Source organism: Tubulanus polymorphus, chromosome 7 (assembly GCF_964204645.1).
Source record: "Tubulanus polymorphus chromosome 7, tnTubPoly1.2, whole genome shotgun sequence".
NCBI lineage: Eukaryota > Metazoa > Nemertea > Palaeonemertea > Tubulaniformes > Tubulanidae > Tubulanus > Tubulanus polymorphus.
Window position 1 is genome coordinate 18,073,022 of NC_134031.1, and position 60,948 is coordinate 18,133,969.

A 60,948-nucleotide genomic window follows, 5' to 3' on the forward strand; every position below is an offset into this window, starting at 1 on the left:
CAGAGCAGATTAACGCACGGATTAACGGGGATTAACGATAATCATCAACCCGGATTAATCGATTATGAGGTGAGCTATAATGATTATTACCCAGCAGTCGTCGGTCAGAATTTGACTCTCGATCAGAAAAGTTAAAACTTAAACAGTTTCGACTCAAAAAAGTCAGATTGCACTCGCAACTGAGTTGGACCTGCTATTGTTAACATCCATCAAAATTATGCATCAAATAAGAAAAGTTTGTTTATAGGCATAATTTGTTAGAGTTTCAAGTGATTGAAGTTCTGGTAGTAACGTGTGTAGGCCGGCGGATGGGGGGGGGGGGAGGGTTTGGGGCGGCGTTAAACAGTTTCTCAAATGAAATTTGTCCCGTCTAATGTAAAACCTTGACCTAAACCACATTTTCCACCATATATTTCGTAGTCACTGAAAGTTACATAAAGCATTTGTTTCATATTGTTTCTTACTCGTTTATTGTTGAGAAAATAAAAATGAAAATACAGAGGAACGAAAGATAAAGCAAATTTCTTTTTTTAGGCCCAACAGTTTTCAATTTTTACCAAGAGCAAACCCTCGAATCTTGTCTTCCCAGAATCGAAGGAAATCATGAACTATTCTGACAAATCGTGTAGTGCGTTGATGAAGTTTCGACGAATACAACTTTCACTTTCAACGCTCTTTACGCAGCGTACACGGTCACATGATCACGCGCGAACCACGTGATCAAAACAAACTTGGCCTTTCTTCGTTCGTCAAGGTCGATGGTTTGTGAAGAGTGCGAGTCCATTTAGTTGACAGTTGGTGACCGGAAATAAAAATGCATTTTCTTTCGTAATAGTTTTTCCGAGAATTTTGTTCGATGATTGATTATTATTTTGTACGTAAGTGTCGCTGGTCAGTCGATGACCTTGACCCGAGCGGCCAACACCAGGTACTGTTCTCGTCTGCGCGGCCGAATTCCTCGCGCACCTGCATCATCAATCAGATACAATGATTACATCGATATGGGTTTCTGCTATCCTGTAACAGGTTGAACTCGCATCGGTGGAGACAAACACCGTGTAAATCACTGATTACCTTCCCCCTATCCCCTCCCCTCAACACCCCTTCCACCCTCACAGAGCTTCTGTGGATTATCAACTGATAAGTCTGATGAACTCTTATCTTATACGTGTATCTTTCACGTACGGGATGCATTTGTAAACTTGTCGAAATCAGCATCATCAGCAGCTTCAATATCATCGATGTCGCTCCTTAACTTTCTGTCCATACCACCAAGAAGTATTTACCCCCAGCTCCAGGTAGGCCGTAGGCAATTCGCGCTTGCTGTTTGTTTCTCCCTTTGTTTGTTTGTTACGTGAAATTTACTTACAGCTTAACGAACAACTAACAACGGATCTAAGATTCTAAATTCAAATCACCGTAACTGCCAGTGTAAATTCAATGAAATTATATTTGTCACGGAAACGTCGATTAGTCGACTACGGTTTACGATTCGATATAAGTTTACGATGAATGAATTTTATTCTGAAAACTGCGCGAACCTACTCGTAAAAACCTCGTATAATATTTATGTCTGGAATTGAGTCATATTTTTGATGGGGAATCGAGAGGGAATATTCGTATCAGGTTCAACGTCTGTCGATGATAAAACTGAGTTATGTTTGAACAAGACAACATGTGTTCAGCGCTGAACCGGTTCAGATGTGAGATTGACTTTTAGTAATTGCCTGTCTAAACGAAGACTATTTCGTTTCTTCTCTTCTCTTCACATCTCAACTTAGAACCATCATTCAGACTCTAAATACAACTAATACAAACAGTTTTTACGCACAGCAAAATATGCGTTATCGGAATATAGTTCAACAGTTTAAGTTTTCTGGACCAAAGTTCCACAGTTGTTGGTCCGTGAACCCCTGGTTCCACAGTCGTAGTTTTCTGGACTCAGGTTCCACATTTATTGTTCCGTGAACCCAAAGTTCCGAAGATACTGTTCTGTAAACCCCAGTTCCACAGTTGTGGGTCTCTGGGTCTGAGTTCCACAGTTGAATGTGGGTTTGATTTGCTCAAGGAAACATTCCGGACTTATCTTTACTTTCTTAGTCTTAGATCTTTTTATAATATCGGAACAACACGGATTCAGCGTGTCCCAACAATGTTGGTTAGACTGGTTGTAGGGGTTTGGAAGGTAGCCATTTTCTTTAGGGTTTATTTTATAGTTTGAAGAGTTGCCCTGGAACGATAGCGAAAAGAATGTCTTCGATGTTGTCAAGGTCGTCGATGCTGGAAAGGTGCCCTTTTAACAGACCTGCATAAATAATCCGTTTTATCACTATACTTTTCTCTGTACCTAAGTTTGAGCCCATCTAAAATTGCCCAAGATGTTTCCCATTGCAATCCCTATACCGACATTGAGTAGAGGCCAGGTGAGATAGTGTTGAGTTATGAGTGATTTGGGTTATATGAATAGACCTCGGGTTACAATCAATGTTTGTCAAATAGCTGTAGGTAAAATATTGCTGCCGAGCTTGATAAACACATTAAGCAGGGATCGAAATGCTTAAGCTACAAGAGCTAAGCTAATATCAAGGCGGGACACGCAGGTGAAGGCGCTGCGCTAGTGCCCGGTACAACGGCTTCATACCACCACAGAACCCACACACCGTTCACCCTGTCATCATCATCATCCACAACGATTTCATTGAAAACCGCAACAACATTCATAGAAATCACAGACGCGTCATCTGTGAACCTTACATAACACTCGATCTCAACTTCTGTTTGTGTTCGACCTGTTTGTCAAGAACCGGACCCTGATCCACAGTGTTATCAGTTGAACTTAGTTCATTTTTGATCTCAATAATGGGTCCTGGCAACTGTGGAATTGTGGGGCTGAGTCCTAGTAACTGTGGAACGGGATCCTTAAAATTACAACACTCAGTGTTAGCTAATTTTCAATAAAGAGCAAGAGTAAAATTCCGAGTTCTACAATATTTGGTTAAATGTGTATCATCAGATGGTTTAGTTCTTTTTCAAGGTTAAATCTTTACTGACTAACTGTTGAACTGGGTCCTGAGCTGTGGAATTGGACAGTGGTTGGACGCAATAAGTAATTTGCAGTTTTCCAGATCCCCATATTTATGATATTGTTATTATTTTTGGCAACTGACCAAGTGTGATGGTCAAACAAATTACGACGTCACAACTACAGTCTCTATGAGTCAGTCTACTTTCATTTCGCAGTGGTATTTCAGCATGATGACCACTTCGAAAGTGAAGTAAATGTACGTACATGCAGTCTCTGTAGAAGCAATATTGTAGAAAATTCAAGTTTAGATTGTGAGGAGGTTTTTTCTCACCAACATTTTGCAAAAGCTTCCAAACAGAAGCTGTCAAAAATATTTCACTAATAATCTATCTAACACCTCCTCTCCCCTCTCTCCCTTCTCCCTAACATCTATCATGATTAATGTAACAATGAGAGTTGCTCGGCCGTACTTGCTGTTTCTAAACATCTTAAATATTTTTAAAAACAAAAATAAACCGTCCTGTAACAAACTTGTTATTTTCATTGTTTGCCGAGTTTGAATTCAAATACAACTGTTACGTTATTAAGGTTAACGGTTTGTTTCACGCTATCAAATGCAAAAATTTCTTCACAACTTCAAATATTTTACAAATTACTGCGCAAATTTTCAAGTGCAACTTCAGATTATTACGACTCAATTCCTCGAACAAATGTGCACATTTAAACTCTTGGAGTCAAAATTAACTGCAAGTTTGGTAACTTTAGCCTGATTTTGGGTCCGAAACCCAGTTCAGTCCAGAAATTACATATCACGAAACCAGGCTGTTGCTCTTTACCTGACCTTGGATAAAACATATTTCCGCTCCCACTGGTCGATATTTCAGCTGTATATATCATATTGTTATTGTTTGTTTATAAATGTGGCTACCAGCATTTTTATAAGCCCGATACCTGGCGATCAGAACCGCTATAAAAATATCATCGAATCGAAAAAGAATTCGAAATCGGTGTGAGAATATATACCAGATGTGGACGACATATCAGAGAGGGGTTGAGTGAGCTGGAATGAGCCGTGAGCTCGGCGTTAAAAAACCAGTTCAACAGATCACATTCTTCACAATCAATTAGTCAGGAGTGTTACTGCACTTTATATCGTTATCATATCATTTCTAGGATCTAGTTTTCAACAGTTATCAGGTTCAAATAACGGTTGCTATACGTTGGTCCTGGAGAAAAGTTAGACCCACGTAACAGTGGAACTGGATTCGGACTTGTAGATTATACCCGGATCCAGAGTCAAAATAAACCCGCAAAACTGTCAAATTGAATTTACACAACTGTGGAACTGGGCTCAGAGTCAGAATAAACTGGGGCCTGGTTTTTAATTGAGATTCTCCATGTTCCATAAAGTGATATATTTATACGCCAGTCAGTATAGAATGATTATTAATGACGTCACCCGTGATGGTGTCGGATGTATCTGTGTCTCGTTTTATTGACTTGAAGTCTTTCGATCAAATAGACTCAGTCGGTTTAACCTTCACATAGATTAACATTCAGTCAATAATCCGATATGAAGTAAGAAACTGATTCAAAATACACTTGAAAAAATTGCCTCGTCTTGAGACCCACAAGTCACGGAGTCCGGAGTCAATTGTCGAACTCAGATCCAAGATCCGGTTCCACAAGTTCTGATTTTGAGTTATTTCGGTATTAGAATCAGTTGCATTATCCTGTAGAGTCAGATTGCATCAAAGAATATATAGAATGTTTCCAGGACCTTGTTCCGCTGTTTTGAACCCAGTTCGACAGTTCAGTATCCAGTTCCACAGTAACAGATACAGTTCCACATTAATCAGATGCAATTCCACGGTTTTCGTTTATATTTGATTCATATTTTGTTCATTTTCGATGTTTTCAAAGTCTAAACCCTACAAAGTCGGTTTTTAACCGAGACCCGTGGAACTGGGTTTAGGATTCAGGAATAAAAATCATATTTTGAAAGGAGTGTCATGTAATATGGTAATGGATTGATTGCGTCCTCGTAATGAAGAAAAAACATCTTATGTTCAACTTGTCGAGCGAAGTCATCGGCACTTTTTCTAATCATTCAACCAGCTACAGTTCAATGACTTGTACGTTGACAGCGGCAAAGACCAGACACTACACTCAAACCGTCTCGACTTTCACAAAAACCATCAAAACCCTTTCCTACTTCACTTGATTTTGACATATCTATTATTTTTCATTGACTACTCGATAAACTGCAACATTAGCACATTCTCCTCTCAATTACTGACAATTCAAAACCACTTTACACTCAGTGTAAGACGCTCAGACTACGTATCTACGCATAATATGTGTTTAGAGTAACATGACTTGTTAACGCAGAAATGAGTGCGCGTCTCGATTAAATTCGATCTTAGTTTGATATCATAACAGTTTTTTGAAGGGTGTATAACACAATATTGCGTGTTATACTCGACCGATAGAAAATATCTGAATTTCCAAGTTAATTATTGAAATTCTTACACGCAAGTTTACTAAAAATAATTTGTAAGATGATAAACAAGTCAAAACTCGGAGGAAGCTATATTGAATTGTGAATCTAAATGATTCAATTTTGTAAAAAGAAATACCATAATAAGTCGTTTATGACAAGGGACTCGAACCTGGTTGTGAATCAGGCAGTGACTGTTGAAGGGCTGGTGTAGCACGTTTGAATCATTATTTCTAATCATTATTATACTAATGACTTTAAATCATTATTAAATCCCACAATGATAACGAAAAAGAGTTTGTATCACTTCAGATTGCTTTATCAGCCTCTTTGTTCTGGATTGTATATATATTTCATAATTTCTGGAGTTAAAAACGTTTCATGCCGTATATTTTGTTAGCACGATTTGAATTTCACCCAAGAGTCCAAGTGAACCAACTGTGGGAATAAGATCTACATCGTGAAGACAATCTATTTATGTATCAGTTCATTTCTAAAACGAAACCGCAATAAATCACTAAAACCATGTTTTTATTATTTCCGTTAGAACTGCGTACTCTGAGAGACTGCAATATTACATAACAGTTCGGTAACGAACAAAAAAAAAAACGTTATTTCTTGCTTCCGCGATGTTATTCGGTTTTGTGGAGATGTTTTATTTCTGTTTTATATTGTGCAAATATTTTTGCGGGGGTTATACCTGAAGATAAGGAGCCGACCGTGATATTGCGTGATAAACGCAGTGTGCGTTACGCACGCGGGTTAGGTCTATATGCAACCGACAAAGTGTTATCAAGGGGCCCTCGACCTCTTATCAGGGCTTATCATGAAGTATGATATCATTAATGTAATATGATGTAAACAATAGAATAACGTGTCGACAATAAACGCTTTGTTTAAAATGAATCTGTACTAAAAACTGCTCGAGTTGAGGTTTCGTTCAGATGGTATTCAAGTTTCGTGAACCCTGCGATTCAGAGATCAAAGGCTTTTGACAAATCACAAACTCGCTTCAGCTTAAGCAATATTCGTGTTACGTATTTTCCAAGGCGACAATAAACTTTCCAGTTAGTTTTCTTGTTACTTTAGGTCAATATGTATTAAAAGATTTGTGTACTTTTGTATCAACTGTTATGAAAACATTCGCTTGAATTTCCGGCCATCTGTAAACATACATGTACCATTTTTGGTCTCTCTTGTAATTTTCTTGCATTACGCTCTAATTGTCATGTAAATGACCTGGGTCCAGTTCCACAGTTCTGAGTTAAGATTTGACTCTGAGTTAGCTAATTGAAAATGAACTAACTTTAACTCAGAGTTAACTCTAACTCAGAACTGTGGAACCGGGTCCTGAGTTTATCGTAAATAAAATAAAGTAAAGTAAATAAAGGTTTTTTTTAATGGATTTCAGATGTATTTTTAAATAATGTGCAAAGTTTACTTTTTATGGTTACTTGCGAGTAAATGCATCCAAACCAAAATATGCAAAACAAAAAAATATCAAGAATGACATGATCTGTAAAAAGTTCTACCCAGTGACCCCCTTCCTATCATCGCTATATAATTACTTTAGTGATGACTATTTTGTTTTCTGGGTTTATTGTTCATAAACGAAATGATAATCAAACAACTATTACATGGCAGATTTATGGAGACAAGCATATTTTCTAGATTGCTGTCTTCATGACGAAATAATTAGACGGTAATCTAATGTTGTACTATTACTATGGAATTATGGATGACGCCGTTTTTTTCCTGGACGAGTCAGTACACTGTATAGATAAGAAAATCGTTGGACATTTCGATGATGTCATAGGGGGATTTATGGAAGCTATCATCCTCTTTCAAATTTGGTGACGTCATTGGAATCACTGTCAGGGAATCCATGGAAGCAGCCATCTTTTCTCGATGTTCCTACATATGTATCACCTTATGGATTCGGTGAGGTCATGTGGGGATATTCAACTCATTTCATGATAAATAAATCATTGGACATTCCAATGATGTCATAGGGGGATTTATGTAGTCGGCCATCCTTCCTGGACATATCTATGTCATCTTTTGGTGATGTCATATGGTGATTAATGGAGCAAGTCCCCGTTCTGGAAGAGTCCATACCGAATCGTTAGGGATTTAGACGATGTCATAGGGTGATTTATGTAGTTAGCCATGTTTTCTAGAAGGGTCAGAACTATGTAAAATGCTACAAACCCGAATTCAACTTTTGCCCCCCTTGTTAACTATCAGTAGTTCATACTAAACGTTGATTGAAGATCGTTGTAACTCGTCTGTGTTGAGAACTGTCTCAAGCAAAACAGTACATGCATTCCCAAGGTGTGTAGGTAAGTATAACTGGGAGGTTTGAGGCTCTGGGAACTGTTAAACACAATCGTGATGCCCTCCACCTGATTGATTAACGAGTTTTAATCGATATCAAAGGCAAATATTTATCTTTAGAATATCTTCTAATTTCGCAGATGAAAAATCAAATTCCCATGAAAAAGATTGTTGAGAATCTGGCGAAACCTCCTGGGTCGAACCCGGGTGTCGTACGCGGACGGCTGGCGTGCTAACCAGTCAACCAAAGGAACTACCGTACTTGTCCATGTTGGCGATTATACAATTTGATATCTTTGTATCACATCGTAGCGGCCATCTTGGAAAACGTGAGATTTGGATGGAATCATTCGAGACTGCTGGAAGAAATGCAAGTTGCTCGATTCAAGATGGTTTATTTTATCTGAAATTTCGAATCCATAGAAGCGCATTTGTAAAAAATACCATATCTAAACGGTGCGCGTATTCTGACGTGTATCAAAAACGAATAAGTCATTAGATTCACTCAGAAAACGAATTCGTTAATATTTGCATTGATGCCGCAAACATAGCAACTTCCTGTAATCCAAACTCATTCATTCATCACTTGATTTGATTTTAAGGTTTTTTTCATGTTTCACTTTGCCACGAGCTCGTGCAATCTCGTGTTTGTGGTTGGCTCCTTTGTTTCGTAACAGATTTTCAATATCTGTATCTCTCCCTCCTTCCCCTCTCCGTTCCTCCCCTTCTCTCCTGCCTCTCAATTCTGCAAACAATGGTGTGACAAATTAGACAACAAATATCATTGCATACAAATTTACAATTTCAACCGTGCCACAACTGAGTTCTTGGAGAAACTGAAATGATTAGTCAACCTGTTTGTACTGCCTGAACATCGAATTGAGAAGCAGGGAACTCAGTAGCGTGCAGACTGCCGGAAATATTTCACCGACTTAAGATTCAGGAAAATAGAAGTTTTCTTTCCAAAATAAACTTTAATAAAATCCAGAGATAAGAGTGTCTATCATACTGACATATCTTCAAAATACCGAAATTATTTTCATTGCCTTTTCATAACAATTCCTATCAACATTCTATACCTCACACACGAGTTACAGTTTGTTCCTTATTCTGGGAACTCCCTCCCCTTCTCTCTCTCTCTTTCTCTCTCTCTCTCTCTCTCGCCCTCCCTCTCTCTCCCTCTGATATTTTCTTATCTGCCGGCAATAAAAACAATGTAACTACATCGAGCTTATTATTACTTGCCGATGTTACCTGACAATATAAACTTTGTGTTCAGTTAGTTCTATGTTTGGTAGAATAAGATACAAGACGATTAGGGTTTACTGTTTTTCAGATCCAGGGGCCAGTTGCGCCGTCAAGGCTTAGGTTTAACTCCAGTCTATAGCCTATCCAACCTAATTTACCAGCTCGTTTTGCTTCTGCAGCCAATCTAACAACTAATGACCAGTCTAAGCTCATTTTGGTTCTATAGCCAATCAATCTATCAATTTCAGTCCAGCCTAAGCTGCTTTCGGTTCTAAGGCCACGAAAAGTCAATGCGCCAATCTAACAACATCACGTCCAGTTTTGAAATCTAAGAACGTCTTTGACATATTTGAACGTTACCGTATATCTGAGCTCTTACGTCGTTTTGAAAAAGGTTATTAGAAAATCGCTACTTTTCTGACTCTTCTGTATGGACATCTTCTGTCCGTTTGAAAATTTCAAAAAAGCTTAGGTGTCATAGGGGGATTCAACCAGGTGGCGACAATATTCCCTGAAAAGGCCTAGTATATCTGTACGTATGGATGATATCATATTCGCCGATTGGTTCAATTAAACAGGAAACGTGTTTTTCTAAGGACAGAAATTGCCATAAACAAAAAATGCATAATCAGATTGTAAAGTGTTGAGTAATGTGGAGTGAGTCACTAATGGAAAATTGAAAAAACGAGATGTATTTGATTTATCTATTTTTTTTTCTAACTTCCAGGACATTAAACTCAAAACGATGCATTTGATTTAACAGTTTTTTTTCTGACATTCAGGATGTGGTTCAACGATTCTGAGAACTAAGACTCGATTCAGAGTTAACCGATTGAAAATGAACTAATTTTAACTCTAACTCACAACTGTGGAACTGGAGATCTTTTATGTTTTCATACTGGAACTGTAGAAATGCAATTTATACCCATTTTAACGTGAGCTGAACTAAGTCAGGTCGCGAGAGATAGGTGACAGTTTTTAGTGTGAAGAGTATAAGAGTGGTAGTAACAGGTAATAGGCAATGATTCTGTATTCAGATCGGTTTCGATTTACTACGCTATATAAGATTAGCTTAATTGGAATTCTATTCTACTTAATAGTTTACCATGCTATACGCATTCCCTAGCTAGACTCCCCTCTGCCCCTCCCCTACCCCCATCCCCCCGACCCACCTGGTTTCATTGACTCGTTGTGAACTACACAGGTGCTGAAATAAACAATGAAATAAATTACTTACGAATTAAATATTAAAGACTGATTATTTTCTGCTCTACATAATTTCGACGCATGGCTTCAACTTAACTTAGCCATGTGTATTGTATCGTCCACAACGCGTCATATTGGACGTAAACTATCAGCTTTCACTTCGCCGTTACTTGGGCAGTTTTAGAGACGGCTTACAATTCCATCAGTGTTGTATGGATAATCACAGTTATAAGTTGTAATGTGGCCCATGCTCGTGAACTTGAACTATTGACCAATGATTTAAAGTTTTAAATCATTTCCCCCGCCCTACCACAAGTCGAAGGGGACATGGGGGGGGGGGGCTAGATTCAAGCGAGGCAAACATTTGACCTCTTTTCCCAGAATGACAATTGAATGCCCTGTTATGTGTTAGGATTAGCAACCGTTTCTACTGGAAATTTCCATACGTATGAGTAGTTAATAAGCGCGGTGATTATTGTTCCAGGAAATTCGAACACTAGTCTCTCGCTGATCCGCAGTGGTACTAATTATAACTATGAACGTGGTTTATCACATGAAATCACCAGAAATTCTTACTATTAACTATAAACCCGATTCTAAGGGCGATATTTAATTGTATGACCAGAAAACTGCAATAATAGTGACGTCATAGTAATATCAGCCTCGAGTGGCAGTAAAAGGTACTTAGAAAGCTGGTTTTGACGAGCAGTTTCCTGTACTTGCAGGAAATAGGCTTACTGGAAACCAATCGTCAACACCAGTTTTAAGTCACGATTGACGGTCACTTGACGGCCAATATGACATGAACAGTACATTTAATGTCCGATATTTCAGCACGGTATCACAATTTATCGATACAAATCACCTGCATTTCAGTAAATCTAAAAAAAACTCTGATATTTTCTTTCTATCTCATTTCTCTTCGTGTTATGTTGATTATTTACTCCCGAGGGTCGTTACCCTTCAGCCCCCCTCTTCCAGCTCCCTCCCCACTCCCCTCTCCCCCAGCGCAGACAAACTAATGTACATTTGATAAGATTAAAATCTTGTGTTGTTGTTTCGGCTGCATTTGCTAAAACATCTCAGACAAAATAGATAGAAACGAAGTTGAACTTATATATAAATGCACCGCACTGCACGCGAGTATTGTACTAGCTATAGAAACAGCCGCGCGCCCCATTCGATCGATTGAGGACCCGTAGTTACCCGTGACCCTGGCACCCATACTTCTCAAAACAGCTTATTTTCGGAAGGTATCCTAAAGAAACCAGGTAATGAGCGACCAGTTACTGGGAAAGTAGGACATCCACCTTTATTCTCGCTAGAGATTCTCAGAATATAACCTAATCCACTCCCCTTCACGGCATAGGGTATAGGGATTCAATGGATTCTTACAGGATTTAATGATCTATATTTCAGGTCACTCTTCCTCCTCTGCTCGCCGTGTTTCTGTAAGGTATAGCGAGGGTATGGCTATTTTATTGATTGTGAAACCGTGGGTTTTTTACCGCGTGTATACGGAGTACCGTACATATATAATAGTTTAAGAACCTAATGAACTACTCTCAAATAACATAATAAACAACCCTCCTTCCGATATTACACCCACCCCCGACAGTTGCAGTTTCAACCACCACAGTTACAAATTTTATTACCAACTCGTTTCCTCAAACCAGATCTTTTTCAAGGGGATAGAACCGTGACGTCATTGTGTTTCAGAAACGGGTGTAAATGGCTACATTAGACCAGAGCCGAGTTTCGACAAAAAATTATCAACTCTTAATAAGCGATTTCAGATAAACGGAATTTTAATGAAGAAATTAAATCAATAGGTAAAATCAGTAGATGATGAAATTGGGCCAATGAGAGTGCCGAGAACTGGCGGAACCTTCCCCTAAACCCAGTTCCCAGTTAATGGTTGGCTAAATTTGTTCATATTCCAATATCTAACTGTGTTTCTACCGAAAACTGTGTGGAACTTGATACAGAACTGTGGAACTGGAAAATGAACTTTAGAACCGTGTCCTCTATTTGTCGATAGGTAATTCGTTGAAAAGTAAAATTTGATTGAATTATATTTTTTCACAGATGATGCAGCAGCGGTTGGTTGAGACATTATGGGCTGTTTCACAGTAATCAGAGCCTTACTCGTTCGTATCCTATTCGCCCTCCACGGAGTGCTGGCAATATGGCGTCTAAACGTGGCCGCCAAGGACATCAGATATTGGTACCTATCACTGGCAATAGGGGGCCTCTTCATCGAAACGCTGGTGACGCTGTGCAAGAAGAGAGGCCAGGAATGGAAATGGTCAGTATACCGATCAGGTTCCAAAAGTTTTTGAGAAATCAGGGGCTAAAATTCAGGAAAGTTTTCTAAGCCTGGTTGGATGCAGAGTCATTAGCGTTGTAAGGTTGTATATACAGCAGCTGAATAGGTCTAGATAGTTTCCGTACAATATGTTTGTTTTACGTATAACCAGTCTAACGTATTAAGACCATTTTTGGTCGGATTTTGTTTATTTCTGATGATCGTATTTCGTCTGAATTCAGGTTTTGTCCCAGTGTACTGTTCTATCTGCTCAGCGTCGTGCCCGCAATTTGGTTCCTAGAGTTAATCGAACTCGACAAACGCATCAGAAACCTGAAAAACGGACTGAACAATACGGACGGCGACATGAACAAAACCGAATCACCGGAACTTCTGTCGGCCGTCATCAAAACAGATATAGGGGTAAGACAAACGGGCGCAGACGGCGGAATATAAGGTTTCCGTGTTTTGACCGCAGACAATCAGTCGTAGATTATTCTAGAAAATCGTTACCAAAAAGATGAGCACAGCATAGTTACTTTTAATTTTTTTCGTATCATCGGATTGGTCGGCAAAATTAGATTAATCCTTCTGGATAGATCGTTCTAGAGTGTCTGCACTTGAAAAGAAATAACCGCAATATGGTTTCAGAATTTGGGTGAAATTATCTCCATAATTATATTTAAAGCATTTTGCAAGAAGGCTCCTGAAAATTGAGAAATGACAAATAACCACAATATGGTTTCAGTCTTGGTCGGTTTGTTCAGTTAAATTATATTAGAGCTTTTAGAGGAACATTCTAGAAAGTCTAGATGAAGCAAGAATACGATATGGTTTCAAATTTTAGCGTTTGGGCTTTCTTCGTATCAAAGATAAAATGTTTTACGAAATCAAGTTTTATAAAGACAGAAATTAATGTCATTAAATGGCGCAGAGTTTAACTGATATGATAATGTAAAATCACAATCTGAGATTTAAAAAAGTCTTAAAAAGTTAAAATAAATCTATTCGACTTCATCTTCGTCAGTTATCTTCAAGAAAACTGGAATATAGGGAGAGTACGTAAGGACTAGTAGCTTTACGTACATATTCAGAAGATGACTAGGCTATAGTTGTAATGTAGAATGAACTGCTAGCTCAAGCAATCACTTTTTATTCTGGTGTGATTTTATATCATCTTAAAACACGGACTCGGGTGTTTAGCTATAATGTGAATAGCATTAGTATTTTTGAAGATGACTATTAGGATATAATCAAAATGTCAAATAATCTCTTAGCTCAAGGAATCATTTCGGACTCTTTATTCTTGTGAGATTTTATATCATCTTTACAACACGGACTCATTATGTTTCTTCAATACTTAGGCTAAACAGAAAATGATACCTTGTTTCTCCGTAGCGGCCGGGTCATTTTTGTGAAAAATAATGAAATAAGTAATTTAGCTGCTGGATCTGTTATGGTAAAATAAATCACGATTTAAAAAAAAGTAATGTACAGGGTAGATCAGCGGCCGGCCGGTGGGTCAACTTTTAAGCTCAACAGAAATGAGAAACGAGGTATCAATCTTTTTTAGCCTTATTCTACGTTCTTAAATGTATCACTGATTTCTACCACCCTAACATTACTCTGTTCTCCGATTTTAAACGTATATTTTATTGGTCGTATTTTTTTCACTCTTCTTTACAGTGGAAGTTAACGATACGTATTCCTATTCTGTTATCTTCAAACCAATGGATCAAAACTCTAGAGCAGGTAAATAAATACTAAACATCGTTATCTAAACCTCGACAGCGGCTCAGCTTCAACAAATAAATTGATCTCAACCGATTTTTTTCAATCCCTTCTTACATTCCGGGCTGGGACTTTTTCAGCGTGAATAAAAATAATCATTTTTTAAATTATCTTTATTCACCGCAGTAAACGTAGATTGTTGTATCCAGCAGTAGCAACAACTTGATGAAAATATTTTACATTCATGTTTTTTTTTCTGAGGGACAGGAGCGCGTCCATAGTGAGATTTAACAGCCTTTGTGGCTATGTTCAAACTCCTATCATCAGTTCTCTTGAAATCTTTTTAAATTGATTTTTATGTAATACGTATTTTCATTATTCTTTAAAACTGGGGCTTAGTGCGGACTATAGCATATTAGATGACGATTCCCGGGACAAGGGGCCCAATGATTCCCCATACAACAAAGTCCCTGGTGGTCTGGCCCCATAGAGGATCCCACCACAGTTACCTGATACTGATACACACGTACATTCAACACAGCCCCATGTCGACGAACTCGACGAATTTGATTCGCTTTAAACTCTTCTGTTATTTCAGGTTTTGCTGCTCTTGTTAATAATCGGAAGATGGCTTCTACCGAAAGGTACGTCACTGAACACTTTAAATTGTATTGTGTCGCATAATGCTCACATGTCGTACGAAAACGTTCCGTATTTGAAAAAAAAATCGACGTTTAGGGCCTATTTCGAGTTAGCTTACCCTGAACGAATCTCTAATGAATATGTCTGTTTCCTAACACGCGTGATAGTTTATTCTGGGGCTAGTTCCATAGTCATGGCTTAGACTTAAAGTCTAAGACCATCTTAGTTCAATAACCAATCTAACAATTTAAGACTAGTCTCAACTATGGAACTGGTCCCTGATGATTTTCTCCGATTATTTTCAGGTAAACTGACGCATGATCAACTTTCTCAGTTATTACTAGTGTATATCGGAACGGCTGCCGATATCGTTGAGTTCTTTGACGCTTTCAAAGAGGAAAAAGTACGTTCAAAATCCGTTCAACATTTCTATTGATTCAGGGCCGTGCATGCAGTCAAGTCGCGCAGTCATGACGTGGTCTTAAATCTTAAGACTATTATATTGGTTAAAGACGATGAGCTTAGACTGATCGGAAATTGTGTTGGATTAATGATCTAGACTGGTATTTTGTCGATTCGAACCAATTCGGTCTTACGTAGATTTTGGTGTAAAATCGAAGCCATGACTGTGCAACTGGTCCCTGCATTTCATCACTACAATACCGGTATATATGAAAATTCTATATGTTTTATATTTCACAGGTTCGCTACAATCGGAAGCTATGTACGATAATTCTAGCGATTTGGTCTTGGAGTTTGTTACAATTCACGATGGTCTTAACAGCTACGCGAGCCCGAAAGGACCAATCAGGGTTAATCAATCGCGTTGGCGATGATAAAAACAAAGCCTGCTGCACCCCAGACGTGTATGGCATCGTTATTTCCATTTTCATGCAAGATGCTCCGTTTCTAGTCCTACGTCTGTTGCTGATATTCAAATACGAAGTGGTCAGTTATACGAATATGTTTTTCACGTCGAAAAATACGTTAGTGATAATACTGTTAGTTTACAGATTGATAGTAGTGCAGTGTACACTGCGAAAACAGTACAAAAAACAACAGCGCGAAGCTCGAGGCGAAATCGATCCTAAAGAGAGGAAGAAAAAGAAGAATATTCGATTAAAAGAGAGTTCTAGTCGTCAGAAACTGATACACAGCTACAGTTTGAACGACGCGGTCGCGGTCGGCTCCAAAAACGCGTCCAAATCTCCGAACGGTATCAAGAAAAACTCACGTAGCTACAACGGCAAAAATAACGGAAACATCCGATACCTTCCGAAGAAAACTTCGGCGCCGTCGTCGCGTTACGACGAGTTACGAGTTCTCCCGAGGCGGAGTCGGAACCGTCGATACGGTTACCCGAATGATCGCGATTCGTGTTATATCGTTTCGGAAACTGGATCGGACCGGTTGGATAGGCGAAATATGCGAAAGTCGGACTCGGCTGTGAACCGGATGGGTCATTATCCTCACAACTTCGATCGCTTTTACACTCCACAATCAACGCCCCCTGTTGACCATTTTCAAACGCCCGCTACCTCACCGCGTCTTTCCCGTTCCGATCTATGGCGGAATGCTCCGACGTCATCCGGACCGTCGGAGCGCAGGTTTCCTCCGGATCCGTATGATAATCCTCACAGAACCGATAAACAACCGAGTCGTTTACGACCTCAGAGTGTTAACGTGTCCGACCCGTGGACCAGTAGGAGGGCGCTATTTGACCGGTAGAACAACCCCTCTCCCACCCCGCATTATATAGATTTCATTCAGTCATTCGTTGTCTTGATTTGCATGTTTGCCTGTGAGCGAAATAAGAGTAACGCTTTAGTTATTGCTGCTGGATTTGGTCATCTGATATCGTGCTTATTCATTCTGAAGAGCTCCCTCCCTAGCGGTTCTACAGTTCCTCGTTCTGTGTTTCAATCTGTACTCGCCACAACTGTAAAATTGGATCCTTCAGTCACGTTTTGAATGTTGTGGAATCGTCACCTGAGTCACACGCTGACTCCACAATTGAGAAATTGTTCATAGTGAACCTCTCCTACTGAGTGTGGTGCCCCCTGGTGAACCCCCTACCCCCGAATGACTCAAGAAATTTCTGATGATATTTTCCATCGTTGTAGATACATATATCGATCGTTACTCGGGTGTTTGTAAAATGTGTTATGATAATATTTGAAATAAAGACCACAATTTGAAATAAATCCACATAAATTCGTGTTTTTTTTTGTTCTTCATGCTCGATGAGAAAAATCAATGCTATCAATTCAAGAACTGAGAATGTTTTATTTGATGTATATTTTGAGCATCCGTTCAATGTAATGGTACATGAATTTTACAATGGAAAAATGTGTGTTTAAATGAATTTATAAATCGAAAACTAAAAAAAAACAGGTTTAGAAAATTTATGATTTACAAAATTTATGTACAATTTTATTCTTAACCGATTCATCACCGCATTACGAAAGTTGTGGTTAACGCTATCAGCAGGATAGATAAACCAGTAATTGTCCGGTGTCCGCTGTTGCAGTAATTCCATCTGTTGCAGCAATGTTGAGTCAGTTGCATCAAACCAAACGACATCTTGATATCGGGTTCGCATTTGAACGAGCATTTGTGATAAGAAATAGGGCGACCATCTCTCGTAGTACCGACAGCTTTCTGTAAAATAATAATACAACAACAAAAACTATAGAACTTTAAAAAAGAAAGAAATTTAAACAATGGACATGAACAGATGGCACAAACTGAGGATCCAGTTTTGCAGTTTGCAGGTTCATGGTTCAATCTGACAACGTGAACGTCGCCTAACTCGGGACAAACTGGAATCGGCAAAATTGATTCGAGTTGAAGATAGGAAACTACGTCAGGAAACGAGAAAATGATTTATTTTTCGTCCAGGTTTCACAAAAGACCTAGTTATGCATGGTACTGCAGAGGAACGAACTGTGGAACTGGGTCCAGAACTGTGAATCTCAGTGCTGAACTGTGGAACTGGGTCCTGAACTGTGAAACTCAGTGCTGAACTGTGGAACTGGGTCCTGAACTGTGAAACTCAGTGCTGAACTGTGGATCTGGGTCCTGAACTATGGAACTCAGTGCTGAACTGTGGATCTGGGTCCTGAACTGTGAAACTCAGTGCTGAACTGTGGATCTGGGTCCTGAACTATGGAACTCAGTGCTGAACTGTGGATCTGGGTTCTGAACTGTGGAACTCAGTGCTGAACTGTGGATCTGGGTCCTGAACTGTGGAACTCAGTGCTGAACTGTGGATCTGGGTCCTGAACTGTGAAACTCAGTGCTGAACTGTGGATCTGGGTCCTGAACTATGGAACTCAGTGCTGAACTGTGGATCTGGGTACAGAACTGTGGAACTCAGTGCTGAACTTTGGTACTGGGTCCAGAACTGTGGAACCGTGGAACAAGATCTTACCAGACAATATCTGCCATAATCACATTCGCCCTCTCTCTGTCCCGGTTGTTGTGTTGCGTAACATTTTTTCTTCCACCAGTTGAATCCTCCCTTACACGTCATATCGTAACATCTTAAACCAGACACATCTTAAACCAGACACATCATAATCATAGATTCATAGATTATATAATCAGGGTAGAAATTTAATACACAGAAATTCAATGATTTTATAAATCAAGAAATTTGCGAGGAGCGAAAATCATAATAAGAATCCTTGAATATTTGACACTGGGGATTATTTGGTAATCAATCAATTGTTCGGAAAGAAAGTAGAAATGTAGTTAGTGTAAGTAAACAAATACATGGTTAGCAGTCACTGACAGCGCGGTTCCGTATCTATTGATATTATGAAGAAAATACATTACGATCCTACCTGCGACAAACGTCAACGCAAACAAACAGCCAAACAATCCGTAAATTGAAACTTTTCCGATCATTTTATCTCGATCGGAATTTGACTGAGATTCCGGAAACTCCCCTCTGTATATTTGCTAATGACGCTCAAATTCGAGTTCGGGTCTAGTATAATGAACACATGTAGTATATACGTATATATATATATATAAATGTATATAGTTATATATAGGAACGTACTGTAATAAAAGAGTTGATCTTCAATCTACTTCAAAAGAATGTTAGTAAAACTTGTTTCTAAAATGGCCATTGAAATCGGGGCTATACGCGTGAGCGAGTACCCGTGACGGGTGCCGTCACCGTGCTGAAAATAATCACAGTACTGGTGTTTACAAGAGCCCCTCACAGAACACTAGCGAACTTACCGCAGACGTCCCGTAGCTATATTATGTGATATTACGATTATTAGCAAGGATAATTAAACCGTTTATTGAAACGAGACCTATGACCAAAAAGCGTTATCTTTTATACTAATGATATTGAGCTAACCAGTATCCTGGGTTTCCACAGAAGCATTTTCAGTTCATGATCTGCGTGTATTTACTCGACGAAAATCTCTCTGAACTTAACGTAAAGGATCAATTGTTATTCTTCTTCGATGGAAATCCACTCGATGGGTAAAGCACTGGAAATACCCCTTAGACCCTACAGAAAACTTCTAAAACTTCCTAAAATCATTCAAACAGTGTTTAAGATATATAATATCTACGAAATCGAAACGTATTAACATTACTCATAGATAAGTTAATAAGGCAGCGTAATTATTTGTGTAACGCATTTGAACTTATTTAGAAACGACTGTCGCTGAATCATCGACATCCAGCATGAATTGGTTATCACGCAACAATTGTACAGTCGTTTCTAAATAAGTTCAATAACGTTAGACAATAATTACGTCTACTAGTTAACAAAATTACAAGTAATTTGAATATGTTTTGATTTAATAGACGTAGTTGAAACAATGTGTGCTTTCATTTCGGGAGGTTGTAGTAACCTTCTGTGAGGTCCGAGGCGTATTTCGACGTTTAGCCCCATCTATGAGATTTTCGGTGAACCAAAATAACAAACATCTTTTGTGTGAATTCCCATAGGAATTTTAAATACAATTTCACCTACATAGGGAAAAAAACGGGGTATCCTGGGTTCGAACCTAGTAACTACTGACGCTGTTTCTGAGAATGGTCCTGATGCTGAATCATCGAAGAAGATACACGGGAGAGTCCCAGGTTCGAAGCCACTTCCACGGTATCCAATATTGAGAGAAAGGACGCAGTTTAACAGTTTTAATTAAGTGAGTTTGGATTGATCGATCTAATTTGAAATCTAACAGAAAACCGTTGCACAGGCACCACATAGATATCTGAGACAAAAAACTGTAAAATTCTAAATTAATCTCTATATTTCAGTAACTATATAATAAATTCTGTGATAAATGCTGTCGGTGCCGTTGTTGTAACGTCGATTAAACTTCTTCCTGAAATCCTTTTAGCCAATCAGACAGTCGTATGCGTACACTCAACGACCTCTTTTAGCGGAATTTCACTTTCGTTCGGTTTCCTTTTCGACCTAAATTCACAAAACGCGATATTTACTTAAAAACATTTTAACGAATATTTAAAATGCATTGAATTCAAATTATTTTCCTTTGTCATTAGAACAAAGATAACTGTTGAAAATTCCACCAAAACTTACTTTCCGAAGTTCTCTCCATCCTCGAGGGTTTCCGGAAGTTGTTTCCCGTGTGTTTCCGGTAGACGGGTATTCAGCATTCCAACAGCTATTGCAGAAGCTCCGAATATAATTGTGGGTAATGGCGCCCAAACAGTGTTCTGGAAATTATACAGATCAAAATATCCAATCAAATAACTGTAGACCTGACCAGAAAACATGGTTCCTCTCCTAAAAATCCCCTATGACATCATTGAATTGCCAAGTGAGCCTTTAGAAAAGATGTCTGCATCCATCAATCTCCCTATGACATCATCAAATAACCAACGAGCAAAAATCCTACTCAAAGATAAGACATGTTTTTTTAAGGACGGGCACAATTTATTGCGAATATACGAACCAGCCTAGCGACCTGTGGAGCGACTAGACCACCGAATCGCGCAAACATCGAACCAGCACCGACCCCTACATTCCTAACAACAGTCGGGAATAGTTCTGCTGAATACAGATAGACGATCGTAAATGCGACTGAATCTGCTAGTTTTCCGATCGACGATATCGCGATTAGAAGCCACGTTAAATCTGAAAGGGGAAATTTAAAAAAAAGAGTTTTATTATAATCGGAAAACAGAATGGAGGGGTATTATGCAGATATCAATCAGTTTAAAAAAAATGTGCTAATAGAATGTCTAATATCTAGTGTTTGTAGTTCATGTCCTATTAAAAATGTCTCAGGTATAGTACTGAACACATGTAAAGTGTGGACGATCTATCTTTGAATGAGTGCTGATAAAATTTCCAATGCCTGGCGTTTGTGGTTCATGTTAAATTGAAAATTTCTCGGGTGAAGTTCTGAACGCATGAGAAGTGTGGATGATCAACAATTGGAACAAAGGTGATTAAGTATCGAAATTCTGAAGGGTGCAGACTGATAGGGGTACAGAGTCCAGGTTGAGAGGTGCAGGTTCCAGGCGATTATTGAGTAAAATGTTCTTACTTTTAGTATCAAGTAAAGCTATACAGCACAGTAACATCGTCCCAGCAAGAATGAATGCTCCAGACATCGTCCATCGTCTACCGACTCGATTCAACAATAAAATACACGTGACGTACGCTCCGATTTCCATAACTCCCGTTAACGCCGTGTTCACGTAAACATTGTCACCAAGACTTTTAGAACTCAACAATAGACCGTAATACAACAAACTAGCGACAAACCTGCAGCAAAAAATAACAAAACAATAGAATTAACGTACACTTAGAAATAAGATATTTGAATTTAAAGCTAAATTAGATGGTCGGATGGCTGGGTTGTTGGGTGTAGTGGTGATTGGGAGAGTGTGTTGGGAGAAGGGTGGTGGGCAAGAGGAGTTGGGTAGGGCTGGATTAGATAAGTCATAGTAAAGATCAAACAGCACTAACAACAAGAACGACGTTCCTATACGACGTTCCTTTGATTTAACGGTTCCTAGATTTAAATTTTAAACATATCATCAGGTGTTAGAAAGAATGAAAATCCCATGGAATTGATACACGTACCAACTGGCGAATATGTTCAGCGAAGTCTTTCTCAGGTTTGGAGTTTTGAGCAAATCGAAGAAATTCGCTGACGATACATCATGACTCTCTTCTTGTTTCTAGAAAGAAAAAACCAGGCAGACGTCTTTACTTCCAAATCTAATTCCAAAATAACTTCCTGGCCTTATAGAGCTTAGGGTGCGGAGTCGAGCTTAATTCCAAAGGTGGTCCTAAAACAAAGGCTGCTCTTAAGTTGTTGGATTGGTTATACAATCTACGTAGATCCAACGGAATCTTAAGCCTTGTGTGCAGATGACCTCAGATGATTTGCCTAATGCGTAAGGTTTTGGGACGCATGGTCCAACTACGTTGAAATCTCTGACTGCTTACCTTGCCGGATAAGACTGAGAGATAGGTCGTCGTTCCATCGTGTTTACCATTTACAATAGCGATTTTCTGTATGACGACTTCAGCCTCGACAAATCGTTTCTTCTGTATCAACCAACGAGGAGATTCCGGAACCAGCCTTAGAATATAGACAATCATATCATTTCTTATCGAAAATATAGAAAACTATTTGAACTTCCCGGTCCCCAGTTCCACAGTCATGGCTTATATCTGAGACCATTCAAAAACCATCTTAGTTCTATAACCAATATGACGACTTAAGGCCAACTTAATCTTAGTTCAATTGCCAATCTAACAATTTCAGACCAGTCTAAGCCCGTCTAAGTTTTATAGCTTATAGTTTTAAGTTAATAACAGCCTAATATTTAAGACAACTTGTGAACTTAAGTCACAACTGTCATATGTAAAACTGGTTAAAGTCGAATCCCGTTCAATCTAATAAATAAAACTTAGAAAATTATTTCTGAAAGTGAATTCTTACCAGTAACAAGCGAGGAATGGAACGGCAGAAAGGGCGATGAACAGTTGGAAGTAAATATGATCCCGGATTAACCAAGCTACACCCGGAGCAATTATAACACCGAAACAGAAACCCCACTGCGCCAATACTCCGGCGTACATCCGGTACTTCTGACCCGTTATTTCTAAAACTAAAAAAAGGAGCAAAAATATATGTATTATTCTAAAAAAAATGTCTATTGTGTGTTTACTGAACCTGACAGGGTCTTATAGATTCGAACTTTGTTCCACAAATTACAGAAAGTTTTCGTAATAAAAAAGGTAGCAATACACTGTGTAGGTTACCTAGATTTTATTGAAATTACGAGCTTTCGTTACTGGTACATCGTTTATATATAAGACTTTGAAATCTTTATTACTCCAAGATATCAGGTTGATAACTTGTTTCACCTTCAAATTAGACAATTTACAGGGTCAATCCCTCTTAAGATAAAAAAGGAATAACTTCTCTAACAAAATCAGTTAACCTACTACCAGTTTTCACATTTACGACTTCTCTACAAATCGAAGACAAAGGTTTTTCGGAAATGAACTTACTGATAACGAAAGCGGTCGTGTAGGCGGCACCTGAGGTCGCCCCGATAAGAAATCGGAAAGCGACGAAAACGTAGTAGTTTCCGACGAATGGTGAAATCACTCCGGTGACGATCTCAAGAACTATCGATATCATAAAACATTTAAACCGTCCATATCTGGAATATCACACAGACAATCAGAACATGAACATCTACCATGGTTCAAAACGATAACATTTTCTAAATATTTCTAAGGTCAGAATAAAGCTCAGTTAGCTCAAGTTAAACGTGATACAATAAAACTCGCGGTTAAGTCGTCATCTGATAAGTCATCACTTCACTCAAGTCCATCTTTATTTCTCAGTCACTATTTGTATTTTCCAAATGAGTTGTATTGAGTGTATGTCGTCATTTGGATCAAGTCTACAACAATGATCCGTCACAACTTCAGCAGCATAACTGTATGCGTCTTAACACGTGGGCTTGAAATCGTAAAACTTGTTTGATCGTTTGATGACGCTATTTCATGAGAATTGTGAAGTCAATATCGTTAATTGTTGCCACGTTAATTCAGACTCACTATCATGTATGGATTCAAGTTTGGGCGGCTCCCAGATAGGGGTCGAAAATTACCTGTCGGACAGCGATCCGGACACAATGACACCGACAAAAAATCCAGCAAAAAACATCGTACGAACCATCGAAACGAACCATTCCCGTTCGCAGAACAGAGAATACTGGAAAATACAGTATAATAACATTTAGAAGCAGATTCTATAGAACCAGGTCCCGGCTGGAGGGAGGGGGGAGATTACGCACTCTCACCTGTACGAGTATAGTATTCCCATTCTCAAACTCCCATTCCTCACAACGCCGAGTTCGATTCGACTGAAACCTCACCGACGATCGATTCCAATGCATCAAATCATCCACAGTCATTCGATCGTAATCATAATCATAATATTCACATTTACTATATTTCGATTTACCGGACAGGTCGATCTCCATGGGAACGAAAATATCTCTCAGCGATTGTGTATTTTGATTGGTCAGTTCGGCTGACAGATTTACCAATCGTTGGATGCGACACCAGTACTGCTGCTGATCCCCTCCGATGAACACTAGTGTTATAGTATGCCATGCAGTGGGGATTATAGCCACACCCAACAGGATAAACATACCCAGCTGGTATTTACCGAACTCCCCGACTCGCACTAGTATGTCGTCCAGCGACATGATTTCACCGGCGTCCGCTAGGTGTCGCTGATCACCAGGCCCAGGGATTCTTCAGAACGGTCTGGAATTAGACTTTAGATTTTAGATCTTTTGGAATTTACAGGGGTCATGGAAAAGTATGTCGCGGTGGTGGTCAGGTTTGGTTCCACAACTTCCTATCGTTTGGTCACGTTTGGCTACCGATCTTAGTCCCCTGGCGGGATCTTATTTCAAAACGAGATTCCGTGTAAAATAAAATGTTCGAAATTCGGGATGGGTAAAATTGATTGTTGAAACATAACCAGTGGATAACTTACGTTACTTGACCCCAGAACATTTTCCTAATTTAATGATTAAGTCATTGGGGGAATAAGTCTAGATAATCGAAGACGAATGCACTGTTACTAAACGTGACCTATAAAGTCAAAAACCGACTGTAACAGACACTCATGTATGCTATTTTTTTATTTCTATCAACTTTTTGCCTTTCCCATGAGAGAATGATTACCTAGATTTAGGTTGTTAGATTGGTAATAGCCGATAATAGCTTAGACTGATCTCAAGTTGTTAGATTGGTTATAGAACCTATATTATCCTAGACTGTTGTTTGGTCATAGAAGTAAGAGTTGTTAAATATGCTTTAGAACCAAAATTAGCTTAGACTGATCTTAAGTTGTTATATTGGTGATAAAACCAAAATGAGATTAAACTGGTCTTAAGTTGTTAGAATGGATATAGAACTAAAATGAGATTAAATTGGTCTTAAGTTGTTGGGTTATAGACATAACATGAGCTGTTAAATTTGTTTTAGAACCAAAATAAGTCTCATGATAGAACCAAAATGGCTTAGTCAAATTTTAACCAACAACTGTGGAAGTGGATCTTGGTTCTAGCTACTGATAAAACACAGCCTAATAATTCCCCCATAGGGCCTTTCCCTACGATTTAGTAAAACTATTGATACAAGTCAAAGACTTTCTTACCACCACCAACTAGCCGCTAGTATATAAACAATGATTGTTGAAGGAATGCGCGTCTAAAAATCCACCACATTCACAGAACAGCGTCATAATCGTGCACAGATTTGGGGCCAAATAAACACAACACATGATACGCTACGTTACAAAAATCTTTTTTTTAATCCAACGACCTTCCTAAGTTTTTTCTCTGTGCGCCGTGTGTTATAATTTGTTAACGTAAAGAGCAAATCCTGGATGAAAAAAAAACATGAACTGATATCTCTGACCTTAAGCATCAGATCAAAGATTCTATCAACGAACTAGCACCCTTTACTCCCCATCCCCATCAAGATAATACCAGTCTATAAAACTGGCCCTTGGGCTCAGCTGTACAGATTTGACTCGTGTCCAAAATTGATATAGACTGGTATGAAACTTAACCCGGGTGTTAACTCAGTGCCCAGGTTAAAGATAATACCAGTCTTTAAAACTGGCCCTTGGGCTCAGCTGTACAGATTTGACTCGTGTCCAAAATTGATATAGACTGGTAAGAAACTTAACCCGGGTGTTAACTCAGTGCCCGGGTTAAAGATAGTACCAGTCTATAAAACCGGCCCATGGGCTCAGCTTGTACAGTCGTGACAAACCTCAGAAATATCCGACCCCATATGAGCTCAGTTGATGAGTTTTGATTTTGAGTATGTTACCTGTATCCTACCGGTGGCAGCGATGGCTGGAGTGAGAGTGAGGCAGTGGGCCTCGGCGATCAGCTCAGTCCGAGTTAGATCGAATTACACTTTGAACCAATCTCAGATAAAACAAGTTCATAAATCGAAAATTATTTTTTGATTCCGACGACAACTTCTTGAACTTCGTACTTTATAATAATTTCCTTGTCGTGATTTCAAAACAAAAACCTGTCTGACCGAAGTCCACGATTATATATTTTGAATATTCCAGGAATGATCAATAAACTCGGCCGCCATTCAAGTCGATCAATCAGTTTCTAAATTATATCCTTTGTGTTTGTTATCGAATCTAGTAGACCGAGTTCTAGGTGAAAATCTGTTGACGCTTAGTTTCAAAACGAGAAACTGTTTCTAATTGTATCGCGATTGCATTTTTAAACAAGAACTGTGTGAATCGATTTATCCGCAAATTCAACCTAAATTCCTCACCCAGTCCTGGAAGTGGTTATATCCACAGTGATCTCCGTCGCTCTACGGTCCTAATGTATCTGTGGTACTTGGTGTCTTGTGGTAATACGGTTCTTGGCGAACCTCCATTCAAGTTGATCAGTATCTACAACAATTACATAAACTTTCTTTCGAATTTAGTTCAGTCTTGGTTCAAATCTAAGCTTTGGGTTGATCGAACCATCGAAAATAAACAGAATCTTAGTGATGTGAAATTGACCCTTAGATCTGTGAAATCGGATCCAGAACTCAATTCCACGGTTGTTGAAATCACAATTTTAGTTTCCGCGGACAACAAGTGACTGTTTGACATTAGTGAAGTAAAAACTCACGAGAATTCGATATTTCGTCCCAATTTTATGGCCTAGGGTTTACTTTATCATTAAGTATATTTCATAACTCTTATTCTATATTTGATCAATTTCAATAATTGTTTTTGAGAAGATGTGATTATTTTGATATTTTGTGATTCACAATATACGTGATATTTTTCAAGGCGTCTTCAAACTTTCAAGTTGAAAATGGAGAATTATCGTTTATAATGTACTAGGTCTGGGTTGGACGATCTAGCTACGGGTGTCGAACGCGTTCACTTTGGATTGAATCTAAAATTACAATTCTGATTAATTCGACCCCAGTCCCTTTAAACCTTCAAAACAATGACAAAATTCGAAGTAAAGCTGAATTTTATTGTAAATATAATACTAAGCATAGTTTATTTGATTATGTATTTACAAATTATACAATTCGGGATCCAGTTCCACAGTTTCTCAGTTTTACTTACTCTAAAGCCAGGCGTAGGTCGACCTTGCGATGCGACGTGATCGTCGCATCGCGTCACAAGTGGCCGCGCAAGTCGGTTGCGATGCGGTTGTCAGCGACTGTGTGCGACTAGTTGCTGCCAGTCGCAACAGCACGCAGGTCGGTTGCGACGGTCGCCTCGCGTCGCAGAAAGTAGAACATGTGTGACTCATTGCGACTGGCGTCGCTGGCAGTCGCAAGGTAGCGCAGGTCGGTGAGTCGTTGCGACGCGATCGTCGCTAGCGGTCGCAGTGAGTTGCAAGCCGTCGCAAGGCCGACCTACGCCCGCCTTAAGAGTTCAAATTAGTTCTTCATTTTCAATGTTTTGATCCTAGCGGAAATTAAAACACGAGACCTGTGTTTGGAACTGGATCCTGATGATCATTCACAATATCACCGATGGCAGGTTTAAAAAGAATACTTTATATGTTTTGGAAGTTTAAAACGAAAACAAAAATACATCGTTTCATTTGGCAAACACAGCAACAATATCTGAACCATATAAGTTTTTTCAGTTCCATAATCGAGACTTACGTGAAAAAAAACCACTTTTCACACGGAAAGAACGTCCCTCCGATCATTTGTCTATCATCCAGTTGACCGAGTTCCCAGTTTCTCAATTACATAACATTCGGGAATTGGTTTTTCGTAAAAATTAAACGATGCCGAAATTAATAGATTTCTCTTCCACTCGTCTCTCAGCAGACGATCGCGAGAGATGAGTTTGAATAATAATCTTCAACGTCGTTTCGCTTGATACTTGACACGGTTTATCATAACAAGTGGAAACTGATTGAATGAAAATTTATACTATTTCTCCTCTCCCTCTCTCCCTACCTCTCCTTCCTCTTTTTACTCTCTCCCCTTTTTCTCTCCTCTCTCTTCCTTCTTCCCTACCTCTCACGTCAATGATCGAGTTTCGTTGGAACCGTAGCGACTGCAGCGGCGAAAGCCGTGGCAATAATTTACTGTATGACGTTTTTTTTCTTTCTATACTATGTTTTTTACGAAATTGAAGTAAATTCGCCGCGGCAATAAATGGAAAAATCGGCAATTTGCCGCGGCAATCAAAAATTACTTCCAACGCGCCTGAGCACCCCTCTTCCTCCCCTTCCCCTATCTTCTCCCCTCCCCTCTCTCTTCTCCCCTCTCATGCCCTCAAATATCAGGAGAAATAACACTTTTTTTTATATAACTAGCAAAACGTCGTAACATTTGAAATAATGTCTCTCGATGAATTGACACAAACATGGAATGTTAACAGCATGGCGGCATTCTGATGGGCGTGGCATCCGTTCAGTCATCAGACGTTTCACGTACAATCCCGCGTATTTATGAAGCAATTGTTTAGCGAGAACCTGAAAAGGAAAATAGAAGAATACATTAAGACTAGAATGATGATTCATCTTTCAGACAATTTGAGAATATCCCTGAATGCAAATCACCGCATGATCTGAGTAAAGTTCAGTCTACAGTTCAAGTTTAGTGATTTACCAAATACTTGAAGCTTTTTGCTCAGAAAGCTTCCAGGTTAAAGTTATGAAACACCCTTCCAAATTCACGAGGGGTACGGGGTGTCTGTGCACTCCAGCCAGAACCAGCCACGAACGCAGCTATGGTCCATTTTTAACCAGTGGGGACGATTATCACTGTCCAAAAATCCCCTTATTCATACGCCTTTACAATAGATCTCCGAATTATGGGTCGGTCAGCAGCCCCATTATGATTCTCCACTTGATATGCCAATCGTTGTGGGCATCTGATATCGGGCGGGGAGGGGAGGGGGGGGGGGTGTGGAGACATTTGTTTCTACGATCAAAGTTCAAAATTACTCCGTGCGGTCGTGACTTACATCATGATTATATTCTTGAATCGGGTGAATTGACTCAGAGAGCTGTTTCTAACATAATCTAGAACTTGTGCATTCGCGATAATATTAACTATTTTGACAATTGGCAAACCATGTATTACCAACGTGACAAAATAAACACTTCATTCAGCAGTTGAACTTTTATGCAATCAAGTTTTGATTGTATAAGAATCCTGAATAGGCGAATTACATTTCAATGTAGTTCACTGCACACTAGTTTCATTTACTGGATGCGTGGACGAATTAACTTTTGAGTTTAAACGTCGATGCTTGAAGACGACATTTTAAATGTCTCAAGTCATGGATAATACAACGAAACAATATGAAAGCGTCTACTGGCCGGCACAAATTGAAAATGCGTTTATAGCTGATATAAGGAATATGAGAGCTACTCAGTACTGGTTAACGCTGTTAGTTCTGCCCGCTGTAGTTTTCATTGGTATTTTCGGCAATTCCATGACACTGTTCATCATGCAGATGAAGCTGCGCAATCGAACCTATTCGGTTTATTTCTCTGTAATCGCCGTCACCGATTCGGCCATACTCGTAGCCAGACTTCTATTTTGGGTGAATTTTGTGTTGAGGTGTTTAGGAAGAGATATCGTTATCACGTTTCGAAGCACATCGGCGTGCATTGCTATCAGCAATATTATGCATATCTGCCAAACTATATCTTCATGGTTTATCGTCGTTGTGACCGTAGAGCGTTTAGCCTGCGTATCACATCCGTTCTTGACCAGACGATTAAACCGAGTAAACACGGCCCGAGTCATCGCAATTTTGGTAATTCTGATGTGTACAACTTCTGGATTTATAAACTTTTTCAGTATTCGCTATTATGCACCACAAATGCATTGCGTATACATGAATTATGATAATTTGAACCTTAGATTAAGAATTATATTTTCCTTCACCATATTCTACATACCGGCTACTAGCATCTTAATGGCAAACGTTTTACTATTGACCATCCTTCGCTTAAGACGTTTCAAAGGGCGTCGAATTGAACGGAAAGAAAAATCAGATTCCAAGACGAACAGAGCCATCACACTAATGACTCTAGTCGTTACGTTTTCATTTCTGTTATTATGCGCCCCCCATTGGATATTCCAGGCCACAGGAGCGTACAGATCAAAAGTACCGATCGTCAAGGTTTTAGATGATCTGCTTACTTTACTTTACGTCGTCAATTACGCCATCAACTTTTTCCTCTACGTTTTGACCGGTTTCGAAATAAGAAACGCGCTTCGTAAAATGTTTTTTTCTTGGCGGAACTGTCAGTAAGGGAGAGGGGGGTTAGTAGGTCGAGGGATGAAACGAACCTGTCTCTGTCCATCCGTTAATTCCTGTTTATCGATTATCAAATCATTTTCATCTATTTCTATCTCGGGACTGGTGTCTTTCCTTTGTTTAAACTGAGAAATAAGAAAAAAAAATAGAATATCTTAAAATTACATTTGAAAGCAAAAGAGAACAATACGATTGAGTTTATAGATCTGAATAGTAAACAATACCCAGATCTGTCTCGGATGAAATTTTACTGTAGAATTAAAACAATAACCTTTAATGAAAAACTCGTTCCGCAAAAATAACATGATATCCAAACTGAGTTTACAACTAAATGATATTTGGATATGACTGTAATAGCCTAAACATCGTTCACGTTAGCCCTAGGAAACATTTCAGACTTTTTCTATCTTTTGAAGAGTGGTGGGATATTATATCATTTATCATTTGGATATCTAAACAGCGAATTAACTGGATAAATCGACAAGCTTCCAACACAAACATCACATTTGACTCTAAGAGTTTAGACATCGGAAATGAGCTGTAACCATTGCATAAACAGTTCACGAAGTCGCACCTTTGGTTTCGGTTTCTGTCGATTTCTCTGAAGCCCTTTTGCCAAATCATCCAGAATTCTCTCCTGTAGAATAATATTCATATTTATGATAAACATTTGCACGAAGGGAAGTTGGATGAACCTAGTCTGTAATTCCAATATCTTATTCCGTCTTACAATTGTCTTTTAGAGTTTGTTTTAGACCAACAGGAGCCACGGAGAAGAAAGAGAAAAAGAAATTGTCTTATGCGCAATTTGTAGGAAATGACGCAAGCAACGAATGCCGTTACTACCGGGTTATAGCGTGCACGCTTGGTCAGGTGGACCCCTAAAAAGGGGGTAAAATTCATTTATTCAAAGAATAGTAGAAATACAAAATTCTAATCGATAATCATAGAAATGAATAAACTGACAGCAGTTGATTGTTGATTTGTTCGTCTTGCCCACAATTTTTATCTCTCATACGTACTTTTAACTCAAATTTCAAAACTCGTTCTTAAGTCTCTAAAACGAGTAACTTGTGAGGCCTTCATTCCTCAAAAAATATGATTAATGTTTCGCATTGTGCTGAAGTTGATAGGTGGTGGCGGCCATTTTGTAAAAATGGGTCGAATTACGGCTGAATGAACTAGTGTATTCATACGCGTCAGTAGTAGATCTGATTAGTGACTGATGACGCCGCTTTAAACGGGAAATTATAGCAGCTTCTGTCAACAGTGATACGTCTCATAATTCATATGCATGATAGAATATCAGCAAATAGAAGCAGCAGAGGGAAAGGGAGAGGGAGGGGAGGGAGGAGAGGGAGGGAGGGAGGGAGGGAGGGGAGGGGATGGAGAGGAGGGAGGGAGAGGGAGAGGGAGAGGGAGAGGGAGAGGGAGAGGGAGAGGGAGAGGGAGAGGGAGAGGGAGAGGGAGAGGGAGAGGGAGAGGGAGAGGGAGAGGGAGAGGGAGAGGGAGAGGGAGAGGGAGAGGGAGAGGGAGAGGGAGAGGGAGAGGGAGAGGGAGAGGGAGAGGGAGAGGGAGAGGGAGAGGGAGAGGGAGAGGGAGAGGGAGAGGGAGAGGGAGAGGGAGAGGGAGAGGGAGAGGGAGAGGGAGAGGGAGAGGGAGAGGGAGAGGGAGAGGGAGAGGGAGAGGGAGAGGGAGAGGGAGAGGGAGAGGGAGAGGGAGAGGGAGAGGGAGAGGGAGAGGGAGAGGGAGAGGGAGAGGGAGGGGGAGAGGGAGGGGGAGGGGGAGAGGGAGAGGGAGAGGGAGAGGGAGAGGGAAACCTACCAAACATAAAGTCGGATTGAAATAGACGAAATGTAACTGAGTTTAAAATCTGTTAAAGAATCAAATTCTTTTATAATTAGAGCAAGTACAAGATTCTGAAATATCAAAATTTTCGTAGCTTTTTTGACTATGAACAAATCGATGAATAATCGATATTTTCAGATGGATATAGGTTTATAAAGGATACGATGAGTCTGTTACAGGTCATGGCTCCTTTGTCCTCTAAACCAATCATCACATTATATTTGAGTAGTATTTCATTGACTGCCGATAAAGTCAACTCGGTTTTTTTATTCATCTGAAAATATAAAAACATCGAATAGATGAATACGTAATTACTATTTACACGAACTTTTGAAGTGTATAGATTGGCGTAAACGGGGAGAGGGGGTTGGGGATATGATTCGTCATTATTGAGCTTGTTAATTGGCATTCAACTCAACTAATACGACATTTAAAGCACCCCCCCCCCCCTCCTGCAAACTGGAAGCATTATAGAAAGTATCGATATATGGTTTGTGTGGCGATCAGTTAGTGATAGATTGCAGTTCTGATGGCAGATAAAGTATGAATGATGAATATCTGCAGATCTTACAGATCTATAATCGCCGTCAATTGTGGATACAAAGGAAAAACTGATCTGTCCCGAGATCCGGAAAATAAAGACACATAGAGCCCATAAACATATAGCTTTCATCATTTGTGGTTTAATTCCGAGATCCGAATTCTCCTGAGGAAACGCGGGGTTATTCTGCGCGCGACTGACCAGCCGTATTGCGTATAACACTGATACTCTGGGAAAAAGATGCGCCATTGAATTTGGAGATGTCCCAAAGGAATCTCGGCCAATACGAGAGAGAGAGAGAGAGACTGGCGACTTCTTTCTTCTGTCGCTGATAATAAATAAAGAATATTTGCCTTCAATAATTGATGTATACACGCACAGTCTGCTATCTGACACACACAATATACCGTCTGAATACAAGAAAAAAGTTATAAAACTCGGTCCAGAGTCCAATCCAACCCCTACTTAGGAACTGTGGAACTGGGTCCAGATTGAGATTAAACCCACATTACTGTGGAACTGGATCCAGATTGAGATTAAACCCACATTACTGTGGAACTGGATCCAGATTGAGATTAAACCCACATTACTGTGGAACTGGATCCAGATTGAGATTAAACCCACATTACTGTGGAACTGGATCCAGATTGAGATTAAACCCACATTACTGTGGAACTGGATCCAGATTGAAATTAAACCCACACAACTGTGAAACAAGATTCAGACTCAAATAAAACCCATATACAACTGTGGAATTTGATCCAGAGACAAATTATACCCACACAACTGTGGAACATGAGTCAAACTAATAAACCCCACACTGCTGTGGAACTGGACCCAGGGTCAAATTAAACCCACACAACTGTGGAACTGAATCCAGAGTCAGATTGTTTTATGTATCTGGGTAAAAGTATTCAAATTATTAGCAATTTGTCTGCTAGCTATGAGAATTATTCATATAAAAGACATATATCTAAGACTATATCGAATGAGCGCCGTACAGAGAATATATATGACTGTCTATAAAGAACTCGTGGAATGTGATTTAGTCAGGCAATGTGACGATTGTCGTGTGTCCGATACATGTCATATCATATCTCATAGAAAGTGACGGTCATTATCTTTTCGTAAGGTTTTCGTCTGTTGAAATGGAGAGGGAGGAAAAAGCAGTCAGAGATAGGGGAGGAAAAAGGGAGATTTGAAAGTTGACCCAAATTTTTTTTACATTGACTTTTCGAATGGCAATCTTTAGGGGATTCGTTCGGCACGGGCCTAACAGAGGGAGAGAAAGGGGGGATAGAAAAGGATAGAGATAGAGCAGAGAGTGTGGTATATAGTGGTTTCTTGATGACTGAGATTACTTGATGTCTACGATACTTAACGGCCTCTCTCACCCTCTTGCCTCTCCCCCTCTCTCTCTCTCCCTCTCTCTCTAGCGATGAAGCGAGATAAAATCCCTTGTCGACGTTTTGATAAATGACCTAAAATGGCTTTGTAATCACCGGAGTATCAGCGCGATGGCGGCTAGGGGATGCTGTGACAATCTGAGACTACCGCTATCAAAACCACCACAACTATCAAAATCGCATTGATATATCACGCATTAATCTCAATAGCGATGATATATCAATTTTCGACTGTCCGCATCGGAAGAAAATTTCGATCCTGTCCGCACGAAGATGGGAAGATTTTACAGATGTCCTGGAATTGGGAAAATGAGGCTTTCACGGTATCATTACACCTCTCTAGTGCCTGGTGTCACAAGAAGCTTTAGCGGCGGCGTCATTATCATTGATTATTGTGTCATATCGGTTGGAATCATCTATATGTTTCCTGCACCCTAGAATTACAGCTAGTTAAGTGTGTGAATGTCAGCTGTGTGACCGTGTTCATCGCACCCCTCTCTCTCTTTCTCTCGTTGTCTCTGGGTTAACAACTACTATCACTATTTGACACCATTCATGATTCGTGCCACTGCATGAAAATTGACGGTTTTGAAGTATGACTTTCACACCTACGACAGCAATTACTCAGAATCCGGTCAGAGAGAATCCCGGAGACATCGCTCGAAACCGGCATAATCAACGGCCACTGATTGGTCCAACCAGGGAAGTGTGATGATCACACTTCCCTGGTCCAACTGAACGCACGACTCAGCCGTAATGGACTGTTAGTCCGGTCAGTAGTCTATAGCATCACGGTGGATAGCGAGTCCGGTCAGTGATCCTGAAACGGACAGACTATCCAGTCCCCGGTCCGAGGGCCACAATAGAATGTTTAAATGCCACACTCTTTACAGTGTATTTAAACCCGAGGGTGTAGCTAGCTTTCATACATCCGCACATTCAAACTGACGCCATGATTATATATTCTAGGCTTCAAGTCTCCAGGGGTCGTTGGGTTGGTAGGTCTCCACTTGAAGGCGCTTTGGTCGCGGTCTCCACTCAATCAAGAATTAATCAAGTAAGTCACCGCATCGCTGAAGAGAACCCCATCCCCCGTCGCGCCCCTCTCCTCTCCAGAGATCAGAGACACACTGATTCAAGCACCCTTCACACGACTAAAGCAAATCAATAGACATACCGCTGGGAGTACTAGATAGACCCGAACTAACTGTTGATCCGAGAGTAAATTGATTACACTCTCTTGATGAAATCAAATGAGCAAATTCGGTAATTTCTCACACAAGAACCGGATATGAAATTGCGAACAGTACCGCGTCGCCCTCGACTCGATTAGCATCCCCTCAGGCGGAGTCTCTACACCCGTCGGTTCGGGTGCTACCGTTTATCCGCCTCGTTAATCCACGACTAGTGGTAATTAATTTTACTTCTACACTCGCGGGTATGAACGATACTCTTGATCAATCGTTATGGCTTCATTTAACCGATAAAGATCACAGATATATTTACTGCCACGAAACAATGACGGATGATAATCATACAGCATCCCGTACATAACACCTTCATAGCGTAGCGAGCTATAGACCTCACCCTACTATCTCCCTCTCTCCTTCATTATCATCAGTCTCTCTCTATCTCCCCTTCACCTCTCTTATTTCCTCTCTCCCCATCTGTCTCCCCTCTCGGATAATCTACATTCTATCATCGCCTCATGTCCGTCTCCTCTCTGCCACAACCTCTCTCTTCTGCATCCACCATCTTTTTTATCCATCCCCTACCCCCTCCATCTCCGTCTCCCCAACACATCAGAAACTCAGGATATTAGATATTTTTCCAGCACAGTTTGATGGAGTCGGTTTTTACGCGTTCTGTGTAACTTCTGTAATCTCCGGAATTTAGTGTCGTTTTAACGAACCGAAATTTTTTCCGACTTCCTCCGCGAGTGTTCGACGTAAAACAGATCTACTACCGCTCGACGGAAATTCAAACTGAAACCGAGTCAGGAGAAGACTGTATAAATTGACAAGGGGTAGAATGTGGACTGTGGCAATTGAGGATTCCACTGTGGCAAGTGAGGATCCACCAGTTGTCGACAACGATGCCCGATGTCGATAGAAATGAGTTTGAAATGTTCCCTTGAGCTAGTAGTTTATTGTGACTAAATCCTAACAGTGATCTTTGGAAATACTAAGTTAGTAAACTTTTAGCTCAAGGAAACATTTTGGACTCTTTGGAACACGAAGTTAACTTAGTCAAAATAGAATAGCTACTTCACTGCTTTTTAGGACTTGTCAACTATACGTGCATATACAGTGCCTAACAATTGATGAAACAGTCTGTTCTCAATAATAAAAAGATATAATGAAATCCCACTCTGAGAATAAAAAGAGTCCGTCATGTTTTCTTTTACTAATAATCTATCAGACGTTTCGACTAATCGTCATCTTCAGTAATATAATTGTAGTAGTTACTGAGAATGACTATAAGTCGAAAAGTCGAAAAGTCGAAAAGTCGAACAATCATCTTCAGAAGCATTGAAGATTAAACTGAAGGTTAAGTCTCTAAAGAAGCTATTTTAACAACACTATAAACAAATCAAAGAGCCGAGCGGACGAGAGATCACGTGTCACAGGCTGTTAATCGTCTGTCAACCCCTCAGGCTGATGTCGTCTGCCAGTGCTAATTGCACCGATGTAAAATCCAATTTTAAATCGGCGAGCAGTCGAGAGAAGACTACATTTCAAGGACTTCAATTTCAACTTCTCATGTCTGTTCTTTTCCATGAAGAGATATCGAGGCTCAGAGATGGTTAGAATTAGATCTGTTTTCAGACCCGAGACGGTTCGGTCAATTCTCAGTTTCCAGGTCGCAAAGGGTTGGTAGCCTATATAATGCTACAGGCAAAGACTTCAGTCAAGCGCATCAAGAGAAGCCCAAATTTGGACGGGCGACAGTATAAGGTCAAAAATGGGAATCTTTGGCCATTTTCATGACTAACAGTGAAAGAAATTCAGAGCCACCGGTCCCTAAACCGTTTGTTTGCCGTCAATTGCCAAACGTTGTCTTTGTTGTTACTGATTTCCATTTCAACCATGACGTATACACGACTGACTGATTGTCGCCATTATTAACTTAAAATCTCGCCAAGGCAGAAAAACAGACTTCGAAGACGTTTTTATAGTTCACCATTTTTGGAGCTACGAGCCGTTTCATCTCTGTTTTTTTTGTTTTTTCTTCTCTTCCATTTAAACTATGACGTCAGTGTCATGTAACAGTCACCGCCATTATCAACTTTAAATCTCGTTGAAGCTAAAAACTGACTCCTAATTTAAGCGATTGAAATTGATTCCGAATCCATACGAAACATTGGCCAAGGTGAACACAGTTCTCGGAAGCCATATTATTCCCGTTAATGAGACTTTCTCCGACCGACGCTGCGTGAAAAAAGACATTTTTCTAGACAAATTTCGTGGGTTTGATATTTTCACCGATAACATCAGTTAAGATAATGCACTTTTCGACGATTTTATTTCCGTACGTTCATTATTTTCCCGTATTCTACTATCGGTGAAAAATAACAAAATGACGAAAATTGTAGAAAAATTTATCATAGCATATAAAAAAACGAAGTTAAGAACTTGTCCGCTCAAAATGTGGATGGGATTTTTTGTTTTTACTCCGAGTTGTCGAACGCAACAGGATCCACTTAGCCGGGAATCAAGTCCAAAAATGGTCGTACCTCTGAAGACTATTGTCCGGACCAACACCTTGTTTGGCCATAGAAAAAAACTTAGACTGGTCCTAAATCTATGCCACGACTGTACAACTGGTTCCAAGACAACTGAACTCAGACTGTTTTTTCAATGATATGCGCGCGCATTCCGACGTGATCCTGGTATTTCCGGTAGAAAATCTCGTTCTGGGAGATGTTTATTCAATACCGAACCCGAGTATTCGAAATATTCCTGACAAAAATGAAATTTTTTCTGAATTGAATCTTTGAAGAGGCGTAACGACAATCGAATAACACGTGGCTTGAATAGAATCGAGGAGTTTATGCAAATTTCCTCACAGGCACGCACACGTGACGGAACACGTGGTACACGAGCGAGGACGTGGTCACATTCGCGAGAATTTACGAGATATAATCGTAATTAACCACTGATAGGTACTTAATCGTTAACCGAATATAAGCAGTAGCTAACAAGAGACTGTCAGCCCGGTCGGCGTAAAAGCGGTCGCTAACGTGAAACTGTGAGCCCGGTCGGCGTAAAAGCGGTCGCTAACGAGACACTGTCAGCGCGGTCGGCGTGAAAGCGGTCGCTAACGAGACGGTTGTGACATTCAATGATTCAATGATGACTTTCTACCCAAGTGCTGCCAGTATCTAATCGGCAAACCCCTCTACCGCTGCCAATATGTAATCGGCAAACTCTCTACCATCAAATTCTTCCGCTTGGTTGACTAATTTTAGACACAAATCTGGAGGTCGTTTTTTCTATCGTGTCTTGTTATTCGTTCCGTTCGCTCTCACCGCGGATTCGCATTAGCCGGAAAATAGAAAACAGGGATTTGTTTTTTGGTTTCGTCGCTCAGTTGTGTCCGGCGCGACTGAGACTCGTGACACGGATAGCGGTTACGTTACTAAGCGATGGCATCAGATAAAAAGAAAACATACAGAATTCGAATGAACGAATGGAAGTCTAGAGATTTTTCTTCGTAACCCGGGGAAGCGTGGAGAGTATTGAGGACGGTAAAGAGATCAGCTATTGGCATGCCATCTGAATTCCAATAATCCCTTCAGCTATTCAGAATCAATTAATATCTAAACGATTTAAGGCCCAGGGAGCCACCCTTCCCTCCCTATTTTACCGATTTCACACCCTGGCCTGCAAACAACCAGGAGCATAAAAAAACTAAAGATGATTTCAACTAAATAATCATTGCTGGTAATTTTGTTTTCGATTCACTATGCTCAGCAAATGATCTATTTTTCAATTTTTCTTGGGTTTTAACTTCATCAATGAGTTAAGTCAATACAGAAAACACTTTTCCCAATAAGTACTCTGCTGTTTCTGCATTGATTTTATTCATTTCCCTGATGAAGCTGCTCTATGCACTAGAAGAGAAATCTCGTATAATCTTCTAGTCCGTTCCATCTTTATATTCATTTGGCTGTGATGAAGCTATGCACTAGTAGCGGAAGCTACCTCCATAGACCTGTTAACTCATTTACCTAATGAAACTAAACTATACACCATTAGCAAAAGCTAATCAAAATTTCTAGTCAAGTCATTTACCAGACCTGTTTCCACATTTTGCTTAAAATAGGTGAACGGAAAATATCAATATCTCGTGAGCTGCAGGTTGTTTTAACCTTGCCGAATTGATCGTGAGACGCAATGAGGCCCGGTTGTCTGACGCACTTCTTCCTATTTAGGAATCTCGTAGTTGTTTTCGGTCAATGATTTAAGAAGCACCTGTGGCAGTACAGGTCGGGGGAACGATAAACACTGATGATGCGATGTTTTGACGAATTCTCAGAAAAATTAGCAACTAAATAATCGACGTATTTGAGACGGAACTACAGCAATGGATGCATGGTTGGATATATCAGTTTTTTTTCGCGTGGGTTCGCACCAGTCTGGGTAGAGAATATTCTGAAATGAAATATCGCATTGCCGTCGATTCATGAGAGTGGTGACTGGTCGGTCGATTTTGAGATAAAACTCTTGAGAATTCTGCAATATGTTGAGTTTCTCTCTCTCTCTCCGGCGCCGAGTAACAGTGGAACTGGTAAAAGTCTCTCTGGTTGTAGACGGATAGACGCAGACGTCAATTCGGATTAATGCAAATCACGCGTCACTTTCCGATCGAAATTTCGTGTAATACGAACTAAAGTTGAAACCCGTATCAAAATAACGGTTCATTGATTTTAGTATCGGGTTTTTATGAGCTGTGACTCCGTTCGGGAATCGCATGTTGATCCGTGAGCTACGAGTCTATGTAACACAGTGCGAGTCTGGTGGTGGCTGACAGCGACGGGGTGAGAGAGGAGAGAGTATAAGAGAGAGACGAACGAAAAAGCTGCCGGGGGAAAGTGCGGGAGATAGAGGAGAGAGGGAAAAGAAGAGATAGCGTTGAAGGAAAGAAGACGGAAAGAGGAGATAGGGAGAGAAGGGAGAGGGAGGCCCGAGGAAGCAAAGGAACAGTTGAGAGAGGCATAGAATAGAGGACTTAAAGGGAGAGGGAGAGAGAAGGGCGGCAATTAGATTAACATTTAACATAATAAACATCATATATAAATTAGATACAGTTTTGTTTTGTTTATTTTCACTGTACCTTGTTCCTGGCGAACTTGAATAGAAGTAAACCAGCTACCATGAAAAACCAGGCCAGAATGAAAAACAGCCCGATACCGATTCGATCCGGCAGTCCGCCTGTATGCCACAATAAAAACCCCATTAACCACAGAGTCAGAAATATCAGCGAAAACGATCCGATCTGTAGCCATTTATTGTAGAATACAGTATGCCAGGTGATCTTCACGTCTTTAGACAGAATAGCTAAGGCCAACATATAATCTTCCTTCGTCATCTGAAAAAATAATGAGAAATTTGTCAAGAGAAAACAATGATTATAATGTATACATGTTGATGTTTAATATCAAACACCTGGACCATCTGGGAATGCTAACCCCAATGCAGCCCCTAACAAGGTAACTTAGGTAACTTCTCATCCCTAGATATAACATCCCCCACCCAATCCCTCCATCGTCCTTCAACTCAATCCTCCATCCTGCTTGATCATCCCCACCCAAAACTCTGCTACTAATAGAAATAGATTGTGATCTGAAATACTCCGGATTCCAGTCACATAATCAATGTCAGAGTTGTCTCCTCTCTAAACCTGATACCTTATATGATAGAATGTCAAACCAAATCTGATCGATTATCCGCCGACCGATATGCGTCTATCTATTATCCCTCTGACTTTATCGAATTACACGTATCTTCATATTGCTATCGATAACACGAGAACAATACGCAATCAGTATCATTTCAGAAAGAAAAATCTTTCTTTACTTCATATTAGCTTATACACGCTTCCTTGAAAAATGGCGGCCTCATCTCCCTATGTCGTCTTCAATAAATCTGTGATATCTAGAAACCTTGCCTCAAAAGATGGCTAACTCCGAATCCCCATATGACGTAATCATTGGGTAAATATATCTATGAACCCTTCTCTTAAAGATGGCTACCTACAAATCCCCATTTGTCATCATCAATTCTTTAGACCTATAACCAATTTTTTCCGAAAGATGTCTGCGCCTCTATAATCGCCATTTTAGCATCATTATCTCAAAAAATATTTGCGAGCGTTCTATGGTCGCCGTTCAGCAGAGAAATAAGTCTGAAGCAAAAGCAGTCTTCAAAAAATCAAACACATTTGAGTTAAAAAATTCATTACAGTTTAAGATAGTTACAGGAAAGTCAAAGTTAGAGTTAAGTTGCGTTGTGGAAGTTATTGTCGGGGAAATTAGGTTTTTATCGATGCAACAAACATTTTATAGATTTACAGGAGGAATATTAGCGCTTTTACTCGACGCCGGTTTTTACCTTCGAGTCGTGGAAATTTAATCAACAGAAGTGAGCTGCGGTAAGCGAGCGAGAGAGCGGGAGAGAGCGTGATGGACGAATTTGCATTCATCGAACGCGCTCAATTTACCCGACGTTTCTCTGGTTAAAGATCACTTAAGCCGCGTTCACTGTTAAACACGGCTTTTAACGTTAAGTAGGGAAATGTGTCGGTTTTTGCGGCGTTGGCCAATTCTACCCCGCAGTTTGACATTCTGCCGCCGTTGCTGCTGCTGTTGCTGTTTAGACTGAGGAGGATATTACATCACGTAAAGCTTTTTGTCAATAATGTTTCAGCTTTAAGCTATCTGTGTGACGTATAAATATATATTTACGTTTCCTATTATTAGTTCTTGGTTGACGTCAATAATCACTGTTGACCTTCACTCATTCCTGGCGATTCCATTCACCAAAAGACCACTCACTAACTTCCCCTCTCTCTTTCCCTCCCCTCACACCCTCCCCCTCAACCCGTAAGTCCTCCGTAATGCTACCCGTTCTATTTTACGGTGTCCTCCTATCTCACATCCAAGCATCCTCCTATCTCCTCTCTTCCTCCCCTATTATCTCCATCTCTCCCTTCCCCCCCTCTCTCTCTCTCTCACGTCATCTTTCCATCCCTTATGTTTCTTCTTCTATTCTCTCTCTTCTTTTCTCTCCTCTCTTTGTAATTGGGAATTGGTGGTATAAATTGCGCCATGAACGCACTCAATTTCTGCAAGAATCGACTTAATGGAAATCTATTATTAATATGTCGATCGGCTGCTCAAAGAGACAGAGACAGAGAGCTGTTTTATTCATCAGAGATCTGTGTTCTCAAAAATATAATCTCACTATACACTATACACGCACTATACACGATGGCTTTGAATAAATTATCATTATTACATATATTCTATAATTTAAAAAGAAAAGAACATCCAAGTCGAACAAGATTGCGTTGCAAAAATTCCGTAGACCGTCGATTTGTCGACCTAAATTATTGTTTATTTCTAAAACATAGAGGACATGTGCGACAGACATTAGACGGGTTGCCGCGCTTCTAACCGAGACAGACTGGTTCCCGCAAAGATGGATGAGTTAACTACGTGACCTTCAACCGACAAATCATAATTCTATGGATAGCGGGAAGGATTTTAATTAAATTAATCCATATTTTAGCCCCCGCGGTTCTGCAGTAATTCCCGTCTTGACGCGCCGATGCGTAGAGAGAGAGAGAGAAAGAGTCGATCACGGGTTTGAGAATTTAATTTACAGTCTAGCGCAAAATGTCTCGTCGCGAAATCCGCTAAGAATTATGATAAAAACGTTTTTGAACCTCGATGAATTAAAGACAAGGATATAAATGAGTCCATTAGAAATAGTTCATCGGACATTCGAGATTCAACATGCGCTATACGGCATCAAAAATCCGACATATATACAAAAATAGTCGAACTCAGTTTAGTCTTCATCTGATAGGTCGCCACATTACTGAAGTCGTTTCTATTTTTGTCCCAATTTGTATTTCTAATTTAATTAACTAAGTGTAACTAAGTGTCGTTTGAAGAAGATGACTCATGCAGCGAGCTTCACAGTAAAATGGCATCCATTTTCCAAAGTTTAGCTTTAAAATAATCAACTCAAAATGACACCGTAAAAACCATTCTTCAATCCTGTTGATTCGATGTAATGCGGATTTTGTAGAAACTTCGATCGGATTTAGGATAAAAGACATTCGTGATCTAAACTTAACTCAATTAGAAAAAGAGTGAATCAATGTTAAGAATGAGACGCAGGATTTTTTCTGCTCTAAGTTTCTTCAGTCGATAACGATTCGGGTTTAGATAGCTGTGCCGGATTGATACGATATTTTTTCTTTCAATCTCAGATTACGGACAACATTTTCCACTTTGGTCGATTCGGATTTTTCCGGCGATGTTGGAAGCCAGTCTGCGAGCGGGGATTATTGAAAAAAGGAATTTTTCATGTGAGATAGTCGCGTCAATAGACCAAACACTGCGCAGCAATCACTGGTGGTTTTAGAGTGCTGAACAAAGTTACTCAAACGCCATACCGGGGTTTCATATCCGTGAGGAGGGAGGGTGGTTCAGTAGCTGACCGCAAATTGGCGTCTGACAAAACACAGTTCCGCGTGTAGCGATCAAACAAACAGATATTGTTTCAGCTGAAAGAACACTATAGCACCAGAAGGCTGTAAGGGTAGTCGACAATATCGATTTCATTGGTGTCGTTAGTTGCTCAAAACTTGGTTTAAGATAACCATCCGATAGTTGTAACAATGTCTGATGAACTCTAGGGAACTTTTCAGCAACTGGCCCCAGGGTCCTATACTACACTACTCATTACATACAATATTGTTTGCCCGCACACCCCGTACAACTTATAGATTTGAAGTTGTAGGTAGAAATCCCCTCGGCAATTTGTTTTAAGCCGTAACGTCCACAATACATTTGTTTTTCTCTAGGCTAATGAGCAACTGGCCCCATAGAGTCGTGGTAGTAAACTTGAGGAGCTGATATTTTAGACTTGTCTAAGTCAGAAAAAGACTTGGTATATAGTCCTTTCTTCGGGTCTCATCGATGGGGCTGGGCCCTAACAATAGAAACAACACGGCCCAGAGTTGCTGAAAGTTGCTAAAAACTAGTGGAAAAATACCATAGTTTATTTAGTACTATTTCAATTATCAAGATCACCGGATAACCTTTAAACAACCTTTGATAAACTGATTATAAACTCCCCTGACAGGGTTGATTAAACGGTTAAAAATAGTTGATGACCATCTTAATATCCTGGGGGTCCATTTTTAAAGCTCTTTACTTTTTCTATGTAAAAGCCGGCCTACCCCCAGTCAGTCAGTAGATGGTTGTCTGTCTGGTTGATTATAGTTTAAGGGAAGCTGGATGGATTTATGTCTATAATGTCGCGCGATGAACTGTAATTATCCCAGGACAATCTACGCAGAAGAGGATTATTATCATTAATGATACCAGTGATAATGTTCAGTAAGATCAAATAGCGGTCAGTGTAGTCGGTGCCGCTGCCGCCGCCGCCACCGCCGGACTCCAATGAGACGTTCACCACAAGCTCTTTGAAGTATTTTTAATGATGGTTAAAGAATATACGACAATCATCAAAGCGAGCCGTAGTCTTTGGTCCTACGCTTACCACAGCGATGATGGATTATGTTTCTAGATATTTTAAGAATATTCCCTTTGAAGAGATCGTCGTAATTAGGAAGAAGGAAGAGAGCGTTTTCTTTCTTCCTGAAAAGGATTCGAAAGAAAGTTCCTCGAGGCTTTGTTACTGTTTTTTTTTCGTAGCTAGAATTACCGAAGTTTTAAAGCCTGTAGCCGAACGGAGTAAAATGGGATATATTCCTTAGAGATTAAAGCTCTGCCTACATAAACGATCTTCGAAATACTGTGGTCATTACAGGAGGGTACGAAACTGATCCCGGCGTTTGAAAAGTCAGAAACCGGATCAGTATCCAGACTTCGAGTCGCTGTAGTTTAATTATGTGATACCTGACAAGTGGGCATTGGGATTTGAGAAGTCAACTACTCTAAGGACCTGCAGTTAATGTTGTATATAACCCTAGATATAGAATTATGGAAGAATCAGACAGAGACACGACACGGAAGATAGAATACCTTTCAATCTATGAAACATGGTCTCAGGACCCAGTAGCACAATCGTAACCTGGGTGCAGAAGTAGTCATAAATAAAAGATTGACTGTTAGATCGGTTATAGAACTAAGTTGACTCTTTGATAGTGGTCTTGAATCTAACTCAAAACTGCGCAATTGGCCACTGAATTGAAGTTGATAACCCTGTATGGAACTGTGCACTTGGCTCAGTATTAGCAGCTATCGGTTGCCGCTGATCCAGTGAGATCAGTCTCTCGTGGTCAGCATGCAGTATGATATATGTGTTGAATTCAGTGATGTGTTAAACAAGCTGGAGAGATATCCGCGGCTTAAATGGATTTAATCGCTTCTAATCAACCACAATCAATCAACCAATCAATCAGTCAATCACTAGAGAGAGGGGGAAAGAGAGGCAGATAGGGAGAGAGAGAGGAGAAAGGGGTTCGTAGCCCGTCTTCGCTATATCCAATCAATTTGACAACATGTCGCTTTTTATATTAGATTCAGTGTTGATAATTTTGAGTGAGAAGTTGTCATTAATTGAATTGCGGTGACTGGTGGGAATGATTGGTAGGAATATATGTTAATTTTACAATCGCGTTCATTTTCTGATGACTATTTATTGTAATATCGGCAGCTAGCGCTGCTGTCATCACGTCGTGTTTAACACGATAAATACAATGCAATAAACTTTATTCACATTATGAACAATACGATATACATCTGGCACGGTACCACTTTCAGTCTTCACTGTTAGTTTTCCCTTTCCCATTTTACTGGTGCTCGCAAAAACAAAAAAACTACTGCAAGAATTCTGGCCGAAACTAAAGAAATAACAATTACGACATTTTTTTAAATTGAAATTGTGGGCTTCTCTCGATGATATTCATCAAGACAGGAAAATAGTCTCAACTATCTACAAGTCCCCGTGTGGTTTTATTAAGTGATGAATGTTGCCCTTGTTTTAAATTTCCCTCAGCAGCGACGCAAATACAAAAACCAGCGAGCAAAAGAACCGATGATGATGTTTGTATCTACGTATTTCGTCTGTGTTCGTGTTCATTATTAGTTTCGTTAATCGAGGCGATTTGCTACCACTCCCCGCGCCCCTTCCCGCGCCCCCTCCCCTTCTATCTCGGATACGGAGAAGCCGGTGTGTGCTGGATTTAACACAATTCACTAATTGGTTAACATACGAGTACATACAAGAAACCACAGTCTTCATACCGCGTGATCGCGGCCACGTGACACACGAACCGCCTGCCACACCGGCTCCGATAAACCTCGCCTATTTTAGCTCGGATAAACGTGGACCGGCAAAAATTGGTCCGAGTTATCGACAGGAAAATACCTTAAGAAATCAGAAAACTGATTTCGTTTTTGTCCTTAGTAGACATAAGTCCGAGTAAGTAGGCGTCGTTTACTGTACTACAATTTGGACCTAGGCCTATAGATTACGACTGAGTCCAGAACTATAAAACCGCTCGGGTTTCTACACATCGATAACTTCGTGAATACCATCTAACCCGAGTTTTGTGAGAATCCTATAAAACATTCGGCAATTTAAAAGTTTCACGTATCGTTATTGCTCGAACATAAAACAGCAGCAATGGAGCTAAAATTGCAGGAGTTATAACTAGAATCCGGGTAGAAGTCGTGGACATAAATCCTAGAGCAGGTTGCTGTGTCAGCTGAACACACGCTTTTTATTATGATTAAACGACCGTTTATTTACTTCTCCAGGTTTAGTAGATAGAGTCCCGATAAACTGAAAGTTAAGTAAGTAACTGGACAGAGCCCGATTACAGTCCAGTAGCCGGACCCAGTTCCACTGTTCTGAATCCAGTTATGTACCTAGATCTTTTGGAACTAGTCCCACAGTTCTGGACCTAAGTTTTGATCCCAATTCCACAGTTTTGGACCCGGTTGAGTTCTGGACTTTCCACGATTCCACAGTTTTGGACCCGGTTGAGTTCATGGACTTTCAACAATGTTCTGGATTAGATTTGTCAACTTTGTACAAAGAATGAAGCAATGGGTCCTGGGTCCCGAATTTCTTTGTTCCCTCGAAATTTAAGACGAGGTTTCATCTAAATAGAAGAAATAGATTCAAGGAGATATGAAAACCGTCCACACGATGGATTGCAGGTCTAATATAGCCGAGGACAGACACATATAGATAGAGAATGTATGTAACATCACAACAAATTGATGGTCTGGTGAATGTGACATCCTCTAATGGATATATCAGCAGATAGAATAGAGAGAAGATGATGCCCTCAGTGTCATCAGCTGGTCTCTCTCTTCTCCCTCCTCTCTCCCGTTCTCTCTCTCGTACATTATTTCATTAGTTACCTCAGTGTTTTTATCTTTTATCACGCTCCGAGATTTGCTCACTAATGACTACATCACGAAGCGGTAGAGATACGAAACAAATTCAGATAACGTCACACTGAGATACACTCACAACAATCATCATTTCATTCCCCACCGCAAGGTGTGACTCCTCGAAATTATCCCAACCCCACAGCAGCAAAATTCGAATTCTCAAATTGTCTATACCCCACAGCATGGTGTGTATCCTTAAAATATCTATATCCAGCAGCAAAGTGTGACTCCATAAGCTATCGATACCCAACAGCAAAATGTGACCCCTCAAGTTATTCATACCCCACAGCAATGTGTCTACTCAAGTTATCGATACCTAACAGCAAAGTGTGACCCCACAATTTAGTCATACCCCGCAGCAAAGTGTGATCCCACAAGTTAGTCATACCCCACAGCAAAGTGTGATCCCACAAGTTAGTCATACCCCACAGCAAAGTGTGACCCCACAAGTAAGTCATACCCCACAGCAAAGTGTCTACTCAAGTTATCGATACCAACAGTCACCCCACAAGTTATCGATACCCAACAGCAGAGTGTCACCCCACAAGTTATTCATACCCCACCCCCAAAGTGTCTACTCAAGTTATCGATACCCCACAGTAAATTGTGTCAACTTGAATGATTGACCACTGTCAAGCTCTTGTCTACTACCAGGCTCAATCCACCGGCCCAATATGAATTATTAGATTTAGAAACTCTCTGATATTCTATATACGCAGTATCTCTGAATCTTATCATTCAATTTCATTTACAATAATGATATATTCCACATGAAAGTGAATTACATTTCACTAATCACATTCTTAAAGTTATGAATTATACATGTATATATGTATAATATTCACATGACCAGTGCATCAATCATAAATATCGTGTAGTTCGTGTGTCCCCAGTGCCCTGCATTATGGCATATGTTGAGTCCAAAAACGGTTTTACATAATGAGGACCTTGTCCAAAATCGTTAGAAAAGATATAGGGCTGAGTTATACAGTGTAAATGATCTTAAATTTGGATCAGCCATAAGATTGAGTTGGTATTAGACTGTCTTACGTAAATCTTAGCCATGACTGCACAACTGGCCCCCCAACAGTCTTAGACCAGTTTCTAAATCTAAAAAAAAAATCCACGATGGTCATGTCACGATTGTGTGCAACTTTTCCCTTCTTGGACCTGTCTGTTAAAGCCTCAATGGTACAACCGGCTCCAGATAAGCGAATAAACACTTAGAATTGGGTCTATGAAACGTTTGGTTTAATGAATAGTTTCTATATTTGCTGTAGTAGTTTCGTTGCAGCTTGGTGCTGTGTGTGTGTGTGTCCATTACGCGGCGGGCTCTAGTCTTAATGATTTATGTAAAACTAATTAACTGACGACTAATTCATTCGCTTTTCAATAAGAATTATTCTTCTTTATACAAGAGAGGAGAGAAGAGAAAGAGTGAGAGAGGAGAGGGAGAGAGTATAAGACAGAACCGCAGTCGTTTATCGTCCTAAAGGGAATCTGAGTAACTTACAAAAGACGAATTCATCTTTCTGCGTCTACGATCGTGATATAGGAGAGAGGGGAGAGAGAGTGGGGTTTGGGAGTGAGATGGAATATAGTGACAGAGAGTGGGAGTACAGGAGAGAAGAGGGAGTGACTATTGAATACCTATTGACTGCCGTAATAAACACAATAATAGACACAGACTGATCACAATTTTTCCTAGTAATTAACTAACGCATGAACTAGAAGGAAAAAAGGTAAATAAAGATCTAATCAATTAGTTCAATTAACGACACTTTAATTAAAGTAAGTTAGATTAATCAGGCTAATTAGTTACGGCACCTGCTAGGCATCGAACACTCGATCGAACAGGGGTCCGCTGTAATGTTTACAACTTGCTTTAGATCGTCTGCGATTTAATTCAGCATCAACCGATTATAGTAATAAATCACGTTCAAGGTAGAGCGTCACCGAGCAGACGAGACCCGAGACCGCATTGTTTGCATAGTTATACGAGTAATCGATAATACCACGTGACAAACCGGAAGTGTTAGCAGGGATAAGCAAAGAAAACCTAACGGATAAGTCGTTTTGACGGTGATAAGTTTTGTTTACATATCGCAGAGTGAAGTATATCATTACCGGTATCGGGAGTGAGGAGGGGGAGGGAGGGAAACGATCCAGCGACTATTTAATCATCACTTAATGTTTATAAGCTCGAATCATTCTGCGCTTTAGAACGAAATATGGGCTGCAGACGTGAGATGTGAGAATTAGGGGAAGAGAATTGGATTTTGGGATGAAGTAGATATAGTTTACCGTGTTTCAGGGCCGAATGACGAAAATTGGCTAAAATCCGAAGATTGTTTTGTTAGATTGGTTATATACACTAAAATGAGCTTAGACTAGTCTTCTTATGTTTTTAGATTTACTATAGAACCAAAATGAGAATAGACTGGCTTTATTTTATGTAACTATAACCAAAATGAGCTTAGACTGGTCTTAAATTGACAGATTGATTATAGAACTAACATGAGTTTAGACTGGTCTTAAGTTATTAGATTGGCAATAGCACTATGATGGTCTTAGACTTGTCTTAAATTTATGATTGTGCAACGGACCCCCTTCCGTAATCAATAGTTTATTTTCAGTTACTTCAATACAGAATGACAAAGCTTAAACCTATCTTCCCATGGAAGCGCACAGGGCGATTCTATAAGATCGAGGCCTCGGTAAGAGATGAATAATTCAAATGTGATTTTCGGTTGTATATGGTTCGTGTTGTCAGACTGATATGAGAAATCTCTATATACGACATAGTAGTAAATTCAAACCACGCGAAAAAGTGACATCAATTTTACATTTGCGTCTAAATTTGAATGAAATTTGTTGAAAAATGCGATCAAGAGAAACGGGTTTCGATGGTAACGGGTTTCAACCAAGATATAAAACTGGTCCAGGGAATGTATCCTGAAGCCCCAAGTTTCACAAGTTCCACAAAGCTGATCATTTTCCAGTGGATAACACTGACAAATCGCCAATTAAAGATGCATCGTTATTGTGGTATATCTATCCAATGGTCAACTAACTTTGACCCTTGAGCAATTATTCTTATATGGACACGGGGTATTTACAGGAATTCCAGATCCAGTTCCGGACTTCTATCGTTGAACTTAATCAAGACCGCCGAACTGGGTCCTGGCTATTTCAGGTATAGCGAGGCATGCCCCTCGCTGATTCTGGATGTGGAAACATTAGCCGCCGAACATTCACTGTTCATACACATTTATCATAAATTTGTTCCCTCAATTATACACAGAAATTCCACGATACTGAATTATTTATTGCTAGTAGAAGCGAATCTTAGCAGACTCGCGTGAGAGAGGGAGAGAGAGTGAGATAAGGAGAGGAGGAGAGAGAGAAGAAAGAGACCCGAATGAAACAAGACAGGACCGAGTTTCATTCAAAAACACTAGAATTCCTATGCGAAAAGCAGACCTTCTTATAATCGCTATCAGATCAACTGAATTCCGGGTCCAGTTTTACGAAAAAGTCTAAGCTTAAAACGGCTATGTTTCAATATGTTGTCCTCGTCGAAAACATGAAATTACCAGTATGTGGCAATTATACCAAAAGATAAGTTTAAGTTTTATTTTTGTGAAAACTGGGTCCTGGTGAGAAAACTTTGAATTTGGACTGGTGTGACCATTTAGCGGTGACCAGTCAGATGCGGTGACTCGAAAATTCGAAAGAAATTGAAATTAAAAACTCCAGCGGGACTCAAATCTGCGACCTCAAGCATGCCAGCCGTGCACGCTTACCTCTTGACCACTGACCAGTAAATCTGTCTGGTCGGTTTGGTGAACTGATGACCAGATAGGTGTAGTGACTATATTCACTAATGATACTCGCTATCATTTTTGTTCATCTTACGGATAAGAATACGTTGGTAAAACATATTTCATCTCCCCTCGACACTAAATCCCCCCACCCCCCATCCCTCCAGCTACAGCCAGTACTCGAGCCAGATACGAGAAATAGATCTTTATAAATGCAGATTTGTCGACAATCTGCTGAATTCCGGGTCGCGGTATTTTCTAGATGTTATTTACTCGGGCGCTGTTGATGATTATGGATGAGAGATTTCTGTGATACAGAGACAAAATACGATTTGTGATTCTGGATCCTGCGATGGATGAAATAGATCGATTAGTGTCGAGTGTCGAGTGTCGAGTGTCGAGTGTCGAGATGCAACTTAAAGCGGTTTCTTATCGACCCTAATAGTGATCTACTACGACACCGACACCGGGACCGACACCGGACCGACACCGGGACCGACACCGGACCGACACCGGGCCGACACCGACCGACATTGGGACCGACACGGCTTTACTTGTAGAGGGCTGAATATCTAAACCTATATTTAGAAATAAACATTTCATGATAACGCTAAATGTGTGTATATTGCAGCATAATGGGAGGTATGTCTGATGTAAGATTCTGATATACGGGACCCGGTTTCGCAAAAAGAAGTTCTACTAAATGTTTTATTCAATTCCCATTGCTTCAATTTCGACCTTAATTCAAACATAACCGTGTTAGACTTAAATATTTTCGTGGAAGCGGACACTGGTTTTTTTTCTTACCTGCATTTGAATGAGTTGAACGGGCATCGTGTGCGGGTCCAGGAATGAACCTTTGAATGAATGGCACTCACTGGGAATCACAGTAGCAACGTGTTGAGCATTCTTCAGATCTGTAAAAACAAACAAATACGCGTGGAAATTAACACTCTGGACAGAGTTGCGCAGTTGCATGGGATTTATTTGATTCTAGACCCTGTTCCACAGTTGCGGGGTAGAAATTGACTCTGAATACAGTTCCACAGTTGTGGGGTCTAGATTTACTCTGAACACAGTTCCGCAGTTGTGTGGATTTAAACTGACTCTAGACCCAGTTCCACAGCTGTAGGGTTTAAATTGACTCTATGGATCCAGTTCCACAGTTCCACGGGTTTATTCAATATGACTCCATAGTTCGCTATCCAGAGATAAGACCGGTAGGGCGAAGCCGAAACTGTGCTGTTATCCCATTACGATTACCATCATAAGAACAAATGCGAAGACTTATTTCGACATCTATGCTAAAACCAAATAATCAGAAATACCTTTTGGCTTAAAAGCTAAAATGTTATTGTAAGTAGTGAGACGAAGTGGACAGCTCAAGAGTACCAAATCCTCTTATAGATCCGATGCTCCTCTCCCCCTCCCGCTCCCATATCACTGTCCGAACAAATCAGCTCTCTAACAGCTGTCTGCGACAAGGCTATAATCGTTCTGCTAATTCTACAGCTTGTACACACGTCTGATAGTTGCATCCACTTCAACAGCATTATCCCTCTTTCTATATTTAGTCTCTGATGGACCAGGTCTCCCTACGATTTCTACTGGTCCTCACACCTAACTCATCATTCCTCCCTCCCTTCTCTAATTAGTCCAGGGATTCAACCCGGGCTGTTTGTCACGGGTACTAGAACTGCATCCTGAAGGATATGATTTTTAGTAGATGGAATCCACGTGAATCTATAACAGATTCCTTGGTGATTAATTTTTATCCAGACTGTGTCCGTTTATCTCTCATCTGCCAAATATCGACAGTTTTTTTCTCTACGGAATTTGTCTGAAGATAAAGTATGTTAAAAGTGGAGACCGCTGTTAGCAGCTCACATGTGTCTGGACATCAAGGGTTTCTACTTCAGTCTGATTCAATCTGATCGTTTATTGCCCCAGGAAATATCGCCGTTTTGATCTCTGGTGCAAATCTTTACCGTAAAACACGGTTCTGGACTCTCAAAGCAGATGCAAGAACATGTTTCGCTTCATTCGATTGAGATCAGAGAGAGGTGGGAGAGAGGGCAGACAACCATGGTTTCTGGTTGAATTTAAGCTAAAAAGAGTTGATTTTCAATTTTTCAATTAGTTACAGCAATAGAGTCGCATAGCGCACAGAGCTGTGTAACCGTGGCTCGTGGTTTCTCAATTCAAAGACTTTCTAAGGACCCAGCTATTTCACAAAAATCGGGTTCCAGTTTCAAAATGTTGATTTTGGACTCTTTGGATATCGATTTTACTGATATGGTTAAACTATATCAAAAATAATCTACGTAACACCAGTATGAACTTGGGTCCAGTATTAGCAAATTCTATGGAGACTGCTCCTATGTCTGAATGTCAAAATAAGCAGCTGCAAAATGTAAAACATATTTATGTGGAATGTGAACAGATTGAACGACTTTTTAAAACAATCAACGTGAACAGACTGAGAGAGTGAGATTGAATGTCGATTTAACGTTACTACATTCGATATAAAACACGCGTAGTTTCAACAATCGATAGAAAAATCATTAAACTTCCATTTTCAAAATGAACTGAATTGAGAAGCAGAGAATCTCTCGGAACATAATTGAAACGACGGACGCGCGCGCTCTACTGAAAGAACTCGAAGAGACGGAAAATAAATGATTTTTATTGAAAATCTTTAATTTCATTTCACCATCAACAAAAGCAATTCTAGATTGAAGAACAACCGTTGAACGTGAGTTTATCGAGATTTCAGATGACAAGGGATGGAATACCTTGACTGGATCAAGAGAACAAATTAAACCAACACAACTGTGGAACTGAGTCCTGAGTCAAATCAAATCCACACAATTGGAACCTGTGAAAACCAGTTTATTTCAAAGCGATATAGGGGTTAATTATTTTTAAATGGTCCCCTCTAGCTCCTTCCCCTCTCCCCTTCCTCTCCGCACCTCCCCTCCATCACCCTCCCCTCCAGCTCCCTTCTAATAAGTTACTAGAAGGCACATATACGCTGTATATTATCTAACGTATAATGGTTCCGTAGCGATGGTTCGGCGATGGGTGTCATTTGGGAAATAGAAAACTCAGCGCTTTGTCGATAATTAATTTTCCGCACTACAGACACACAATATAATAAACACAGTCATCTATATTTATCTATCTTACAGGTGACGACTACACAATCAGGATGATCTGACCTCTCACAATGAGGATGATCTGACCTCTCACAATCAGGATGACAACCTCTCGACATTACTATCAACATGAAACAAATAAGATGCGATTATTGGTAACAATTTGTTACGGCGACCTCCGTTGAGTGCTTAATCTGTCAGAGGTGACCATCTAGCATTGAATTATGAGCAACCTGGCTTCCTTCTAAGCACTGTACATCCTCTTAAAGTAATGATGGGTCTTTTTGCTGCAAGTCTATGGTAATCGTGGTCGGGTAGACGCCCGGGACGAATAAGTGTAACTCGATATCAATCTGCGTAGGAATATAGCCCCCCCCCCGCTATACAGCACTCATAACCAGTTAATTTTTACAATCGGATAATTTCAAAAGAAACATCAGATAAAAACTGTTGTACCGATAATCAGAGAGTGATAGGGGGCATTGTAAATGAATAGAGTCGCCAAACCTGCTGGTCACCAGGTCACCACACTGACAGACTGACCAGACAAACTGGGTTAGCAAATTCAGCCCAGTGGGTAGTGGTTCGCACGATCGGCTTGCAAGCTGGTGGTTTACGGTTCGAAGCTACGGTTAGATAGATGAATTTACTTTATTTTGGTATTTATACGTGAAGAATCATTACTTGCTTAATCCAAAAGTTTAATTACAATTTTCTGCATATGTTCTATAAAGTTTATCCCAAAAAAGATTCCTTGCGGGTATGGATTATCGTCCATTTCGGATACGTAAAGAACTCGCCTGCGGTCGATCGCTGTCAGTGACTGCCGATAAGATGAAGGTATTTAGTATTCAACAGCTCAGGGCTAGTGTTGAGTGGGTGACAAATTAATTTTCTAGAACCGTTGACAAGCGGGGAACACTACACAGCCCAGGGAACGGTGTCACGGCTATTCATTATTTTTTCATTTCGATCAGGGACACGGTCGAGTTCCGCGACGGCTGGAATTTTACACCAATCCAGAGAGAGAGGAAAAGCGAAGATACGTCGAATGCACCTCGTGCGTTGTATTATGTATTTTGCCGATGATATTTCGATGACTTCTATTGACAACATCGCGATATTAAATTCCTTCCGGCTCAGTGAGAGCGGGGCGTGGGATAGAGAAATTTAGACAAGGAGAGGAAGAGTAGACAGGGGAAACGAGAGGGGAGAGAGACGAGAGAGAGAGGGAGGAACGGAAGGTGCTAGAGAGATCAGAGAAGAGAGAGGCGAGAGAAAGGGAGGGGAAGAGAGAGAGAGAAAGAGGAAGAATGGAAGGTACTTGGGAAAGGAGAGATAGGAAGAGAAAAAGCCGTGGAGATGAAAGAGTTGAGAGAGTGGGAAGATGAAACAGTTGGGCGAACAGAAATGACAATTCTATCGATCATTTACTGCTTACACACGGATGTAAATTATCCCCTGATGGTGAAAAGCGCTTTCAATGTTTCCTACACCGATTATAAACGACACGTCACTGAATTCATTTAAATATCCGTCAATTTGTGGCCGCATTACCTTCAACAATAATACTACTTCACCCACGAGCCCAATCACATGGTGCAGACTTTGCTCCATGAGCCTATATCTTAGTTTTCGAATTTATAAGATTTGACTTGTCATTGGCTTAGCTTTAATTTTGTACGTAATATCTTTTTAAGTTAATAAATCTTTCGGAGCCATAAAAATGGCTTCCGGTGGTGGTTCACATCAAGTGAAACTTTACCATTGGTTTAATCTACTAGAAAACCATGCGCATTGTCGCATTGTCTAGTTATTCAAACGCTAGCTGAAATAATAGTGGATAGTTGACAAAGTTTCATTAAAAAAAATGGATTTCCATCATAGTTTTTGTCCAACTTTTGAGCAATTGGACACAGGTCTATTGGTTCATTTTCGTTCAACGGACGCATGTACACCAAACAACCTTGAATATTCTAAGGCAGGTTTCGATTGAGCGTATTCCGGTTTGGTGATACACAATTCCGAATTACAAATTCTCTTCCTGCAGGTTTACAGATTATACTATTCCGGAATGGGTATTGAGTATTCTGGTCAAAACGAATGCGCCAGAAGAGAATTCCGGAATCGGTAGAGACCAATCGAAACCTGCCTGATATTTTCAAAAGACGATTTAAATATTCTACCTTCGATTGAAAATGTTCCGGATAAAATCTCATCGAGCGGGACTATATCGGTCTCATAGGCGCGGTCACATGACTGATAGAAAGATGGCGCCTCACGGAACGTCACTGACGGCGTCACATCCGGGGCTAAATTCAACTGTACATCTTCATATTTCCGGCGAGTTCGAGTTTTAGTTCGAGATTGTGCCGGTTTGTTAACGGTGGCGCTGTTACGGGGTTCGGTACAGCTCGTGGCCCTGACTCCATTCTCTAAAACCTCCGTACTTCCATAACTACTATCACGTGACTCGCTGTCGGTCATACTTAGTTTCTCGAGGTTCCGGTCAGCAGCCATTAAGCGGGATTTCGAATGCCCGTTTTTTAAGTCGGAATTCGACCCCGATCGCGGGTGAATGTCATGTTTTTCACGTTTACCGTTAACTACGCAACAAACAGTTTCAACGTGAACATCCGCTACCGCTGCTGCCGGTACAACGCCAACAACGTCACAATTTCCAGCGTTCGTCGTATTTGAATTTTCCTCATCATTCGGACGACGTTTACGTTCCGTCGTTTTACCGGCATCACGGTTAAGCGCCACGAATCTATCTCGCGGGGAGTCGATATTTCGCCCGACGCACAGCAGCGGATTATCGTAGAAATTCCCACCGTCGCCGTCGACGTCTAAAACGCTACTTTTCGAATTAAAAACCTCATTATCCTCGGAATCTGACAGACGAATTCCGTCATCGCGTTCTAAATCAATAGACAACTCATCACTGGGAGTTAACATATAATAATTCGGGGACATCTGAACGCGCGAACCGTCAATATACTCATCGTCTATAGGTAAAGTCGCCGGGCGGCTATTTTGATTTATTTCACTGTTATCACCACCGCATTGTTGACGCTGTTGCCGCGTTACCAAATCGTCCACGTGTTCGAGCACCTGTCGGACCGATGCGCGCGTCACATGTAACGTCTGCTCCTCGTTACGTGAACGATTCAACTTCCGGTTGAGTCTTTGAAATTCGTTTTCGGCGGCCATTTTGTTTTTCCTAAATCGATTTTGTCGACGATAGTTCAAAAGTCGATATCATTTCACAGTGGAATTTTGATACGCAAAAATACACGGCGTAGCGGAACCGGAAGTGAGTAATTTTATCACGTGATTTGACTGCGGGTGTGGACATACAATCGGTATGTGTGAATAATTTGTCGGAAAATTATTCAGGTTGCGTGCGCAATGTGTGGGATATGGTTCATGTATTTAGCCGATATTTGAGAATTGGCAACAAGCAGAAATAGCGTCTGAATTCTGGTGCAGGAACTCAGTTCAGACTGATACCCGACTAATGAGTACGACGCACGATCTTCGCTCAGAAACCAATTTCTTTAGATTCGAATTTTACTTCGTATGAGGCATTAACATCCATTAGCGTAACCCCAGAACATAAAAAAAGAAACAATTTTTACGTTTTGTTTGCGCCAGGTTTTTACAGCATATTCCCATTTGGATAGAATAGTTGACAATGAGATCGCTACTAAGGATACCAATGCTACGAAAGTCAAAAGCGATATCAGCGATACCAGCGATATCCATGTAGCGATTTCCAGGTATGGATTACCGAATCGTAATCCTGAATTACCGGCTCGTAATCCTGCGATGGAATATTCCCGGATAGAAATCTCGGTCGATCTGTTCGTGGCTATTATTCCATCAGTCAGCTGTTATCGGAAACCTATTACTGTATTTCAGCGCTGATAGTTTATCTTGTCTCTTGATGCCGGCGCCGGTTACCGTTTAAACAGAAAGGAGATTTCCACACTTTCATAAACTATTGATAACAGCGCTGGATTATCCCCGAATTATCAAACCGAGCAGAGTCAACCAGATATCATATAGTTTGATCCGATTCGAGAATAGTTCAGATTAACGCTTCTCATCGATTTAGTCAGACGACGGAACATTGTAAAAGACTTCTAGTCCTGAAAACCGAACAAAAGAGATCTAGATGTTAGATATTCGCAGGTAATCTTCGAGGTTTACATTCCTTGAATAAGTAAGACAGTCCTTCAATGAGTTAGCAGTCCACGATTAAGTTAGACGGTCCGCGGATGAGTTGAACAGTCCTACAATGAGTTAGACAGTCCTGTAATGAGTTAGGCAATCTTGCAATGAGTTAGACATTCCACGATTAAGTTAGACAGTCCTCGATTAAGTTAGACAGTCCTCGATTAAGTTAGGCAGTCCTCGGATGAGTTGAACAATCCTGCAATGAATGGGACAGTGCTGGAATTCAATGACTGGTCGATCCGAGTCAGAGAGATTCGCGTGTTTGCGAGTTTAACAGTGATGAGTGATCTGGTGTCGCGTTCAGCCCGCGCTGTCGCTACAAGCCGCTTCATTCACCATCACTTCCAACACCACCACCAGCACCAGTATACTGATTTTCAGACCGCACGAACAGACAAGCATCCCTCACTACTCCCAATAACTCACTCACTCGTTCACCACAAAGTCTCGATTTAGCGCGAAACGCTATCACCCTCAAATCCTATCATTGATTAATACAGTCAAACTCGATTAAGTCGTCACATTACTGAAGTTTTCTCCATTTTCGAGTCTCAACTTATATTAACAATTCAATTTACTTAGTGTAAGTCATCAACATAATAATCACTTCGACGACTTATAAGCGAGTTTGACATATACAGAGCCTCCCGTTGATTGATATCTTCAAAAAATCATCCTCACTTCCACAAAATGAATTTACTATCTTCCCGTGCCATTAAATGAATCTTACAACAAGGACGACTCCAACGAGTCTGCGTCGACATCTCATCACATCGCTGCTGAAAATAATATAATCTATAACACAGATTAACTCTGTCAGTATGTGGCCTTGAACCTTGAGTCTTTGAGTTGCACGGTTCTCAGTATGAGAGGCAAATACATCGGTTCATTTCGATTCCAGATACAAATCTGTGAGGAAAAGAGAAAGATAGAAGAATTAGAGTTGAATTATTTAATTTGAACCTTTTCACAGCTGTGAAATTCACACAATTGTGGAACATGCAACGAGTGGAAAGACTAAATATCTTCCCCAGTTTGATGAAATAGAAACGAAAATCCTATCAATTGTTATTATTAGGGCTGAATAATGATACTTAGAAAATGAACACAAAGTATCTTTTAACGAAATGTGGGCAGTTCATTACATTTGAATGGAATTTCACACTCATTGTTGCTTAAGTAACATTTCGTTCGTTTATCGATTTATAAAAGGCGTTTGATGTAGAGGCGAGTTGTGTCGATAACGCATTTGATACAGTGAAATATTGAGCCGCAATTTGTGACTAAGTGGCGCAAGCAATAGCAGCAGATAATGGACTCCAACAGTAACCGGATATACCTCTTTGTACCGGTTTCCCCTTTTGGACATTTCAAGTTATTTGCACTACAGGATCCAGTTCCACAGTTCTGAG

At 40.2% G+C, this 60,948-nt stretch overlaps 4 protein-coding genes across 5 annotated transcripts; 1 reads left to right on the top strand and 3 right to left on the bottom strand.

Moving 5' to 3' along the window:
- Positions 1–9,694: 9,694 nt before the first annotated feature.
- LOC141909240 (transmembrane protein 26-like) lies at positions 9,695–16,725 on the top strand. The gene is made up of 7 exons (XM_074799630.1): positions 9,695–9,767; positions 12,405–12,624; positions 12,867–13,047; positions 14,311–14,376; positions 14,954–14,999; positions 15,303–15,400; positions 15,700–16,725. The coding sequence occupies exons 2-7, from the start codon at positions 12,434–12,436 to the stop codon at positions 16,723–16,725; spliced, it is 1,608 nt and encodes a 535-aa protein (XP_074655731.1). The 5' UTR covers positions 9,695–9,767; positions 12,405–12,433.
- A 581-nt stretch (positions 16,726–17,306) lies between these two features.
- LOC141908921 (uncharacterized) lies at positions 17,307–19,008 on the bottom strand. Its single transcript, XM_074799210.1, has 3 exons — positions 18,846–19,008; positions 18,431–18,558; positions 17,307–17,658 (listed from the first exon to the last, which is right to left on the bottom strand). Exons 1-3 carry the CDS (start codon positions 18,907–18,909, stop codon positions 17,449–17,451), a joined length of 402 nt encoding a protein of 133 aa, XP_074655311.1. The 5' UTR covers positions 18,910–19,008; the 3' UTR covers positions 17,307–17,448.
- Positions 19,009–20,284: 1,276 nt separating this feature from the next.
- On the bottom strand, positions 20,285–26,492 carry LOC141908494 (organic cation transporter protein-like). 2 transcript variants are annotated; one of them, XM_074798579.1, is made up of 11 exons: positions 26,396–26,492; positions 24,340–24,811; positions 24,148–24,251; positions 23,537–23,691; positions 22,962–23,130; positions 22,463–22,598; positions 22,094–22,191; positions 21,552–21,772; positions 20,955–21,136; positions 20,579–20,715; positions 20,285–20,452 (listed from the first exon to the last, which is right to left on the bottom strand). In XM_074798579.1, the coding sequence occupies exons 2-11, from the start codon at positions 24,748–24,750 to the stop codon at positions 20,380–20,382; spliced, it is 1,686 nt and encodes a 561-aa protein (XP_074654680.1). In that variant the 5' UTR covers positions 24,751–24,811; positions 26,396–26,492; the 3' UTR covers positions 20,285–20,379. The 2 variants fall into 2 exon arrangements, with proteins under 2 accessions (XP_074654680.1, XP_074654681.1); XM_074798580.1 differs by lacking the exon at positions 26,396–26,492 and adding an exon at positions 25,713–25,932.
- Positions 26,493–28,833: 2,341 nt separating this feature from the next.
- Positions 28,834–59,485, bottom strand: LOC141908705 (uncharacterized). The gene is made up of 8 exons (XM_074798858.1): positions 57,481–59,485; positions 52,944–53,053; positions 40,980–41,234; positions 32,857–32,967; positions 32,670–32,705; positions 31,420–31,482; positions 30,878–30,970; positions 28,834–29,043 (listed from the first exon to the last, which is right to left on the bottom strand). Exons 1-8 carry the CDS (start codon positions 58,505–58,507, stop codon positions 28,873–28,875), a joined length of 1,866 nt encoding a protein of 621 aa, XP_074654959.1. The 5' UTR covers positions 58,508–59,485; the 3' UTR covers positions 28,834–28,872.
- Between the last annotated feature and the right edge of the window lie 1,463 nt (positions 59,486–60,948).

Excerpts from the sequence above, each read along its gene's own strand:
- LOC141909240 (XM_074799630.1), top strand. The coding sequence starts at position 12,434 with ATGGGCTGTTTCACAGTAATCAGAGCCTTACTCGTTCGTATCCTATTC. Across the intron at positions 15,000-15,302 it reads AAGATGGCTTCTACCGAAAG|GTAAACTGACGCATGATCAA; the intron begins GTACGTCACTGA and ends GATTATTTTCAG. Across the intron at positions 15,401-15,699 it reads ACGCTTTCAAAGAGGAAAAA|GTTCGCTACAATCGGAAGCT; the intron begins GTACGTTCAAAA and ends TATATTTCACAG.
- LOC141908921 (XM_074799210.1), bottom strand. The coding sequence starts at position 18,909 with ATGATCGGAAAAGTTTCAATTTACGGATTGTTTGGCTGTTTGTTTGCG. Across the intron at positions 18,559-18,845 it reads TGCGTTGACGTTTGTCGCAG|ATGTGTCTGGTTTAAGATGT; the intron begins GTAGGATCGTAA and ends GTCTGGTTTAAG. Across the intron at positions 17,659-18,430 it reads ATTATGGCAGATATTGTCTG|AAAGCTGTCGGTACTACGAG; the intron begins GTAAGATCTTGT and ends ATTATTTTACAG.
- LOC141908494 (XM_074798579.1), bottom strand. The coding sequence starts at position 24,750 with ATGTCGCTGGACGACATACTAGTGCGAGTCGGGGAGTTCGGTAAATAC. Across the intron at positions 21,137-21,551 it reads AGCTTTACTTGATACTAAAA|ATTTAACGTGGCTTCTAATC; the intron begins GTAAGAACATTT and ends TTCCCCTTTCAG. Across the intron at positions 20,716-20,954 it reads CTCCACAGGTCGCTAGGCTG|AACACTGTTTGGGCGCCATT; the intron begins GTTCGTATATTC and ends TATAATTTCCAG.
- LOC141908705 (XM_074798858.1), bottom strand. The coding sequence starts at position 58,507 with ATGGCCGCCGAAAACGAATTTCAAAGACTCAACCGGAAGTTGAATCGT. Across the intron at positions 41,235-52,943 it reads TTCAACTCATTCAAATGCAG|ATGACGAAGGAAGATTATAT; the intron begins GTAAGAAAAAAA and ends TTATTTTTTCAG. Across the intron at positions 32,706-32,856 it reads TGACCTGTAACAGACTCATC|TTACATTTCGTCTATTTCAA; the intron begins GTATCCTTTATA and ends TTTTAAACTCAG.